Here is a 69,497-nt window from a genome sequence, read left to right as displayed (position 1 = left end):
ACTGGATCTTGCTCTGTCGGCCAGGCTGGAGTGTAGTGGCCTGATAGTAACTCACTGCAACCTCTGCCTCCTGGGTTCAAGCAATTCTCATGCCTCAGCCTCCCAAGTAGCTTGGATTCCAGGTGTGTGCCACCATGCCTGGGTAATTTTTATATTTTTAGTAGTGATGGGATTTTACCATGTTGGCCAATGTGATCTGGAACTCCTGACCTCAGTGGTCCATCTGCCCCAGCCTCCCAAAGTGCTGGGATGACAGGCGTTAGCCACCGTGCCCGGCCTTTCATTTTTGAGATAGGGTGTTGTGCTGTCTTCCAGGCTGGAGTGCAGTGGTGCAATCTCGACTTAATGCAACCTCCAGCTCTGGGCGGAAGCAGTCCTCCTGCCTCAGCCTTCCAAGCAGCTGGGACTACACGTTTGTGCCACCATACCTGGATAAATCTTGTATTTTTACTAGAAATGTGGCTTTGCTATGTCGTCCTGGGTGGTCTTGAACTGTACTCAAGTGATCCACCTCTCTCAGCCTTTCAATTTTCTGGGATTAGAGGCATTAGCTACTGTGCCCAGGCTTTTTTTTTTTTTAATTTTTGAGGAGATACCAAAGTATGTTACTAACAGACTGTAACATCCAATATTCCATATAAAGTATTTAATGTTTGTAATTTGTCTCCGACATCGCTGAGTTGCCCTTTTACATTTCTTGTATTTTAGCCTTTCTAATGTGTGTGAAGGAGTATGTCACTGTGGTTTCAGTTTAGATGGCCGTGATGATAATGTCATTAATCATATTTTTATGTGCTTCTTTTCAGTTTGCATGTGTTACTGAAGGAGTGTATGTCCCAGGGTTTCTTCATTTTATTACTTTGTTGTTTTTGTTGTTGAGTTGTGGAAATTATACATTGTGGGTAACAGACTGTTGTTATATAATGTTCAATATATTTTCGGTTTATTTTTTTCACTTTTTTTTTGAGACGGGTCTTACTGTTTTGAACAAGCTGGAGTCCTGCTGTGCAATCTCTGGTTACTGTAACCTCCAGCTTTTGGGTTCAAGCGATTCTCCTACATCAGCCTCCTCAGAAGCTGGGATTACAAACGTGCATAACCATGCCTGGTTTTTTTATGTGTTTTTAGTGGAGACTTGATTTGGGTTAAGAGTTAGGGATTAAGGGTAGAGGTTAGGATTAGGGTTTAGGGTTTTTGGTTAGGGTTACATGTCAGGGTTGGGGATGGGGTTAGGGTAAGGGTTGGGTTAGGCTTAGGCTTAGGGTTTAGGGTTAGGGGTAGGGTAAGGGTTAGGGTAGGGGTTACGGTTAGGGTTTAGGGTTAGGGTTTAGGATTAGGGGTTAGGGTTAGAGTTAAGGGTTGGGGTTGGGGTTCGTGTTAGGGTTAGGGTTTAGGTTTAGGGTTAGGGTTAGGTTTAGCGATGGTGTGTGGGGGTGCCATTAGCCTCTCTTCTCCCCCGAGTCTCCCTCTTACCCCCACCACTGCCCTCCCATCTCAAAGCAGGTACAGCTAACCTGGAAGAGAGGACAGCCTGTGACTCTGCAGCTCACCTGGGCTGACAGGTTCTCAGCACACAGCACCGCCTGGGATGGCTGCTTGGCTGCCTCCCCGGGGAAGGTATGTGGGGTCTGTGCCCAGTGTGGGGCTCCCTTTGTTTCAGGCTTCTCGGCTGCCCCCCACGAGGTCGTGTACCCTATTCTCTTCCCTATCAGCTCCAGGAACCTTTGGGCCTGGACCCCCTCCGGGCCTGTGGGGCCATAACACAGACCCCAGATGTGTTCATTGAACAGCTCCACCTGTCCTGGAGCTAGCAGCGCATGCGGCAGAACTCGTCACATGAGGTGAGGCCTGGGGAGCAGTGTCCAGGCAGGGAACCCCCATACAGCTCCACATGCTGCAGGAGTGCCCCACTGAGACTGTGTGGTCTCGAGTTCCAGTGCTTGTGGGACGCTGGGCAACTCACTTCCCTGCTGTGCACCTTGGGTTTCTCACCTGTGAAATGGGCACAATACTCCCTTCCTACCTGGGATGTGTGAGGCTCCAGAAGACAAGAAAAGCATGTGTTTCCAGCATGAGATGCTGGAAACAGATGGGGAAGGAGGTGGTGTGCTAGTGGGCTTCTCAGGAGGGGGCAGAGGGAGATCAGGAGCTCAGGTTTCTGGAGGCATCAGGAACCAGGTCTCCTCCAGCATCACTACCTGATGGGCTCCTCATGGGGCCAAGCACTGTTCTGCAGAGCCTCAGGCAGGAACCTGCTCATGGAGAACTGGGGAGAACTGGCCCTGGAAGCCCCTTTCCTCTCCTGGGCATCCCATCTGGGTTCCTGGGGCTCTTAGGCCCATCCCCCTAAGTGCTCACAGCAGAAATTCCTGCCATCAGGGTGCAGTGGCTCACACCTGTAATCCCACCACTTTGGGAGGCTGAGGCGGGGAATCACCTAAAGTCAGGAGTTTGAAACCAGCCTGGCCAACATAGTGAAATGCTGTCTCTACTAAGAAGACAAAAATAGCTTGGCGTGGTGATGTGCACCTGTAGTCTCAGCTATCTGGGAGGCTGAGGTGGGAGGATCACTTGCACCTGGGAGGTGGAGGTTGCAGCGAGCCGAGATTGTGCCACTACACTCCAGCTTGGGCTATAGAGCAAGACTATGTCTCAAAAAAAAAAAAATAAGAAAATCCTGCACCAGAGTGTAAGGGAGTGCTGTGGCTGATGAGGGCTCTGATGGTGGATTCCTGGCACATGTTCTTGCTAGGTGAGGGTCTCCACCTGCAGTTGGCCATGGGCATTCTCTTACTTGATGAGCCCCTGACACATGGGCCCTCTCATTCCAGAGGCATCAGCCATCTCAGCCAGACAAGATCATCATGGAGGCCATGCTGGAGCACGTCCTCAGGGTCTCTTGTGCCCGGCAGAGCTTCTAGGGAGAAATATAAACTGCCTACACACACTGGCTGTGGCACTCCCTCCAACTGGGGCTCTGTGACCTGCCCAGGGTGAGTCTGCCCTGGGGAAAGAGGCAGCTGGAGGACCAGGAACCTGCGGTGATGGTGCAGTACGGAGGGTGGTGCCTGCAGAAGGCAGGGGTGTGAGCGAGGCAGCCAGACGCCAGTATGGTGGCTCTGCCATTTGCCTGCTGGGTGACTGGGCAGGGCACATCTCCTCTCTGAGCTTCCAGTGTTTCATCTGAGGAATGGAAGCAGCAGCAGGTTCCAGGATGTAGGGTGATGGTGGGAGTTAAGAGAGATGTGATGCAGGAATGCTCAGCCTTGGTGCCTGGCACAGAAATTAGCATTGCTGTTGTCATGATTGCCTCAAAAGAGAGGTGCTGGGACCTCTTTTCCTCAACCCTTTTCTCCTCCCGGGGTTGGTACTGGTTCATTGGTTCTTTTATGCACCCACCCATCCATTCATTCACCCATCCTTCCTTCCTCCTTCCCATCTTCCATCCATCCCCCTATTTCTGCCTTCCCACCCTCCCACCCTCACTCCCTTGCATCCCTCCATACCTCCACGATCCATCCATGCATCCACCCACCATCCATCTATCATCATCCATCTACCATCCATCCATGCATCCACCATCCATCCATGTATCCCAGGGACCCACACTCTTCTGTAAAGGGACAGATAGTAAATATTTTAGGCTTTATGAACCATCCAGTCTCTGTTTCAACTACCAGCTCCACCACTGTCTTGTGAAAGCAGCTCTGGATGACGTGTAAGTGAATGCATATGGCTGTATTCCAGTAAAAGTGTTTTATTATAAGAGTTGGAAGTGAGCCAGATTCAGCCCTGAACCATCATTTCCCACCCCTTATCTATTCCTCTGTTCATTCAGAAAATATGTGTGATTTACCTATGTCAGGCTGTGCTCTAGGTTTAGGGACTGGGTAGTGAAAGAGACAGCCCAGGTGCCGGCCTCCTGGGTGGTGCATTCTAGTGGGGCCAGGAAGATACAGCAAACTAGAGCTGTTTTGGTCTGTGGTCAGGGCGTGGTAAATGCTGTGCAGTGAAGAAGCAGGGAGAGTGGGCAGGGTGTTGGAAAAGGGGCCTCACTGGTGAGAGTGAGCCCTGCAGAGGGAAGGGGCCTGAGGCAGGACCTTGTCTTGAGGACCACGGGGCAGCCCTTATGGAGAGAGCGAGAGAGGTGAGGTTGGGAAGATGAAACAGTCCACAGGCCATGCCAGAGCCCAGCTTCTCTTAAGTGCACGGGACAATGTCTGATTTGCATTTCTTTTCCTGAGACAAAGGGTTTTGCTCTGTCACCCAGGCTGGAGTGCAGTGGTGCGATCTCAGCTCACTGCAAACTCCACCTCCCAGGTTCAAGGAATTCTCCTACCTTAGCCTCCTGAGTAGCTGGGATAGGTGAGCATCACCATGCCCGGCTAATTTTTGTATTTTTGGTAGAGACGGGGTTTCACCATGTTGGTCAGGCTGGTCTTGAACTCTTGACCTCATTATCCACCCACCTCGGCCTCCGAAAGTGCTGGGATTACAGGTGTGAGTCACTGCACCAGGCCCTGATTTGCATTTCTTAGAGGTTAGCTGGGGCAGAGGCAGGCATGGAGGCTGGGAGGTGACAGCTGCTGCGGTATTCCAAGTGCAGTGGATGGTGAAGAGAAGCAGCTCTTACCACCAGCCCCACCCCCCACCCCGTGCCTGCCTGACACCCAGAGTCTTTCATCCTAGGCCCTCTTGGTCTCCGGAGTGCACATCCTGGGCCAGGGTGGGCTCCTGCTGCATTCCCACTGCCAGCTGGGCCTTGCCCCAGCCCCAGACCATGGCCTGCACCTCAGCCTGACCCTCTGAAACCACAGCAGGCCTCATTCGCCTGACTTCTCCGGGGAGCTGGAGGTGGATGGCCAGGACCAGGCTGACAGTCCCCTGGGGCAGATGCCCAGACTTCCCTCCCGTTCCTCCCTGGGCAGCAGCTCCTCACTGCGTGGGCAGTCTCGCCATCTAGTGGCCACCTGAGGAACTGCAGACTTGCACCTTGGATGGGGCTAGAGCGGGGAACACCTGCTGAACCCAAGGCGAGGCCTGGCACCAAGACAAAGCAGCTGCTCCACCGGCCCAACACCCAGCCCTTCTTATAACAGAGAGGTAGTAGCTGGGCTGCCCAAGTTTGAATCTGAGCCCAGCTGTCTCCTGGCACCTGAGTTTCCTCCCCTGTAAAATGGTTATAATAGTTGCCCTGACCCTATCTCCAATGGGGTTAATATCGCAAAGATTACATATGTCCATAGGCATAGATTGCTTAGAGCAGTGCCTGATGGAAAACTGCCACTACGTAAGTATTTGCTGTCATTAGCCATTATTGGCCCCCTCTCCTCCCCTTCCTGCCTCCCAGTAGCCCTGGGAAGTAGGAAGGGGCAGAGTTTGCCCCCAATGCCTACTCTGCCCTGATCTGGCAAGGAGATCACAGCAAGGAACCTCTCTGAACATCTGTTTCCTCATCTTGGATTAGGTGTTTCATAGGGTGGTTTTTGGGGGTCTGGATAGCAGTTCCCATTGCCTGCATAGCCAAGGCATGTGACATAGCAGGTGCACTCTCGGTGTTTCCATCTGCCTCCTCTGTCTCCCTGGCTGGGTGAACTTGACCTTGTGATTTTCCTTTGCTGAGCCTCAGTCTTCCCCACTGTCAAAAGGGAACATCCAACATCTCCTTTGCAGAATCTTTAGGAGGAAAACAGACATTTGTATAACATCTGCACATAGTAGGTGCTTGTGAGAAGGGAATTCCCTCCCTTCCTGGCATCTGGAGCTGGATGAGGATGGCATTTTGGGTTGATAGTCCAGCAGCTGTGGCCATTTCCAAGGAGCTGCTTCTTCCAAGGTTCTTGTTCTCTGGGACTGATGGTCACTTCCCGTTTCCCAGCCAGGCTCCTAGCTGCTCCCAGATCTGTAAGCCCCATGCCCGATGGAACCAGATGCCTGGGAATGAGCCTGTGGTGGACACTCAGCAGGTGACTGGTCCTCTTGCTTCCCTGTCCCAGATTTATTAGGGACAGCTGTTCTGGTGCCTCCTCATTGGCTCCATTCTGGTGTCTGTGGAGTGATCAGAGGCTTTCTCAGCCTTCTCTATTCCTCCCCACAACCCAGTGGCCCCAGGACAGATGAGGGACAGATTCAGGGAGGTCAGGCACTCTCCCAGGCTGCACAGAGGCGGGTGGGGCCCTTGCTCTTCAGTGATAGCCAGCGGGGCTGAGGCCGACTCTGTGTGGTCTGCAGACTGTCCCTTGCCCCCACCTGCCTGGCAGGATCACACTGTGCTCTGTGAAATTCCACAGGAGTCCTAGGCTGTACCTTCTTACCAACTTGGATCTCCTGAAAGATCAATGTGCTTCTGCACATTTAGTAAGCACCCTGCATTAAGTTCCAAGGGCTACTGTATTAAATTGCCACAACTAGAAGGCTTAATGCAACAGACATGTTTGGTCTCACAGTTCTAGAGGCCAGAAGTTGTCAGCAGGGCCACATTGCCTCTGAAAGTCCTAGGAAGGATCCTTCTGTATCACCTCTAGCTTCTTGTCGCTGCCGGCAATGAGTTGCTATGGTGGCATCGAGCCAGTCTCTGTCTCTGTCTCACGTGGTGGCCTTCTGCCTTCTAGGTGGTGTCTTCACATGGCCTTCTCCTAGGAACAGCATTCATTGGGTGTGTGGCCTACCTTCATCCACTATGGTCCCATCTTAACTTGATGATACTTGCAAAACAAAACCCGCACCTGTTTCCAAATAACACCATGTTCACGGGTATGCGGGGGTCATGACTTCAACATATGTGAGGAACCAAATTCAACCCATAACAGATACATACACACACACACACACACACACACACACACACACTTACTTTTAAGTCCTTGTAAGTTTTGTGAACCATTGTTCAGTATGTTTTACAGACCTTGGAACTGAGGGCCAGAGAGGGTGCTGCCCTTACTGAAGGGTGCACAACTTGTTAGCTGCAGTGTCTGGAGTAGAATACAGGGTAGCTGAGGCTCCTTCCCCCACAGGGCCTCTTTCAGGCTTGTGTTCTCTTGGGGCCTCTGAGCCTCTCCCCTACCCCATTCTAGACACCTCTTCTGGTCCTGGTCCCTGCCATGCCCCAAGGATAGGCGCCTGCAGGGATTTAGGTAAACTGCTCAGTGCCTGGGGTGTTAAAACATGTCAGGTGTTACCCGCATCTCCTTGAGCTTGCTTAGACCCTTACAGTAGTTCCTATGCAAACTCGGAAAGCCTGGGCTGTTGGCAGAAACACCTGGACACTGTGAATGTTAGAAACACAAGTGCCCAGGGTGCCCCTCAAACCAGTTAAATCTGAGTGTCTGGGTAGGGCCTGGGAAGCCATCTCTAAGTTGCCCTGTGGAGGCTGCTGCTAGGTTGGTGGGCTCCTAGATGTATTTTTTTTTGGCGGGGGAGGAGAAGGAGTCTCACTCTGTCACCCAGGCTGAAGTGCAGTGACGTCATCTTGGCTCACTGCAACCTCCACCTCCGGGTTCAAGCGATTCTTCTGCCTCAGCCTTTCAAGTAGCTACGACTACAGGTGTGTGCCACTACACCTGGCTAATTTTTTGTATTTTTAGTAGAGACAGTGTTTTACTGGGTTAGCCAGGATGGTCTCGAGCACCTGACCTCATGATCCACTATCCACCTGCTTTGGCCTCCCAAAGTGCTGAGATTACAGGTGTCAGCTACCATGCCTGGCCTAGATGGATATTTAAAACTCGTTTAATCTATTTGCTATGAGACTGCCTAATTTTTGTGTTTTTGGTAGAGACAGGGTTTTGCCTTGTTGCCTAGGCTGGTCTCAAACTCCTGGGCTCAAATGATCTGCTCACTTTAGCTTTCTAAAGTGCTAGGATTACAGGAGTGAGCCACTGTGCCCGGCCTTGAGTATTCTCATAGGTGCTTTCTGTGATGAGGCACTGGGAGCCTTTTGGGAGGGATGTGGCACAAGGAACCTGGTGCCCTGGAGATTGGGTGTGGTTATTGTGCCTTCCCTTTGTTTCCTACAGGTCTGACTGCAGCCTCCTCAGCCAGCCCCTTCCTAAGCCTGGGGCTGGCAGAAGACAGAGACGAGGGACAGGGCCTGGGACAGACTCCACTCAGGACTTTGCCCTTCTGCGCACAGCTTCGCGGCTCCAAGGCTCAGTGGGTTGGCCTACTGGGACGTGTCTCCACCTCAGCTTCTCAAAGCCTGGTCCAGTTGGAGGGAAATGTGGACAACAGGGAGGAGAAAGTGAGGCTGTCCATGTACAGGGTCCCAAGCTGTCTCCAGGCTTCTGTGTCCCATCAGGAAAGTGAGTGGCAGCTGGGTCCCAGCTTGGCTCACTAGGTCATGGCCCCCATTGGCTCAAGAAAGGAGAAGGGTCCCCCAGCAGCCAGCAGGGGGCATACCACCACTACATTGTTACTAAGAAGGCCTGGAGTTGGGCGCAGTGGATCACGGGTCAAGAGATCGAGTACATCCTGGCCAACATGGTAAAACCCTGTCTCTACTAATAATACAAAAACTAGCTAGGTGTTTGGCATACGCCTGCAGTCCCAGCTACTCAGGAGGCTGAGGCAGAAGAATCGCTTGAACCCGGGAGGTGGAGGTGAGCCGAGACTGCCACTGCGCTCCAGCCTTGGTGACACAGCAAGACTCCGTCTCAAAAAAAAAAGAAAAAGAGGGTCCTGCATTGTCCCTTGCTGCCAGCGGGGGGCGCGGATACAGCACCGTGAGCAAGAGGGCCCTGCAGTGCCCGGGCGCCAGCAGGGGGCGCCCGAAGCCATCTTCTCAGATTCCTGAACTCCCACGCCGGTGTGCGTGCGTCGCATTGCGTCGCAGGGCTGGCGTGTGTGCATAAGTTGCGTCGCATCGCGGCGGCGGCGTGCCTGTGTGCCTCGCGTCGTGTATTGTGTCACGTCGCAGCGCTACCATGCGTGTGTGCATCGCAACGCAGCGCCAGCATGCATGTGTCCCTTTCTCTTTAGTACACATGTTGGGGGCACTGCGTGCAGGCGGAGCTGCGTCTTCCTCAGCATAGACCCTAGGATGGAGGGGTTGGGGGCACTGCGGTGGTGGAGCTGCGTTTTCCTCAGCACTGACCTGGGGACACCACCTTGCTTTGGGACAACTCCGGGCTGTGTCCACGGTGAGTAAAATTTTTCCTGTTTGCAGTCCCGACTGCTAGTCACAGAGACTGGTAAGAAGGTCTCGGTGTTGAAAACTGGACATCAAAAGCCACTGAGTCCTGCGCACCTCGTTCTCCCCACACAAGGCCAGGCGGCCGCAGTAAGCAGCTCAGAACACAAATGGAGCATTCCTAAGGCAGATATGACATCTGAAATACGATCACAACGCCCGCAGTGCTCCTGTAGAAAACAGCTGTAATGTTCATGCAGTGCCTCAGTATGAAAAATGTTAATATAAAATCTGGCTACCTTTGCAGCCCTGCCAATACAGCACTTTTAATGATGCTGACGTGTCAGTGCAAACTTAGAAATGTACAGTTAGGGTTAGAGTTAGGGGTTATGGGTTAAGGTTTAGGGTTAGAAGAATTTTAGGCAAAATAAAGTTTAACAGTTTGAACAAAGGAAAGGTTCATGAACTATGCCTGAAGCACCAGAACAGAAAACAGGGCTTGGGGCTTTGAGCTCCAAGTGGTGGCAGCTAAATGAGGCTTCTCATTGGGTCCAGCTAGTCAACTGCCTTCAGCGTTTCTAGTCATACAGCCAGCTGGAGGCTGGGGTTTTGTCATTGACTGTGGTTGGTTTGTTAATTTTTTAAAGTCAGTTTAAATGCCTCCAAGGTTGGTATCCATTTGCTTAGGCAAGACCTCAGGCTAACGGCCTCCTTTTTTTGCTTTAACATGTCAAAACCTTAATTCATTTTAATTTTACTTTCTGGCATTAATAGAAGTAAATTGACATTTTTGTTTTTAGGGTCAGGGTCAGGGTCAGGGGTTAGGAGTTAGGGGTTGGGGATGGGGATTTGGGTTTGGGGTTTGGGGTTAGGGTTAAGGGTTAAGGGTTAGGGTTAGAGTTTTTGGTTTAGGGTTGCTTGAGCTGAACACAGGAGTTCTCTGTGACCCTTCTGGACTATTCCGCCTTCACTGACAAGGGAAGAATAAGGTGTACACACTTGGGCTTCAGATTTGTATGGAGACAAAATTTATTAGAACAAGAAGCAAAAAGCAAAAGTGGAGGGGAGCGGCGTGGGAAAGAACCACATGTTGACATTGCACCGAACACTTAAAAACTCTCCTGTTTTTCTTCTTCATCTCTAGTCATGAAAGTGGCAGATTTCTTTAATCATCTATTTCTGATCTCTTTACAGTCTCAGGGAATGTAAGGGGTGAGTAGACTTCCTCTGAAGCCAGAGTTGGGGTATGCCAGTGTGTGGTGACCACATTTGTCTTCTTGTGGCTATTGAGATGAGTTTTGTTACTAATGACTTATCCTCCCTGCAGACATAGGGCTTCTCTCCTGTGTGTGTCCTCTGGTGACTGAGGAGGGTTGACTTCTGGCTAAAACCCCACCCACATTCCCTGCAGTCACAGGGCTTCTCCCCTGTGTGTGTCCTCTGGTGACTGAGGAGGGTTGACTTATGGCTAAAGCCCCGCCCACACTCCCTGCAGACATAGAGCTGCTCCCCTGTGTGTGTCCTCTGGTGATGGAGGAGGTGTGACTTAAAGCTAAAGCCCCGCCCACACTCCCTGCAGACATAGGGCTTCTTCCCTGTGTGTGTCCTCTGTTATCTAAGTTGGAGGGTTGACTTCTGGCTAAATCCATGCCCACACTCCCTGCAGACATAGGGCTTCTACACTGTGTGTGTCCTCTGGTGACTGAGGACATGTGACTTACGGCTAAAGCCCCGCTCACACTTTCTATACACATAGGGCTTCTCCCCCATGTGTGTCCTCTGGTGTCTGAGGTGGGTTGACTTAAAGCTAAAGCCCCGACCACACTCCCTGCAGACATAGGGCTTCTTCCCTGTGTGTGTCCTCTGGTGTCTAAGGAGCGTTGACTTCTGGCTAAAGCCCCGAACACACTCCCTGCAGACATAGGGCTTTTCCCCCATGTGTGTTCTCTGGTGACTGAGGAGGTTTGATTTCTGGCTAAAGCCTCGCCCACATTCCCTGCAGACATAGGGCTTCTCCCCTGTGTGTGTCCTCTGGTGATTGAGGAGGGTTGACTTCTGGCTAAAGACCCACCCACACTCCCTGCAGACATAGGGATTCTCCCCTGTGTGTGTTCTCTGGTGACTGAGGAGGTGTGACTTAGAGCTAAAGCCCCGCACACACTCCCTGCAGACATAGGGCTTCTCCCCTGTGTGTGTCCTCTGTTATCCAAGGAGGGTTGACTTCTGGCTAAATCCACGCCCACACTCCGTGCAGACATAGGGCTTCTCCCTGGTGTTTGTCCTCTGGTGTCTAAGTAGGGTTGGCTTCTAGTTAAAGCCCCGTACACACTCCCTGCAGACATAGGGCTTCTACACTGTGTGTGTCCTCTGGTGACTGAGGACATGTGACTTATGGCTAAAGCCCCGCTCAAACTTTCTACAGACATAGGGCTTCTCCTCCGTGTGTGTCCTCTGGTGTCTGAGGTGGGTTGACTTAAAGCTAAAGCCCCGACCACACTCCCTGCAGACATAGGGCTTCTTCCCTGTGTGTGTCCTCTGGTGTCTAAGGAGCGTTGACTTCTGGCTAAAGCCCCGAACACACTCCCTGCAGACATAGGGCTTCTCCCCCATGTGTGTTCTCTGGTGACTGAGGAGGTTTGATTTCTGGCTAAAGCCTCGCCCACATTCCCTGCAGACATAGGGCTTCTCCCCTGTGTGTGTCCTCTGGTGATTGAGGAGGGTTGACTTCTGGCTAAAGACCCACCCACACTCCCTGCAGACATAGGGCTTCTCCCCTGTGTGTGTCCTCTGGTGTCTAAGGAGGGTTGACTTCTAGTTAAAGCCCCGCCAACACTCCCTGCAGACATAGGGCTTCTACCCTGTATTTCCCATCTGGTGACTGAGGACATGTAACTTACGGCTAAAGCCCCGCTCACACTTTCTACAGACACAGGGCTTCTCCCCCGTGTGTGTCCTCTGGTGTCTGAGGTGGGTTGACTTAAAGCTAAAGCCCCGACCACACTCCCTGCAGACATAGGGCTTCTCCCCTGTGTGTGTCCTCTGGTGTCTAAGGAGGGTTGATTTCTGGCTAAAGCCCCGCCCACACTCCCTGCAGACATAGGGCTTCTACCCTGTGTGTCCCCTCTGGTGACTGAGGACATGTGACTTAAGTCTAAAGCCCCGCTCACACTTTATACAGACATAGGGCTTCTCCCTCATGTGTGTCCTCTGGTGTCTGAGGTGGGTTGACTTAAAGCTAAAACCCCGACCACACTCCCTGCAGACATAGGGCTTCTCCCCTGTGTTTGTCCTCCGGTGTTTAAGGAGGGTTGACTTCTAGTTAAAGCCCTGCACACACTCCCCGCACATGGGACTTCTCCCCTGTGTACTGGTGACTGAGGACATGTGACTTATGACTAAAGTCCCGCTCACACTTTACAGACATAGGGCTTCTCCCCCATGTGTGTCCTCTGGTGTCTGAGGTGGGTTGACTTTAAGCTAAAGCCCTGACCACACTCCCTGCAGACATAGGACTTCTACCCTGTGTGTGTCCGCTAGTGTCTAAGGAGGGTTGACTTCTGGCTAAAGCCCTGCACACACTCCCTGTAGACATAGGGCTTCTTCCCTGTGTGTGTCCTCTGGTGTCTAAGGAGGGTTGATTTCTGGCTAAAGCCCCGCCCACACTCCCTGCAGACATAGGGCTTCTACCCTGTGTGTCCCCTCTGGTGACTGAGGACATGTAACTTATGGCTAAAGCCCCGCTCACACTTTCTACAGACACAGGGCTTCTCCCCCGTGTGTGTCCTCTGGTGTCTGAGGTGGGTTGACTTAAAGCTAAAGCCCCGACCACACTCCCTGCAGACATAGGGCTTCTCCCCTGTGTATGTCCTCTGGTGTCTAAGGAGGGTTGACTTCTGGCTAAAGCCCCGCCCACACTCCCTGCAGACATAGGTCTTCTCCCCCATGTGTGTCTTCTGATGACTGAGGAGGGTTGACTTATGGCGAAAGCCCTGCCCAGACTCCCTGCAGACATAGGGCTTCTCCCCTGTGTGTGTCCTCTGGTGACTGAGGTGTGACTTAAAGCTAAAGCCCTGCCCACACTCCCTGCAGACATAGGGCTTCTACACTGTGTGTCCCCTCTGGTGACTGAGGACATGTGACTTATGGCTAAAGCCCCGCTCACACTTTCTACACACATAGGGCCTCTCCCCCATGTGTGTCCTCTGGTGTCTGAGGTGGGTTGACTTAAAGCCCCGACCACACTCCCTGCAGACATAGGGCTTCTTCCCTGTGTGTGTCCTCTGGTGTCTAAGGAGCGTTGACTTCTGGCTAAAGCCCCGCACACACTCCCTGCAGACATAGGGCTTCTCCTCCATGTGTGTTCTCTGGTGACTGAGGAGGTTTGATTTCTGGCTAAAGCCTCGCCCACATTCCCTGCAGACATAGGGATTCTCCCAGGTGTGTGTGCTCTGGTGACTGAGGAGGGTTGACTTATGGCGAAAGCCCTGCCCACACTCCCTGCAGACATAGGGCTTCTCCTCCATGTGTGTCCTCTGGTGACTGAGGAGGGTTGACTTATGGCTAAAGCCCTGCCCTCACTCCCTGCAGACATAGGGCTTCTCCCCTCTGTGTGTCCTCTGGTGACTGAGGGGGTGTGACTTAAAGCTAAAGCCCCACCCACACTCCCTGCAGACATAGGGCTTCTCCCCTGTGTGTGTCCTCTGTTATCTAAGGAGGGTTGACTTCTGCTAAATCCATGCCCACACTCCCTGCAGACATAGGGCTTCTCCCCTGTTTGTGTCCTCTGGTGTCTAAGGAGGGTTGACTTCTGGCTAAAGCCCCGCACACACTCCCTGCAGACAAAGGGTTTCTCCCCCGTGTGTGTTCTCTGGTGACTGAGGTTTTCTGGCTAAAGCCTCGCCCGCCCACACTCCCTGCAGACATTGGGATTTTCCCATGTGTGTGTCCTCTGGTGATTGAGGAGGGTTGACTTCTGGCGAAATCCCTGCCCACACTCCCTGCAGACATACGGCTTCTCCCCCATGTGTGTCCTCTGGTGACTCAGGAGGGTTGACTTCTGGCTAAAGCCCTGCCCACACTTCCTGCAGACATAGGGCTTCTCCCTTGTGTGTGTCCTCTGGTGACTAAGGACATGACTCTTGGCTAAAGTCCCGCTCACACTTTCTACAGACATAAGGCTTCTCCCCCGTGTGTGTCCTCTGGTGTCTGAGGTGGGTTGACTTAAAGCTAAAGCTCGAATCACACTCCCTGCAGACATAGGGCTTCTCCTCCATGTGTGTCCTCTGGTGACTGAGGAGGGTTGACTTCTGGCTAAAGACCCACCCACACTCCCTGCAGACATAGGGCTTCTCCCCTGTGTCCTCTGGTAACCGAGGAGGTGTGACTTAAAGCTACAGCCCCGCCCACACTCCCTGCAGTCTTAGGGCTTCTCCCCTGTGTGTCTCCTCTGGTGACTGAGGAGGGTTGACTTATGGCTAAAGCCCCGCCCACACTCCCTGCAGACATAGGGCTTCTCCCTCGTGTGTGTCCTCTGGTGACTGAGGACTGTTGACTTCCGGCTAAAGACCTGCCCACACTCCCTGGAAACATGGGACTTCTCTCTCGTATGTGTCCTCTAGTGTCTCAGGAGGTGTGACTTACAGCTAAAGCCCCGCCCACACTCCCTGCAGACATAGGGCTTCTCCCCCATGTGTGTCCTCTGGTGTCTGAGGTGGGTTGACTTATGGCTAAATCCCCACCCACACTCCCTGCAGACATAGGTCTTCTCCCCTGTGTATGTCCTCTGGTGACTGAGGTTTGACTTCTGGCTAAAGTCTCGCCCACACTCCCTTAGAGGGCTTCTCCCCTGTGTGTCTCCTCTGGTAACTGAGGAGGTTTGACTTCTGGCTAAAGTCTCGCCCACACTCCCTGCAGACAGAGGGCTTCTCCCCCTTGTGTGTCCTCTGGTGACTGAGGAGGTGTGACTTCTGGCTAAATCCCCACCCACACTCACTGCAGACATAGGGCTTCTCCCCCGTCTGTGTCCTCTGGTGACTTGGGAGGGTTGACTTCTGGCTAAAGCCCCGCCCACACCTCTGCTGTCATAGGGCTTCTCCCCTGTGTGTATCCTCTGGTGTCTGAGGAGGGTTGACTTCCGGCTAAAGCCCCGCCTACACTCCCTGCAGACACAGAGCTTCTCCCCGGTGTGTGTCCACTGGTGTGCAGTAACATCTGACATATCACTGAAACCTTGCCCACACTCTCCATAGTTGGCTTTTGCAATTCTTGAGATTCCCACCCCCACAAATAATTTGCCCATGTCCACTGGATTCACTTTCTGGCCTGTTCTGGACTCAGCTTCCATCATTCATTCTTCCACTCTAGAGCTCCCCATTTGTCCTTTGGTTGGGTTAGGAAAGGCCCTCGAAATCTCCCTCTGCCATGTCCTTGTATTCAAGATTTTGGACCTTTCTTTGATCTTTTAACCTTTGGTTTTGTCATTAGAGTTGCATGGATCAAAATATTGCTGCTTCTCTTCCTGTTTCCCCTGTCAGGGATTCTCTGGTTGGAGTAGTTTTCTTGTAGATGTTCCTGGGAAATTCTGAGAGGAATGATTGCGTTCCACATGATGACAGAAATTTCTGACTTGAGAAGGCCAGACAGCATGAGGGACATGGATGAATCTCTGGCTTTGGTTCTGAAAGAGAAAGTTTTTGGTCAGGGTAGATGTTTTGGTCAGGCCTTACCACATAGGATGTCATGAAGATCAAATGAAGAACCAATCATTCTTCATATGTTAATGCAAGCTCACTCCCACCAAGTGCTGGATGGACCTTTACAGTCCATTTTTCCATTCCACTTTTATTCACTACCTCTTACAAAATCCAGAAATCCCACATCTTAGGCCTTTTCTATATATTAGCCAGACTAGGTAACCTCAAGCAGCGTCAGAGGCAGTGTCATTCCTCACGTAGATGGAACTGCAGTGACCTTTCCCACACACTACAGGTATCTTCCAAGTCCTGTAAAACCCTCCCTGATCACCCTCTGCCACATCCTTCCTCCTTGGTCCCTGGGCACTTTCACTGACATGAGGTCTTCAGCTATTTTATTCTATTAAAAAATAACACTCGATGACTTAGGTGAGATTGTCCTTAGAGGCTTCCTAAGAGGGAGGGGAAAAGAATGATTAGGAACACTCAACCTGGAGATCCACAAATGTGGTTAAAGAGAAGATGTGTGAGCAAATCTGAATTTGAGTCTCCTCATTCAAAATGACATATTTAATCGAGGAGTGTTACGTGCTTGGTTCTCCATCAGGAAGTGGGATTCAGGTTGGCCAGCACAGAGCGGTCCAGGTCCCACTGACTAAAGGGCCTGCTGCTCCAACTAGGTGCATGGGCTGCTTTTATTTCAGATTCCACAGATCATAAAATGAGGATATGCTTTTTCTCAGGCTGCGTATCAAGTATTTATGCTTGATTTATTTCATTCAGTCTGAGCCCATTTCAAATACAATAGGAAATCTTGTTTCAAAAAATATCCCTAATCAGGCTTACCTCCGTGCTCCCCCCTTCATCCTGTCACCATTCCCTCTCACCCAGAAACTGGAGTAGCTCTGAGGGGATGACCAGCTGCGGTCTGTTTTCCAAAAATGAGCCAAAACTGAAGTATTTCTGGCCTCAGGACCTATGCACTAGCTGCACCCAGTCCCCAGAACCCTTTGCCCACAGGCACGTGCACTTCTCAAATGCTGTCTCCTGAGAGAAACCATCCCTGACAGTTCCCTGCCACACTCTGATCCCCAGGTACTCTTCCTGGATTCAGTTTCTTCAAAGCAGTAATCGCTGTCTGATATTACACATATGCCTGTATGTATTCATATGGTTCCCTAATTTACATGTCATCTGTTCAAGAGTAGTTTTTCTGATTGTCTTGATCAACTCGTATTTATACTTCTTCCAACTTTTATTTACTACATTTATGAAATCCAAAATGCCCACATCTTGGGCCTTTTCTACATATCAGCTAGACTAGGCAACCTCAAGCAGCATCAGAGGCAGCGTCTATGTGCAACATCATCTGGCACAGAGTAGGAATTCATGTGACAGCTAATTGAGATAATGAATGAATGAATGAATAACAACACATGCATATCATTAAGAAATAAAAAGGAAATGCCATAAGAAACTACTTTGTTGAGAGAGCTGGAGGTGTTTGAGAACTTGATTATTGTCTTTATTTTGTGCATGAAGTACTTAGAATATAAAATCAAAAATTAAAAACATGAAAGTCATTCCAAAGAGGCAAAGGTGTGTAACATGAATCTTTAATCTTGGAAGCCACTGATCTGAAATTTTACTGACTTTAGATGTCATTTTACTCTGCTTAAGAGTTAAACCATGAAAATCTGAAGGATAATTCTTTCTTGTCCTGTTACAAGAGTAATAGTGATGCCTACCTCTCCCTGCCATTGAAGAGGGAGACCCAGGCATCTCAGATCAACTTCCCTTTTCCTAAGACTGTAAACTTCCCCTTCTCATTCCTAAGACTGTAAACTTAAGCCCTTTTCATATGTAATTCCTAAGACTGTGAACAGAGACCCTTTTCATATGTTAAGCTCTAAACCTAAGATTCTTCCACGTGTAGCATCTAAAGTATAACCCTATATAAAGAAGAAAACTTCCTTTGTTAGGCGAGCTTGGATATTGGGCAAATATGCCACTTGGCTCCTGGCCGAATAAACTCCTTCCTCCAATATTCGGTGTCCAAGAGATGTTTCCTGTGGCCACTCCTGCAACATTTTGGTGTGTTGGCCCGGAAGCGAGTCTCAGATAGCAGATGGTGGGAAAAGTCTCTTAGGTGGTTTGCCTAGCCCTGTGGAGCATCCCTGCGGGGGGACTCCTGCTCCCTGGAGTGACGCATCCTGAGAGCGCTCCTGGGCAGGTATTTTCCCGGTGGAAAAGTCTCACCAGAGTGGAGCAGGGAAGCCCTGCAGACCGGATCCACCCAGTGGCTGAACACCGAGGAGGAATGAGCATTTGGGGAAGTCTAGCACACTGAATTTGTAAGATTGTACCCGGGAAAGTAGCCCACCCCACTGGGTGGAAGCATGGCCTGATCACCCACGGGTGCCAGATCAGCACATTGGAAGGTAGCTCTCTGTTGCATTGGAAGGAGGGCATTTGGATGTGTGTGTGTCGTTGTACCCAGGAAAGTAGCCCACCCCACTGGGTGGAAGCATGGCCTCATCACCCACGGGTGCCAGATTGGCATGTTGGAAGGTAGCCCTCAGTTGCATTGGAAGGAGAGCATTCAGATGTGTGTCTGTTTGTGAATACGTGTGACCTTGGAAGCTTTTGCTTATGGTTTTGAATTGGAAGGAGAGCATTCAGATGTGTGTCTGTGTGTGGATGTGTGTGTCTGTGTAGATGTGTCCAGCTGGCCTCATCAGTCGTAAAAGGTATTGGGCCCATTAGGAAGGGCCTTGTGTGTCAAGCAATTTGTAAAAATTAGAGACAGCCACATAAGGCTGAGTGAAAAAGCCTCTGTGCATTGTAAAGGGATTGAAATGAATGTAAATTGGAGAGTGTTCTGTGCTGCGTCTTGCTAGTCATGGGCTGCTGTGGGTGAACTGATACTCTCCTAACTGTGGGAATTGTTTCTTTGAATTGTTAACATGGGTCACTCCCAAAGCAAGCCCACCCCTTTAGAAATCATGCTGAAAAATTTCAAGAAGGGATTTAGTGGGGATTATAAAGTAACTATGACACCAGAGAAATTAAGGGTTTTATGTAGGAAAGATTGGCCAGCATTTAGGGTGGATTGGGACCCAGAGGGGACCCTAGAGAGGCCCCTTGTCTCCAAAGTAAGGCGGCGAACTAGAACACCTTGATCAATTTCCATACATAGACTCGTGGTTGCAGTTTGTTTTGAACCCACCAAAGTAGCTAAGAGAGCAGTCAGCGATTGTTTTAGTAGCCAAGGGATAGACTGCTAGAAACCACCATCCCCCTTGCCGCGGAGAAACGTGGACTCCCCAAGTCCAGGCAAATTCAGTGGCCGAAACAGGCAGGATTTGCATGTATGAATACTTCAGTTACTGGAAGTGGCTAACCAGGCATTTGTAAACCAAGAGGCTTATCTAAGCCAGAGGGAAAGTCATAGGGAAAGGGAACGTCAGGCTCAACAGAAGGCTGACTTGATAGCTGCTGCTATGAGAGGAAAACCCCCAAGAGTGTGGAAAAAGGGGTGTTCCTGGAAAGCCTCACAGTCTGCCCACCTGGGCCTGCAACGCAATCAGTGTGCATTTTGTCAAGAAATAGGACATTGGAAAAAAATGCCCACAGTTAATGGGAGATCAGGGCCATCCTAAGCACGAGGATCCAGATAAAAAGTGAAGAGGCTCTGTTCAATCTAATGGAAGGGCCACTGGACTAAAAGAGAGGGGGGCCAGACACATATGACCCCATAGAGCCCACAGTCCGGATGACAGCCCTGTAACCCCCCATGGAAAAAACAGAACCAATATTGTTAGAGCTATTAAAGTGTTAAGAGAACAGACTTTCTTGTACTTAATGGACTGCCCCTACTCGCCTTCTCCGGCAAAACCTGTTGTGCAAATTGAGGGCCACTATGCCATTCAAAAAGGAGATTCCCTGCAGCTAAAATGCCTTAGGCAGGGGTCATCCAGGCTCTCATTGTCCCTTGGGAAGGAGGGTGGAGCCTTCCTAGCCAGAAGCAGAAGACTATTACCCAAGCCCATGCAGGGCTTGCATGGCTTTGCACCCAACTCATATGTGCAGTTGGGATTATTGCCAGTAGAAGATAGTTGGTTCACTTAATTGGACTTAAAGAATACCTCCTTAGCATTGGACTGACCTCAGAGGGTCAAAAGAACTATTTGCATTTCAATGGCAGAAACCCAGAAGCAGGTGTGACCACTCAATACACCTGGACCCAGCTTCCCAGTGTGCGACCCGCAGAGACCCTTCCCAAAGCAAATGAGAGCGAGGAGTTGGTAAGCCGAGTCCAGGTTTATTGGGATCTGCGGGCAACCCAGGCGGGAGGGGAGCTGAGCTGCACCGAATGGCTGAAGACATAGGTTTATATCGGGAAGGTGACGGAGTTTAGGCGGAGGTGTTAGCTGCTGGTTGGTGGAAGGGAGAGCAGAGGAGGGTTTTCTGCGTGCCAGAAGGGGATTGGTCACCTCTTGGCGGGCTTAGGTTTGAATTTTATTGGCTGTCTTGTTTCTAGGCAGACTACTGCAACTGCCAAGGGGTGGGGAATGGGGGTTGGCTTTAGGTTTGGTGGGTTAAGGCTGAGCAGTGATTGGCCGCCCTGCGTTACCAGGCAGAATAGGGTCTGCAGGCGGACTCCAGGAAGTGAGGGACAAAATGGAGGACTGTGGGTTTTTCTACCAAACACCCAGGAGCTCAAAAAACTCTCTCATCATCCTTGGGGAGGCATCAGCCCGTGACCGCCCCCCAGAAGCTTCTTGCTTGCATGCTGCCCCTTGTATGCTGATAACCTTCTATCAGGACACCCCACGGCAGTCGGGTGCGCAAACAAATGCCTTACTTTGGCACCTGGAGGACTGTGGGTATAAAGGGTTTAAAAGGAAAGCCCAGATTTTCCAAACAGCAAATGCAGTATCTGAGGCTTACCATCTGGAAGGGGGAACGCAGCCTAGAAGCAGAGAGGAAGCAAACCACTTGCAAAGTGACAGAACCTGAGACTAAAAAGCAGTTGAGAGAGCTCCTGGAAGCAGTGGGTTTTGTAAATTGTGGATTTCCAAACTTCGCAGTACTAGCCAAATCCCTCTATGATGTGACAAAGCGGGGGAGACAAGGAGCCCTTTGAATGGGGATCCCAGCAAGATCAGGCCTATCAGGAACTGAATACAAAACTAATGTCAGCTCCAGTTTTGGGGCTGCCTGATTTAACAAAGCCCTTCACATTATATGTGGCAGAAAGAGAAAAAGTGGCAATTGGGGTCCTAGTTCAAACAGTAGGACCTTGGCCCAGGCCTGTAGCTTACCTCTCCAAGCAGCTGGATGGAGTTTCCAAAGGATGGCCCCCATGCTTAAGGGCCCTGGCAGCAACTGCTCTGCTAGCACAAGAAGCAGATAAGCTAACTCTGAGACAGGATCTGAATATCAAGGTACCTCACGCAATAGTGACTCTAATGAATACCAGAGGGCACCACTGGTTATCAAATGTTAGGCTGACCAAATGCCAGGGCCTGCTATGTGAAAATCCCTGCATCACCATTGAAGTCTGCAACACCTTAAACCCCACCACTTTGCTCCCAATGTCAGAGGGACCTGTTGAACACAACTGTGTTGAAGTCCTGGACACAGTCTATTCCAGCAGGCCTGATCCTTGGGATCAGCCATGGACAGTAGCAGACTGGGAGTTGTATGTGGATGGGAGCAGCTTTGTCAATCCATGAGGGGACAGATGTCCAGGCTACGCTGAGGTTAACTCTAGACACTGTAAGCAAGGCCAAATCCCTGCCTCAGGGCACCTCAGCTCAAAAGGCTGAACTCATTGTTTAACTCAAGCCCTAGAGCTGAGTAAAGATAAGTTGGTAAACATTTATGCCTTCCAACTCTCCGAGTACCTGGAGCATTGTTCAAAGAGAGAGGCCTGTTAGCTTCAGGGGGAAAAGAAAGTATCAGCATGACATTTTGCAGCTCCTAGAAATGGTCTGGAGAGTGGTGGTGGTGCAATGCCGAGGACATCAGAGGGCCCGCACCTCCGTGGCCCTGGGAAATTCCTGATTAGATTCAGTAGCTCATAGGTAGGGCAGCATCTGCCCCCTGCCAAATAGCAGTTACAGCCCCGCTGATTCCCCACATCCCTGATCTAATACCTAATTACTCTAAGGAGGAAAGAGACTCTCCAGACAGAAGAGGGCAACTGATTAAAGAAGGATGGGTCCATGGCCAGATGGAAGAATAACAGCACCACAGCTGCTGGGGGCAGCAGTTGTACAAGCCGTACATGAGACCACTCATTTAGGTCAAGAGTCACTTGAAAAGATGCTGGGCCGGTAATTTTACATCTTACACTTAGCAGCCTTGACCAAAACTGTGGCACAGCAATGCATTACATGTTTGAAGATCTCCAGGTAGACTTTATTGAAATGTCCAAGTGTGGAGGACATAAGTATTTGTTGGTCCTGGTGGGCACATACTCTGGATGGAACTGAAAGAGCCCATGAAGTAACCTGTGTGCCGCTTCGAGACCCCTAGGTTTGGACTGCCACTGCACATCGGAGCAGAGAGCGGACCAGCATTTGTGGCAGATTTAGTCTGGAAAACAGCAACGGCCTTGGGTATCACCTGGAAACTGCACACTGCCTACCAACCTCAGATTTCCAGAAAAGTGGAAAAAATGAACTGGACCATCAAAAACAGCTTAGGGAAAGTGTTTAGGAAACAAGATTAGAGTGGGTGCAGGTACTTCCCTTGGGGTTATTCAAAATTAGAGACACTCCCTTTAGAAAAAACAGGATATTCCCCTTTTAAGTCTTATACCATAGGCCTCCTACCCTACTTTGGGCACCCCTAGGAACTCCTTGGGAGTGGGGAGAGATTGAGTTAGGATGCTAGTTACCAGCTCTAAGGAGAGTTGCTTAGGATACTTCAACCTAAGTAAATAACAAATGTCCTGTAAGTCTTTTTCTCCCCAGTTCACCCTTTCTCACTAGGTAATCACTTGTGGATAAAGGACGGGAGTACAGCCCCTCTAAAGCCACAATGGAAAGGACTTCAGACCTGATCCTGACCAATCCCACAGCTGTGAAGGTAGAGGGACTCCCAACCTGAATCCACCACAGCCGTGTAAAAACCAGCAGCAGCTGGAACTTAGACCAAGGCAAGGACTGCAGAATCACCTTAAGAAGGACAACAAGCCTTGCTCCAGCCACATCCCGGAAGCTGGCTGGTCCACGCACTGCTGAAGCATGAGGAAATTCATTGTGGGATTTGTTCTTAATATTTGGACTTGCACAGTAGGAAAATTAACTAATTTTGAAGAATGCCCTCAGTATGTACACCAGGTAGGACGTAAAAGTTACTCCTTTGTCCTGCAGATCTTATAAATGTACGGGGACACAGAAGGGAACCTGTTTATATAATGGTACTCAATATAAGGTGTGTAATCCATGAGATGGACAGGTAGCTGTGTCATAGGCATCATTAAGCCTTCTTTCTTCCTATTATCTGTTAGGTGAGCTGTTAAGAGCATTCAGTTTGCTCCGCTAGGGAGAAGAGAGACCTAAAACTAGGGAATTGGACAGATGATGAGCGGCCACCAGAGAGAATTATTGAGTACTATGGGCTGGCCACATGGGCTGAGGATGGCTAATGGGGATACCGGACCCCCATTTACATGCTCAACCAGATCATCGGGGTGCAGGCTGTTTTGGAAATACTAATGAAATGGGCAAAGCTCTGTCCCTCTTGGCCCAACAAGAAACTCAAATGAGAAACGCAATCTGTCAGAACCAACTGGCCCTAGATTATCTGCTAGCAGCCGAAGGAGGAGTCTAGGGAAAATTCAGTCTAACCAACTGCCGTCTGCACATAGATGACCAGGGGCAAGCAGTGGAGGATATTGTGTGAGACATGACCAAACTGGCACATGTGCCTGTACAGGTATGGCACGGATTTGACCCTGAGTCCTTGTTTGGAGGTTGGTTCTTATCCTTGGGAGGATTCAAAACCCTCATCATAAGTGTTATAATAGGTGTTTGTTTACTGCTCCCTTGTCTACTGCCCCTGTTCCTTAAGATGAATAGGGGATTCATCCCTACTGTAGTTAGCCAAAAATTGACCTCACAAGTGTATTATATGAAACATTATCAGTCTGTTTCTTCAGAAAATCTGGAAAGTGAGACCTCTCACTAATATTATAAAGTGGTGAGGGTCTCAAAGGGGGGAATGAAGAGGGAGACCCAGGCATCTCAGATCAACTTCCCTTTTCCTAAGACTGTAAACTTCCCTTTCTCATTCCTAAGACTATAAACTGAAGCCCTTTTCATATGTAATTCCTAAGACTGTACCGAAACCCTTTTCATATGTAATTCCTAAGACTGTAAACAGAGACCCTTTTCATATGTTAAGCTCTAAACCTAAGATTCTTCCACGTGTAGCATCTAAAGTATAATCCTATATAAAGAAGGAAACTTCTTTTGTTAGGTGAGCTTGTATATTACGCAAATATGCCACCTGGCTCCTGACTTAATGAACTCCTTCCTCCAATATTCGGTGTCGGAGAGATGTTTCCTGTGGCCACTCCTGCAGCACCATGAGCTCTTTCTTCCACTTGCTGCCCTACTTGATGCCCAGTTTCTGGCCGTACTCATCCCCATACCAGACTAGCAGTTCACAGCCTGCCTGGCCTAATGACTCGGCAGGTTCTATAGAAGATCTGCCTGTGGTACTGGAAGGCCACAAGGTTCTGCTCCTCATCATCCCGGGCACAGTTCACATACCTGGGTTCAAGGGAGCAAAGGGAAAGAAAAGAGGCAGTGAGTTCTCAGTATCTGTCAGATCCAGGTCGGGCCCATCACCTGCTGGTCTAGGACCCCATGGTCTAGTGCTGAGCACTCCCCCACCACTCCTCTGGGAGCCTTCTGTTCTTTTCTAAATCTCTTTCATAAGGTCATATGAACTTACGATTCTGACTACAGTGCTCATGCTGCCTGGAATGTGTCCCTGCTGTGCGCAATCAACCATTTTTTCAAAGCCCAGCTCTGGACTTACTTCCAACTTGATTGACCATAAAACACATCAAAGCCTAGCTTCTCTAAACTCTAAATTAATTCTTTTTTTATGCCACAGAACTTGGTGCTTGATCATGTACTCTGCTTCTAGATTAGCGTACATCATTCTACATTCAGCCCTAGTCCATCTTGCTTGCCTTCCTTAGTCATCCTACATTTCACCCAGGTGCCGTTCACCTGCCTTGCCCAGGTTTCCAGAGAAACTTAGAAGCCTCTTTCTCTTGGCCTGATAACAGAATGGTAATAGTTTATTCATTTTCCAATTCTCTGGTAAAACGAGAGCCCACTGTGGGAAGGGGCTGGGTCATCCAGCAGCTCACGTCTCCTTAGGCTTCAGTTTTAATTTTACTCAGGCCAGGAAGATTTGCTGCCCTCACAGATTAAAGGTCCTTTGTTTCAGGTTGTTTTGGTAATGTGTGCTTCTTTTTTTTTTTTTTTTTTTTTTTTGAGACGGAGTTTCGCTTTTGTTACCCAGGCTGGAGTGCAATGGCACGATCTCGGCTCACCACAACCTCCGCCTCCTGGGTTCAGGCAATTCTCCTGCCTCAGCCTCCTGAGTAGATGGGATTACAGGCACGCGCCACCATGCCCAGCTAATTTTTTGTATTTTTAGTAGAGACGGGGTTTCACTATGTTGACCGGGATGGTCTCGATCTCTTGACCTTGTGATCCACCCGCCTCGGCCTCCCTAAGTGCTGGGATTACAGGCGTGAGCCACCGCGCCCGGCCCGGTAATGTGTGCTTCTTAAAAAAATAAGAAAATTTTGGTTAAATGTTCCTATAACCAAATGTTTCATGTCCATCTGCAATACATCCTCCACATAGGACATGGGTTGTATGACCTGTTCAATTATGAACTTCACTTCCTAACCTGGAAGTGCTTAATAAATGTGGATTACATAAATTAAAGCATGAATGCAGTGTCCCCATGAATCTAGGCTTCTCAAGGTGTATCTTGGTGCCTTAATTTTGTCTAACATACAGATTTAAGTTTTGATACCAATAAATCATAATGTCTATATTTTTATCTTTTATTTCTAAATGTTGATGGTATAAAACAGCACTGTGTGAAGAAAATAGAAACACGGAATGTGAAAATCATTGAAGGTGCCATGATGAGAAGGAAGGAAATCCGGGATTGTGAGAGAGGAAGGTTGGTTCTGAAACTCAAGAGAACTCCTGGCCTTACCTCATCCAGTTGGACCAGGATTTATCATTTCCATCCACATACTCATAGCAGTTTCTCCCTTTGGTGATCTGAGTTTCAGAAAAATAAGGTAAAGGCTTTTTAGAGAGTAAAAATCAGAAGAATTACTTTACTCCATGTCATCAGTGGCCTTTGGGCCTGCATGGCTTCAGCTGCCAGTTCAGACCACATGGTATGCACCGTAGTCATCATCTGCACATCTGAGTTGATTTGTCCAGTCAGAGCAGAAGCCCCACAAGGGAGGATGCACTTGTTGTCTTTGTACCACTCTGCTCCCATATACCCTCTGATCTCTAAATAGAAGTTCCATGTTCATGCAAAGACCCTTGAGTACACAGAGCTAACCACGTTATCTCTGCCTGTAAGCTAACGTGAAGATGGTGCTGTCCCAGCAAAGGCACAGAAGGGATGTGAGAAGACAGAACAGGGGAAATGGCAGGTAATTCTTACCAGCCAGGAGTATCCATTGTTGGCTGCCTCTTCATCTTCTGTAATTCGGCCCTCATAGGGTCCAAAGTGAAGATCCAGCGGCAGATCAGAGGCATCATTCCATACTCCAAGCCCAGCCTGAGGGATGCCTGATGGCCCAATTCTCAGTCCAGGGAGCAGGCTGAGGGCTGCATGGTTGGGATGCCCCTTGTCCACTGCACTGTCTTTCACAAATGTCGGGGGCCCATGAGCAGCACAGCTGTCAATGAAGTTCTGACACATCTCACAATATGGAAGTGAGGGAAGCAGGGATTAGGAAAGTTATAATCCAAGTTCCTTGATATAAGAGCTTCAGAAAGAGCTTGGCACTCACATTACTTAGCCACAGTCCTGTACTCTTAACTCATCAGAGTAAATGAATGATTTGGGGATCAAATGATGAAATTACTGTACCAGGACATAACAGCCAACTGTGTGAGTGGCCAAGAGGGTCACTTACAGAGGTAGTCATCATCCTGGGGCTTGCTGACCTCTTTGTATGCATGGCCCATTCTTTCTCGCAGGCTATACATCTTTCCTTCAGTCTCCTTCCTCCTGAGTTCTAGGTTGGAGAAAAGGAAATGGGTAAAATTGGGAGACTGGGGTGTTTGTCTCTGTTTCATGAGAAAATGTGAAATCTCCTGGCATCAAATGAGGATCTACCTTGCTACATATTCCAGTCCCCCCTCTTTACTGCTTCAGAGGGACTTAGACCCCACACCCGCACTGACTGCAGATGCCTATTCAATTTTTTTTTTCTTTTTTTGAGACAGAGCTTCGCTTTTGTTACCCAGGCTGGAGTGCAATGGCATGATCTCAGCTCACCACAACCTCCGCCTCCTGGGTTTGGTCAATTCTTCTGCCTCAGCCTCCCGAGTAGCTGGGATTACAGGCACGCGCCACCATGCTCAGCTAATTTTTTGTATTTTTAGTAGAGACAGGGTTTCACCATGTTGACCAGGATGGTCTCGATCTCTTGACCTCGTGATCCACCCGCCTCGGCCTCCCAAAGTGCTGGGATTACAGGCGTGAGCCACTGCCTATTCAATTTTAGTTCTGACCGTTCCCATTATCTCATTAACCTCCCAACCTTTCTGCTTGTAAAATGTTTCATTCATCCATTTAGTCCTTAAGAAAATATTTCTTGAGGGCACATTACATCTGGGGATCTTCTATAAACTAATAGACATTTTATGGAAGAGGAAATGTACAAATGCACAAAGGAATATCTATTATCAGAGAGGTACTTATTGAACACTTTGCACGTATCAATTCATTTATATTTAATTATTTCAAACAATATATGAACTATATGTCCTTGATCTCATTTTACAGATTACCATTCAAGGGCTCAGAGATTTTATAACATTTGCCCAGGGACCTGATGCTTCTAGGTGGATTATAACCCAAGTGAATGACTTCAAAATTAATGTTCTTACATGCTATTCAATACTGTATCCAAGACTGGACATGGTGGCTCAAGCCTGTAACCCCAGCATTTTGGGAGGCTGAGGTGAGCAGGTCACTTGACTAGGAGTTCGAAACCAACCTGGCCAATATGGTGATACCCTGTCTCTACTAAAAATACAAAAATTAGCTAGGCTTGGTAGTGCATACCTATAATTCCAGCTACTTGGGTGACTGAAGCATGAGAATTGTTATTACCTGGGATGCAGAGGTTGCAGTGAACCACAATCGTGCCACTGCACTCAGCCTGGGCGACAGAGTAAGACTCAGTCTCAGTGAACAAATAAATAATTTTAACAAAATGCTGCATCTAACTTCTGGTCTCACAATTGAGTCCAGCTTAAGCCCAGGCTATCCAAACTCTACCCCACATATGCAGACCATACTCATCAACCTTTCTAGAGGACATAGAGGGATTGAAGTCCCCCTAAATATTTTTTCTTACCCGGTTTTACTCTAGAGTGCTGTCCAGAGGTACTCGCTTCTCCAGGAGGGGACACTGGTCTCTGAGACTGCTCTGAGCCACTTGTATTCAGTACCTTTGCCGTTCCTGACAATTTCTTCAAACTAGATTCATTGCTGAATGATGACTTGGGCATTCCCTTGAATGTGAATCACATATTAAACAACAACATGCATTTCTTTAGCTCTTTAAGGCTTGCAGCGTCTTTTCATATGTGTGACTCTAGTTAATGCTTCAAACCTTGGAAATACCTAGAGTATCTAAATACAAGAGGGAAAAGAGAAGGTCTAAGTGGGTAGTGAATCTGGGACTATAACCCATGTCTTAAGGCTCTTTCCTTCAACTTTCTCTCAAAATTCTCTATAGAAGTTAAAGGGAGGGAGGAAGAAAACTTGGGAAGACTATCTGGAGAATCAACAGGTCTGTGAAAGAAGAGGGTAAGGGCTAACAGAGAAGAAGGGAATCTTCTATAAACTAGCAGACATTTGATGGAAGGGGAAATATGGAAAAACACAGAGGGACAAGGCACATCTAGAAAATGAGGTAAAAGAGCAGTTAAGGTTGGGAACAGAACAGAGATGACTGGCAAAAATGTATCTAGACAACTAAGAAAGTGATGTCAGATTTGCACATTGCCATATCCTGGAAAGAATATTTGGTTTTGGAATTACTTAGTTCCTGTACCAGTTCTGCTTGTCTGCTTGAATAAGGGTGTATTGTTAGCTAATTCTCTTTAGTTTTCCAATCCAGAAACTGGCATACATGCTAATTTTTTTGAGAGGGAGTCTCAGTCTGTTGCCTAGGCTGAAGTGCACTGGCATGATCTCAACTCACTACAGCCTCCGCCTCCCATATTGAAGAGATTCTCTGGCCTCAGCCTCCCGAGAAGCTGGGATTACTGGCATGTGCCACTACACCTGGCTAACACTTATTTTATTTTATTTTTTGGTGAAATGGAGTTTCATTCTGTCACCCAGTCTGGAGTGTTGTGGTGTGATCTCGGCTCACTGCAACGTCCACCTCCCAGGTTCAAGCAATTCTCCTGCCTCAGCCTCCTGGGTAGCTGGGACTACAGGTGTGCACCACCATGCCCAGCTAATTTTTGTATTTTTATTAGAGACAGGGTTTCGCTAGGTTGGGCAGGCTGGTCTTGAACTCCCCACCACAAATTGATCTACCCATCTTGACCTCCTGAAGTGCTGGGATTATAGGTGTGTGCCACTGTGCCTGGCCCATGTTTTTCTTTCTTGCTTGCTTGCTTTCTTTTTTTCTTTTTCTTTCTTTCTTTCTTTCTTTCTTTCTTTCTTTCTTTCTTTCTTTCTTTCTTTCTTTCTTTCTTTTTCTTTCTTTCTTTCTTTCTTTTCTTTCTTTCGAGAGGGAGTCTTGCTCTGTTGCGTAGGCTGGAGCGCAGTGGCACAATCTCAGCTTACTGCAGCCTCTACCTCCTGGATTCAAGCAAATTCTTCTGCTTCAGCCTCCTGAGTAGTTGGGATTGCAGGCATCCACAACCACGCCTGGCTAATTTTTGTAGTTTTAGTAGAGATGGGGTTTCACCATATTGGTCAGGCTGGTCTCAAACTCCTGACCTCAGGTGATCTGCCCACCCTCACCTCCCAAAGTGCTGGAATGACAGGTGTGAGCCACCAGGCCTGGTGCTAATTCTTAATATTATAGGAAATATGAAAGATAATAATGTTCACCAAAGTGTTTCATGAGCTACTTAATACAGTGTGAATGTGAGAGTAATAATTTTTTTTGGCTGGGTATGGTGGTGCACGCCTGTAATCCCAGTGCTTTGGGGGGCTGAGGCAGGTGGATCACCTAAGGTCAGGAGTTTAAGACCAGCCTGGCCAACCTCACCTCTACAAAAAATACAAAATACTAGCTAGGCATGGTGGTGGGTGCCTGTAATCCTAGCTACTTGGGAGGCTGAGGCAGGAGAATCACTTGGACCCAGGAAGTGGAGGTTGCAGTGAGCCAAGATCACATCACTGCACTCCAGCCTGGGTAACAAAAGTGAAACTCTGTCTCAATAAAATAAAATAAAATAAATAATTATTCTCACAGACTGGGTGTGGTGGCTCACATCTGTAATCTCAGCACTTTGGGAGGCCGAGGTGGAAGGATTGCTTGAGCCCAGGAGTTCAAGACCCGCATGAGCCACATGGCAAAACCCTGTCTTTACGAAAAAATACAAACATTAGCCAGGTGTGGTGGTGCACGCTTGTGGTCCCAGCTACTCAGGAGGCTGAGGCGGTAGGATGCCACTAACCTAGAAGATGGAGGTTGCAGTGAACTGAGATTGAGCCATTGCACTCCAGCATGGGTGAAAGAGTGAGACCCTGTCTCAAATCCCTGCCCCACCAAAACCAACCAACCAAACAAACAAACATTATCTCATAGTCCTGATATCATCTCTACAGTTGAAATCTAACTCAAAGATATTTTCAGCATTCCTTGACTCTGTTACCTATAGTTTATTTCATAAATTTGGAATCACTCATTCAGAAAACACTCAGGAGGCTCTCAGAGGCCCTGAGCCAGGCTTAGGAGTTCTAAGAAGAATCAAGTATGGACCAGACTCCTGAAGAGCTCACAGCACAGAGGCAGCAGGTAGGCTAAACAAATGATTCCAGATAGCATGAGAGTTCCCTTACTGGAGCCCAGAGGAAGGAGCTGTTACTGCCTTCTACAGGAATGAGCATTTGAAATCAGTTCCAGAAAATATTTTTTCTTAATAGGTGTAACCTATATGAAGTCCTAAACAATTTTCTTGTTTGTTGTTTCTCAGTCTTCAAACTTGAAACTCCTCAGGGCTGGAAGCTGCTTCCTCTGATCAGAATGGGTCCCTTATGAGGGGAGGGACCCTATCTCCTTCTGGGACCATCACAGTATGAATTGTCTATTTACTTGGAACCTTCCCTTAATCAGAGTGTTTTAGTGCAAATCTCACTTTACTGTAACAGAGAAAAACTGAGGTTGAAAAGTCAGTTGAATGAATGATGCAAAGATATATGGGTAAGGCAGCATAAACTTTATAAAACTATGAAACTTTTAATGATATTGTAAGTGCTTTAGAGAAGGAGTTTTGGATTAGACTGCATGTGATTCTAGGCCTATAATTGAACATTTTTATACGTCAGTTTTCTCATCGAGAAAATGGCTATAGTTACAGCAGCTACTTAATAGGAACTATATGTAAAGTTGAATAGGTATGATATGTGAAGTTTATTCATGTAAAATGCTTAAAATAAACTCTTAAATATTGAGAAAATAACACTATAGTAGTGATTATTATTACTGTACTTATTAACTCTTAAAATAATGATGGCCTCAGACATTGTACAAGAGAGCAGGAAAGGAAGGCAGTAGTTCCGGGACATTCTGTACATTCTTCTTTTACCTGTGTTGGATCTAGGAGGAAGATTTCTTGTCAGTAGGATTTGGGAAATACTTACCTTCTGGTGTTTACTCTGTTCCACTCTGAAGGCCATCCCAGGAGGTTTGACTAAAAGGTGATGAGAAATCAGTGGTTTGGTTGGTAAATGTTTCCAAACTCTGGAGGTTTTCTTTTTCTTTCTTTTTTGTTGTTTTTTTTTTTTTTTTTTTTTTTTTTTTGTTGTTGTTGTTGTTGTTGTTTTTGAGATGGAGTCTTCCTTTGTGGCCCAGGCTGTGGTGCAGTGGCACAATCTCAGCTCACGGCAACCTCTGCCTCTCGGGTTCAAGTGGTTCTCCTACCTCAGCCTCCCAAGTTGTTGGGAACTACAGGTGTGTGCCACCACACCTGGCTAATTTTTGTACTTTTAGTAGAGACAGGGTTTCTCCATGTTGGCCATGCTTGTCTTGAATTCCTGACCTCAGGTGATCCACCCACCTTGGCCTTCCAAAGTGCTAGGATTACAAGCATGAGCCACCATGCCTGGCTCTGAATTCTGAACCAGATAGTGATGATTCCAAGTATTATCTGAGGGTGATTTAAAAATGTTTTCTGAGGTATCATTAAGGCCTATGCTTCTATTGGGGCATTGCTAATATTCTCAAGATTAAAAAAAAAATAGAAGAAACTTCATGTTTGTTTCATCCTATATTCATAAAGTATCTATTACATTTATTTTTAAAATGTAAATTGGCCTTTCATGACAAACACATTGAACAACCTTGGAATAGAAGGAAATCACCTCGACATAAAAGGTCACATAAGAAAAGTCCATTTTTAACATCATAGTCTATGATGAAAAATGAAAGCCTTTCTTCTTAGGTCATAAACAAGGTAAGGATTTCCAGTCTTGCTACTTCTATTCAACATAGTGCTGGAAGTCACAGCCAGAGCAATTAGGCAAGGTAAAGAAATAAAAGGCATCCGAATTGAAAGAAAGAAGTAAAATTATCTCTGTTTGCAGATGACATGATCTTACATACAGAAAACTATAAAGATTCATTAGCTGGGTGTGGTGGTGGGCACCTGTAGTCCCAGCCACTTGGGAGGCTGAGGCAGGAGAATTGCTTGAACCCAGGACACAGAGGTTGCAGTGAGCCACTCACTTCTCCAGCCTCAGCCTCCTGAGTATCTGGGATTACAGGCACCCACCACCATGCCCAGCTAATTTTTTTTTTTTTTTTTGTATGTTTAATAGAGACAGGGTTTCACCACGTTGGCTAAGCTGGTCTCAAACTCCAGACCTCAAGTGATACGCCTGCCTTGGCCTCCCAAAGCGCTGGGATATCAGGTGCCAGAGGTCACTCTAAATCTTACGGGGGGCTATGCACGGTGGCTCATGGTGGGTGCGCCACCATGTCCCAGCTACTCGAGAGGCTGAGGTGGGAGAATTGCTTGAACCCAGGAGGCGGAGTCTGCAGTCAGCTGAGACTGCACCACTGTACTCCAGCCTGGGTGACAGGGCAAGACTCTGCTTCAAAAATAATAAAAACAAAAAAATAAAAAATTCTGCTTTCCTCTTACCTTGCTGCCTAGGTGTCCATTCTTCATCAGAATCTTCAGTGTCATCCACCTGGAGTTTGATGGCCTGCCTTTGGTGACACATGAAAGCTGGTCGAGTGGCTCTGAGACCTGAAATGAAGCAAAAAGTTTGTTCTAAAAGGGAAGAGCTGGGCAGAGGAACAAAGGGCAGTAGCAATGAAAAGGACCACAAAGCCAGTGCGGCTCAGTCTGAAGAGCTGGCAGAGTCCTGAACAAGGTCAAGATGTGACTTCCGCATGGTCAGTATCCACACTCAGCCCCACACTGACACAAAAGAACACAATTTCCCTCCAGATTTGTCTTCATACAAAAGGGAACTGTGGGCAGATACCACTACCTGAGAACTAAAATGACATAGGACCAAAGACCTGTTTTGTTTCCAGGCTGGTATGGGCCTAGCACTCTGGTTACCTATAGTAATCAGTGCATTATAGTTCCTTTTCACATTCCTATAGCGAGTTTTCTCCCAGTCTCCCATCTCTGCCCATTCTTCCTTGGAGAAGTATATGGCAATGTCTTTGAAGGCATCTTTGACCTAGAGGAAGTAACAGAGTCTATCAGTGATTTACTAGTACACGTCGAGTGGGTGCTTTTCCTCTACTCTGTGTGTAGAGCTTGGCCTGGGGCCTCTGGGAGTCTCTGTGAAACATAAAGACTTTCCCTTCTTCTCCAGATTGCATCCTGTTTAACTGAGAAGACACTGAGCATTTTCCTAGCTCTCTGCTGATGCAGAGCAGTCACTGATGCCAGTGTTCTTTTCTCTCCAGCGTCCTGGCCAGGACCAGCTGCCCCTGTTCCATGCACATGCAGACAGGGTCACCCAGGGGTACAGGCCAGGAGGCTGCAGCACTCCAGAGACCAGCTCCTGCTATGAGTCTGGCTTTGCCTCCCCCACCTCTCACCATAGGCTTCTGCTCTGTTCTCCCTGTGTCTCCTTCTGGGCTCTCCTCTTGGGACCTTTCAGGGCTCGTGGTGCTGGGACTGTGTAGAAGGCCCTGCTTCATTTCCAAGTGTAGGAAGGGCCCGATTCTCCCAGCTCCTAAGCCAAAGGCTCCTGTGGAAGGAGAAGGTGCTAAGAGAGGGCAACAGCCCTGACCACTACCCAGAACCAGGTTCTGTCTTCTTCATTTGGCTGGGGTGTTCAGAGCAGGAAGATGTGGGTTCCTGGTGAGGTCTTGAGCACCTCAGGGAGGTCTGGGGGTACTTATGGGATGGGAAGGTCTCTGGCCATGAACTACCACTTAATGTAAGCTGGATTTTGTTCTTTCAGTTCCCCTGCAGCTTGGCTTATTTGGAGAGGGGGAGCAGGGTGGCACAAGGGCCTGGAGGGTTGTAGCTATGGGTGTTTAAGGGGAGTCCTAAGGTGTGAGAGCCAGAGGAGTCCTAAGGGAAACTTGAGGCCCCCCCCGACTGCTGGGACTTGGGTCACACTGAGGAGCAGGGTTTTGTTTCAGCAAGGCAAAATGAACATTTCTCATAGATAGGATTTGGGGATCATAGAGATCCCCAAATCCTATCTATGAGAAATGTTCCTGGGGATTCAGGAAAAATCCAGGAGTAAAGCAGTAAGCATCTCTAAGGGGCAGCTATCTCTCAGGCTGAGATTTGGGGTCCCTCAGGCTGAGGGGATTTGAGGTATCTTAGGCTAAAGAAACTGGGGTTGCTGAGATTGAGGGAATTTGGGGTCTTGAGCTGAGGAGCTTTGGCATCCCTCAGGCTGACAGTTTTTGTGGTTTCTCAGAATGAGATTTGGGGTCTTTTAGGCTGAAATTTGGGGTGCTTAAGTTGACAGGATTTGAGGGGATTTGGGGTTCCTCTGGGTGAAAGGATTTGGGATCTTTGAGGCTTGGAAAGGTTAAGGAGATTTGGAGTTTCTCTGCATAAAAGAATTTGGGATCTTTGAGGCTGAGGAAATTCTCGGTTTCAGGTAAAGATTTGGGTCTCTCATTAAGGGGCTTTAGGGTCTTTGACACTGAAGTTATTTAGTCCTTGAAGCTGAAGGGATTGAGTTTTCAGGCTGAGTATTTAGGTTATCTGAGGTTGGAGAAATTTGGTCTCTCTGTGGGTGAGATATTTAGGGTTCCTCAGGCTGAGGGGTTTGGAGTGCTTTAGGGTAAGGGGAATTGTGGCTCCTCAGGCTCTGAATATTTGGGGATCTAATCATTAGGAGATTCGGTGTTCCTCTGGGTAAAGGGATTTGGGGTCTCTGAAGCTGAGGTACTTTGGGAGTTTTATGCTGAGGGGATTTTAAAGTCCCTCAAGGTGTTGCAGTGAGCCGGGATCGTGCCACTGCACTCCAGCCTGGCGACAGGGCGAGACTCCACCTAAGAAGAAAAAAGTCCCTCAAGATGACAGGATTTGGTGTCTCTGGAGGCTGAGAGGATTTGGAGCTTCTCAGGGTGTGGGGATTGGGGGTCTTCCAGGCTAAAATATGAAGGTTTCGGGCGGAGGGTTTACAAGGGTTTCACGCTGCACAGCAAAGGCTCCCCGTCCTCTTCACAGTCTCCTGTGCCCTCCTGCCGCGGTGTCCACTGTGGCCAGGCGTCCTCTCGGCGCCCCTCAGGGTGTGAGACATGGTGGAGAGCGAAGCGCCAGGCCGCAGCCCTCCATTGGGAAAAGCGGCCAATCAGCGCTGAGACCAAGGCGATCCCGCCAATCGGCAGTCAAGAGGTGCTAAAGGGGCGGGGAGTAGGGCGGAGCTTTGCCTGTCAGTCACGGGCACAACCCGGTTCCGGGCTTAGGAGGTCTGGGAGGGGCCTGGCTTTTGCGCGCGTCGGACTGGAATCGTCCAGCGCGCAGGCGCAGCTTCGAGGTTTTCGTCACTCCATTTTCCCCAGCCCAGGTGTTTGCGACTGAGCCGGGGGACGGGGCTGCGCCTCACGTTCCTCCGCAGGCCTGGGTCTTCTGAGGGGACACGGTGTCTTTTTGGATTGCTAGAGTTCTCGCGCTGAGTCTCATGCGGGAGGGCTGGTGTTGCGTTAGCTGTGGTGTAAACTGGGTCTAGTCGGCTGCTTAGCTCCTGGCTGCGTCAGGGGCTAGGGCTCCGTCCGGGACTCTTCTGTGTGGGAACCACGCTTCGTTTCACAGGTGCTTTATTGGCAGGTCAATGTTCGTGTTTAGTTAGGGCTGTGATCCCATAAATGGCGTGTAAGAGGAGCAGCCGCCAGGCTGATCCCCCCCTGCAAGGCTGACCCCCGCTGCAAGGCTGACCCCCGGCTGCAAGGCTGACCCCCGGCTGCAAGGCTGACCCCCGGCTGTAAGGCTGACCCCTGGCTGCAAGGCTGATCCCTGCTGCAAGGCTGACCCCTGGCTGCAAGGCTGACCGCCGGCTGCAAGGCTTATCCCCGGCTGTAAGGCTGATCCCCGCTTCAAGGCTGACTCCCGGCTGTAACGTTGGTCCCCGCTGCAAGGCTGACCCCCGGCTGCAAGGCTGATCCCTGGCTGCAAGGTTGATCCCTGCTGCAAGGCTGACTCCTGGCTGTAACGCTGGTCCCCGCTGCAAGGCTGACCCCCGGCTGCAAGGCTGATCCCCGGCTGCAAGGCTGATCCCCGCTGCAAGGCTGACTTCCGGCTGTAACGCTGGTCCCCGCTGCAAGGCTGACCCCCGGCTGCAAGGCTGATCCCCGGCTGCAAGGCTGACCTCCGCTGCAAGGCTGACCCCAGGCTGCAAGGCTGATCCCCGGCTGCTAGGCTGATCCCCCGCTGCAAGGCTAATCCCGGCTGCTAGGCTGATCCCAGCTGCTAGGCTGATCCCTGGCTGCTAGGCTAATCCGGACTCCAAGGCTAATCCCCAGCTGCCAGGCTAATCCCCCACTGCAAGGCTAATCCTGGCTGCTAGGCTGATCCCTGGCAGCAAGGCTAACCCCCTGCTGCACGGCTTTTTTGTACTTCATGTTTGCAGGCTTGCTTTGTGGTGAGACCAGAGAGCGATGAACCCTCACCAGGTCCTGGACCTTTGTGGAGCCTCCTATGATCACTGGCGCCTGCCTGCATTTCTTTCCTTAGGTGTTCTGGGCTGTAGGGCTCCCTCAGGCAGAGGCTGCATAGGTTGCTCCCTTTCTGGACTGGCCCTCTGGAGGGAGGCATGCCTCACTCCCCCGCTGCCCAGGAGCCCACGGGTCTCACCCCTCTCAGTGCTCTGAGAGTGGAGTCTCCTCCCCCATTCAAGTGCTGGCCGCAGATCTCCCCCTCGGTATCCCTAGCTTTGTGCCACAGCCCTGGGAACACCGGTAAGTCCTGTGGCTTGGGATTGGGCTCTTGCTGTGCTGGGGAGTCCAATGTCCTCCTAGGTCATGGGGAAGATACTCAGGTGGAGCAGTGCACTCAGGCTGGGCTGCAGAGGCTGCAGGACGCACCTGCTCTTGCACAGTGACTTGGCGTCGGCCCTGGGAGGGGCCAGTGGGCAGGAGGACTTGCAGAACAGAGGCACCCAGGTCCCACAAGGAAGCTGCCCCTGCTTTCTCCTGGCTCACAGGTCAGCTTCGGCCAGAGCCTCCTGCAAAGAGATAAGGGAGCCTTGGGGAATTGGCATCTGTATTAGTTCATTCTCGCACTGTTATAAAGAAACACCTGAGACTGGGTAATTTCTAATGAACATAGATGTAATTGGCTTATTGTTCTGCAGGCTGTACAGGAAGCATGATGCTGGCACCTGTTTGGCTTCTTGGGAAACTTATGGTGGAAGGAGAAAGGGGAATCAGCACTCACATGGTGAGAGCAGGAGGACAAGAGAAAGGTGCTGGGGCAGGACTGCACACTTTTAACCATATCCCGCTACAGGTTACCAAAGAGGGGTGCTGCTAAACCGCTCATAACAAGTTTGCTCCATGATCCAATTATCCCCACCAGACCCCGCCTCCAACACTGGGGATTACATTTCAACGTAAGATTTGGACAGGGACACAGATCCAAACCATATAATTCCATTATATGGAATACTACTGCATAATGCATTATCTATTATCATTAACTCAAATAGATTAAAGACTGAAATGTAAGACCTAAAAGTACAGAACTCCAAGAAAAAAAATAAACTGTTTATAACATTGGAATGAGCAATGACTTCTTGGATATGACACCAAAGGCACAAGCAATCGAAGCAAAATTAGATGGGAGCACATCAAACTTAAAAACTTCTGTGTAGCAAAGGAGACCATCCACAGAGTGATAAGGCAACCTACAACCTACGGAATGGGAGAAAATATTTGCAAGTCATATAACTGAGTTAATATCCAGAAACGTATAAAACAAGTCATAAAACTCAACAATAAACAGTAACTTGATTAAAAAATCAGGTGGGGTGCAGTGGCTCATGCCTGTAATCCCAACACTTTGCAAGGCCAAGTGGGGAGGACTGCCTGAGGCCAGGTGTTTGAGATTAGTCTGGGCAACATATTGGGGCCCGTCTTTATCATTTTTTAAAAAAATTAGTTGGGCATAGTGGTCCATGCCGTAAGTGCAAGCTACATGGGAGGCTGAGCTGGGAGGTTCACTTGAGGGCAGAGTTCAAGACAAGCCTGGGGAACATAGGGAGATTCTGTGTCTACAAAAAAAAAAAAAATTAGCTGGATGTGGCAGCACTTGCCTGGAGTCCTAGCTACTTGGGAAGCTGAGGTGGAAGGATTGCTTGAGCCCAGAGTTTGAGCCTGCAATGAGGCATGGTTGCAGTTTTCCAGAATGTCACAAAAATGGGATCATACCTTATGTGATCTTTTCAGACTGGGTGTTTCTTCTCCTTCTCCTTCTCATTCTCCTTCCTTCTCCTTTTCCTTCTCCTTCTCCTTCCTTCTCCTTCTCCTCCTTCATTCTCCTTCTCCTTTCTTCATCTTTTTCTTCTGAGATGGAAAAAGAAAAGAAGCAGCAGCACTCTGTCACTCTGGAGTGCAATGGTGTGATCTCGGCTCACTGCCATCTCTGCCTTCAGAGTTTGGTGATTGTCCTGCCTCAGCCTCCTGAGTAGCTGGGATTACAGGCACCTGCCACCATGCCCAGCTAATTTTTGTATTTTTTAGTAGAGACAGAGTTTTACCATGTTGGTCAGGCTAGTCTCCAACTCCTGACCTCGGGTGATTGACCCACCCCAGCCTCAAAGTGCTGGGTTAAAGGTGTGAGCCACCATACCCCGCCCAGACTGGCTTCTTTTATTTAGCAATATGTATATCAGATTCATCTGTGTCTTTGCATGGCTTTGTAGGCCACCCCTTTTTCTTGATGAATAGCATTCCATTGCATGGATGTACTTTCTTTTTTTATTGCATTTTAGGTTTGGGGGTACATGTGAAGAACATGCAAGATTGTTGCATAGATACACACATGGCAGTGTGATTTGCTGCCTTCCTCCCCATCACCTATATGTGGCATTTCTCTTCATGATATCTCTCCCCAACTCCCCACCGCCCACTCTCCCTCCCCTATTTCCCCCCAACAGACCCCAGTTTGTGATGCTCCCCTCCCTGTGTCCATGTGTTCTCATTGTTCAACACCTGCCTATCAGTGAGAACATGCGATGTTTGATTTTCCATTGTTGTGTCAGTTTGCTGAGAATGATGGTTTCCAGGTTCATCCATGTCCCTACAAAGGACACGAACTCATCATTTTTGATGGCTGCATAATATTCCATGGTGTTTATGTGCCACATTTCCCCTGTCCAGTCTATCATTGATGGGCATTTGGGTTGGTTCCAGGTCTTTGGTATTGTAAACTGTGTGGCAGTGAACATTCATGTGCATGTGTCCTTACAGTAGAATGATTTATAATCCTTTGGATATATACCCAGTAATGGGATTGCTGGGTCAAATGGAATTTCTATTTCTAGGTTCTCGAGGAATCGCCACACTCCACACTATCTTCCATAATGGTTGAACTAATTTCCACTCCCATTAACAGTGTAAAAGTGTTCCTATTTGTCCACATCCTCTCCAGCATCTGTTGTCTCCAGATTTTTAAATGATCACCATTCAAACTGGTGTGAGATGATATCTCAATGTAGTTTTGATTTGTATTTCTCTAATGACCAGTGATGATGAGCATTTTTTCATGTGTTTGTTGGCCTCATGTATGTCTTCTTTTGTAAAGTGTCTGTTCATATCCTTTGCCCACTTTTGAATGGGCTTGTTTGTTTTTTTCTTGTAAATCTGTTTTAGTTCTTTGTAAATTCTGGATATCAGCCCTCTGTCAGATGGGTAGACTGCAAAAATTTTTTCCCATTCTGTTGGTTGCTGACTCACTTTAATGACTGTTTCTTTTGCTGTGCAGAAGCTGTGGAGTTTGATTAGGTCCCATTTGCCTATTTTGGCTTTTGTTGCCAATGCTTTTGGTGTTTTGGTCATGAAGTCCTTGCATACGCCTATGTCCTGAATGGTTTTGCCTAGATTTTCTTCTAGGGTTTTTATAGTGTTAGGTCTTATGTTTAAGTCTTTAATCTATCTGGAGTTAATTTTAGTGTAAGGTGTGAGGAAGGGGCCCAGTTTCTGCTTTCTGCTCATGGCTAGCCAGGTTTCACAACAACATTTATTAAACAGGGAATCCTTTCCCCATTGCTTGTTTTTGTCAGGTTTGTCAAATATCGGATGGTTGTAGATATGTTGTGTTGCCTCTGAGGCCTCTGTTCTATTCCATTGGTGTATATCTCTATTTTGGTACCAGTATCATGCTGTTTTGATTACTGTAGCCTTGTAGTATAGTTTGAAGTCCGGTAGTGTGATGCCTCCCACTTTGTTCTTTTTGCTTAGGATCAACTTTGCTATGTGGGCTCTCTTATGGTTCCATATAAAGTTTAAGGTGGTTTTTTCCAGTTCTGTGAAGAAGGTCATTGGTAGCTTGATGGGGATAGTGTTGAATCTGTAAATTACTTTGAGCAGTATGGCCATTTTCATATTGATTCTTCCTAACTATGAACATGGAATGTTTCTCCATCTGTTTGTGTCCTCGCTTATTTCGTTGAGCAATGGCTTGTAGTTCTCCTTGAAGAGGTCCTTTACGTTCCTTGTTAATTGTATTCCTAGGTATTTTATTCTCTTTGCAGCAATTGTGAATGGCAGTTCCTTCTTGATTTGGCTCTCTTTAAGTCTGTTATTGGTGTATAGGAATGCTTGTGATTTTTGCACATTGATTTTGTATCCTGAGACTTTGCTGAAGTTGCTTATCAGTTTCAGGAGATTTTGGGTTGAGATGATGGGATCTTCTAGATATACAATCATGTCATCTGCAAATAGAGAGAATTTGACTTCCTTCTTTCCTATTTGAATACCCTTTATTTCTTTTTCTTGCCTGATTGCTCTGGCCAGAACTTCCAGTACTGTATTGAATAGGTGTGGTGAGAGAGGGCATCCTAGTCTAGTGCCAGATTTCAAAGGGAATGCTTCCAGTTTTTGCCCATTCAGTATGATATTGGCTGTTGGTTTGTCGTAAATAGCTTTTATTATTTTGAGATATGTTCCATCAATACCTAGTTTATTGAGAGTTTTTGGCATAAAGGGCTGTTGAATTTTGTCAAAGGCCTTCTCTGCATCAATTGAGATAATCATGTGGTTTTGTCTTTGCTTCTGTGTATGTGGTAAATTATGTTTATAGACTTGCATATGTTGAACCAGCCTTGCATCCCCAGGATGAATCCTACTTGATCATGGTGGATAAGCTTTTCAATGTGCTGTTGCAATCGGCTTGCCAGTATTTTATTGAAGATTTTTGCATCTCTGTTCATCATGGATATTGGCATGAAGTTTTCTTTTCCTCCTGAGTCTCTGCTGGGTTTTGATATCAGGATGATATTGGTCTCATAAAATGATTTGGGAAGGATTCCCTCTTTTTTGATTATTTGGAATAGTTTCAGAAGGTGTCGTGGACCGTCCGGACGGGTAGGCACGTCTGCCCGGGGGTCTCTCGACCTGCAAGAGGGTCCCAATACCTGGAAGAGGGAGTGCGCCTGGGAAAATAATAAAGACAGAGAGAGAGAAAGCGAGGCATCTGGAGGGCTGATAGGCTGTGCCTAAACAGCAAATTTTATTTTTCAAATGCCAGGAATAAATACACTTTCTTGGCTTTGGTCTACGTCATAGTAAGAGGAATGTAAATGTATGCCTCACATGGCCTATACAATAGAGAAGTCAGATATGCAATCAATGGTTGTAAAAAGTAACAAAATTTTCTACAATCACAAAGTTTGTTTGCATCCAGACTTGTTTATATCCAAACATTATTCAGGAGACTTGTTTATGTACAAACATTATTCAGGAGACTTGTTTATATCCAAACATTGTTCAGGAGACTTGTTTATATCCAAACATTATTCAGGAATCTCTGAGTCAGGAATCCAAGCCATCCCTTATGGTGGCATTTTTCTTTGCAAATATCAACAGTTAGACCATTATCTAGGGTACAAGGCAGTTAGGTAAGTAAAGGTTAAAACTTATTCTTAAAGTCATGAAAAGGTCATAGCAGGAACTGGTTGCTGGTAGGGGGTTACTTGGTCTAGCAGCAACGCATAGTTTTAGGCCCAAACGATATTGTGGCTGATATTAGAAACTGATCATTCATCTTTCAGTTCCTATATTTCCGGATAGCTCGACTGCCTCCAGTAGGAAACTGTGTTTGGGATCAAACTCACCGTATAGTGAGACTCACGCCTTTTAGGGGTCTCACACGGGAGTGTTCCCCACAAGAAGGAATGGTACCAGCTCCTCTTTGTATGTCTGATAGAATTTGGCTGTGAACCCATCTGGACCTGGGCTTTTTTGGGGTGGTGGGCTCCTAATTGCTGCTTCAACTTCAGACCTTGTTTTTGGTCTATTCAGGGTTTCTACTTCTTCCTGGTTTAGGCTTGGGAGGATGCAAGTGTCCAGGAATTTATCCATTTCTTCCAGGTTTACTAGTTTATGTGCATAGAGTTGTTCGTAATAATCTCTGATGATGGTTTGAATTTCTGTGGAATCTGGGGTGATATCCCCTTTATCATTTTTTATTGCATCTATTTGATTATTCTCTCTTTTCTTTCTTTCTTTCTTTTTTTTTTTTTTTTTTTTTTTTTTTTTTTTTGAGACGGAGTTTCGCTCTTATTACCCAGGCTGGAGTGCAATGGCACGATCTTGGCTCACCGCAACCTCTGCCTCCTGGGTTCAGGCAATTCTCCTGCCTCAGCCTTCTGAGTAGCTGGGATTACAGGCACGCACCACCATGCCCAGCTAATTTTTTGTATTTTTAGTAGAGACGGGGTTTCACTGTGTTGACCAGGATAGTCTCGATATCTTGACCTTGTGATCCATCTGCCTCAGCCTCCCAAAGTGCTGGGATTACAGGCTTGAGCCACCGTGCCCGGCCTCTCTTTTCTTTTTAATAGAGACAGGGTTTCACCATGTTGGTCAGGCTGGTCTTGAACTCCTGACCTCAGGTGATCCACCTGCCTTGGCCTCCCAAAGTGTTGGGATTACAGGTGTGAGCCCCCACGCCTGGCTTCCTTACCAATCTTGGTTCTTTTTATTTCATATTCTTATACTGACTGCATCCTGCAGCTCTCCATGGTGCGTGAGAGGTAAGAGTACACATTGCATGCGTGATGGCTTAGAGAGTGCATCCAGGCTTTCACCATTGAGGGTAGTGCTGAGTATGGTTTTCCCTAGATGCTCTTTCTCAGTTGAGACATTCCCTTCTGTTCTGAGTTCATTGGGTATTTTTCATTATGAAAAGGTGTTGGATGTTGTTGAATTGGACGTGTTGAGATGATCCTATGTTTTGGTTTTTTATTTTATTGATGTGGTGTATTATAGTACCTGAGTTTTGGTGTTGAATCAACCTTGCATCCCTGCGGTAAATCTTACTTGTTCATGGTGTATGATCGTCTTTATACGTTGCTGGATTCAGTTTGCCAGTATTTTGTTGAGGGTTTTTGTGTTTATGTACATGAGCAATGTTGTCAGTTCCTGCGGCAGTTCATGCAACACTTTGGGAGACCAAGGCAGGCCGATCACTTGAGGCCAACAGTTTGAGACCAGCCTGCGACAACTTGGTAAAACCCCATCTCTACTGAAAATACAGAAATTACCCAGGCATGGTGGTGCGCACCTATAGTCCTAGCTACTCGGGAGGCTGAGGCAGGAGAATCACTTGAACCTGGGAGGCAGAGGTTGCAGTGAGCCCAGATTGTGCCACTGCACTCCAGCCTGGGTGACAGAGCAAAGCTCTGTCTCAAAAAGAAAAAGGAGAGAGAGAGAGAGAGAGAGAGAGAGAGAGAGAGAGAGAGAGAGATTGAACACTGTAATAATAACTTACGGTTTTGTTGGCCTTTTTAGAAAACAATTGAGGTAATTTATAAAACAGAAAATACACCTACTTTAAAGTTTATAATTCATTGATTTTTAGTGTATCCAAGGTCACACAGCTTTTGACTCCAATCTAAAACATTCTGTCATCCCCCTTAGCAGTCACTCTCCCACCGTCCCTTTCCCTGGTTCCTGGCCCCCATGTGCCCCTTTCTGTCTGTGGATTGGTCTGTTCTGAACGTTCTGTATCAGCTGAGGGCCACCTCATCTTGCCGGGGTGCTGGGAGAGGGGGCTTGCTGAGGGATGTAGGCTGGAGAAGGTGGAGCGGGGGGGACAGGCAGACCCTGGTTCCCTGCACCTCCCTACGCTGATGCTGCTTGCCCGAGGGGCATCGAGGTCCCAGGCCACCTGCTGGCCACCTGTGCTAGGCCCACAGGGTGGAATGTGGGTGGGCAAGTGTCTCTGTGACTGCTCCTTCTTCTCCTTGCTGTTCTCCCGTGGGCCAGGTGTAGGGCTGCATGTCTTCACAGCGTAAAACTCGTCCACACCCCAGTCTCCAAAGAAGGCATTGCTGTCCCTGTTTTCCCTATGTGGCTCCTCCAGGGATGCCGTGGTCACTGAGGGCCCAGGTGCACCCAGGCAGCTCCAGGTCATTCCCTTACTCTAGCGAGGCGCCTGCCACTAGGGGTCTTCCACATCCCGCAGCTGCCTGTTCTGTGTGTGGTGCGCCCCTGTGTGTCCATCCATGCAGGCTCTGTGGCTGCCCTCCTAGAGGCTTCCTGCCCTGGACCCCCGGCCCTCGGGCCCCTAGCCTTGGACTACACTGCTCCCTGTCTGGATTGATTGAACCCTGGCTATTTCCTTTTGTTTGTTTTAAACTTTGACTAACTGGAGACTAAACGTGGAGAGAAATGGTGACACACCCCAGTTCTTTCGGGGAAACCCTGGGTCTGATGACAGCCACCGTCTGTTGGGCCGTATGTGTCGCACGGCGGCTTCATGTGGCCATGCAGGGGGAGCGTGAGGGACTGGCATTGTCCAGGTCCCACTGGCACTGCCCCTGCGTGGTCCTTGATGCTGTGCTGACCCATGCAGGTGAGGGTTTGGCATCACCCGTTTCAGGAGCCATGGAGTCTCGCGTGCACTCAGCTCCGATAAGTCCTGCTGCTCTGCCCACCCTAAGGAAATGGGTGTCTGTATCCTTCTAGTCCACGCTCTGCAGATCCTCACAGACTTCCCTGTTCAGACTTTCCCTCAGAAAGATACCCGCCATAAAAAAAAAACCTTTGGAATTAGTGTGTGCAGCTCACCAGCTGTTGTGGGATGCTTGAGTTGTGGGGTGTCCTGGCTGGGACCCACGTGGGAGGCTGGCCCTGCAGTGCAGAGGGCCTCACCCCTAGGGCTTCCCCTGCCCCAGGCGCCCCCGATCTCTGCAGGGTGATTGGGACAGGCGGGCAAGGCGCTCACCTGTGCTGCGGTCTTCTCCCCAGCAGTGCGCATAGGCTCTGGAGACCATCAGTTCAACCTCGCAGCGATCCTGTCACAGAACTACAGTGTTGAGGGGGAGTGCGAGGAGGCTTCGAGGTGCTCAGACAAGCCCAAGGAGGAGCTGGAGAAGGACTTCATCTCCCAGGTACTTGGCCAAGGCGATCCTGCCCCTGTGTTGGGTGGAGCCCTCTGGGGTCAGCCTCACAGTTTCTGTGCCGTCAGATTCATGTTGGCAAGTGCTAAATTGTGCATCTCTCTGTAAAGTGCCAGGCACCATCCTAGGAGCTGAATTCAGTGGTGACCGGGTCTTTCATGGGGCTCTCTGAGCAGCACGGTGGCTGGGCATTAAGCCGGCTGCTCTCAAACCCTCTGGTCTCAGAACCCAATTTGTACTCTTAAAAATTATTGAGCGTTCCGAGGCAGTGTAGACTGGGGAAATAAAATTATTGAGCGTTTTGGCCAGGTGTGGTGGCTCACACCTGTGATCCCAGCACTTTGGGAGGCCAAGGTGGGCAGATCACCTGAGGTCAGGAGTTCGAGACCAGCCTGGCCAACATGGTAAAACCCCACCGCTACTAAAAATGCAAAAATTAGCTGAGCATGTGGCACACGCCCATAGTCCCAGCTATTCGGGGGGCTGAGGCAGGAGAATCACTTGAACCTTGGAGGTGGAGGTTGCAGTGAGCTGAGATGGCACCATTGCACTCCAGCCTGGGTTGACAGAGTGAGACCCTGTCTCAAAAAAAAAAAAAAAAGTTATTGAGAGTTTTAAGGAGCTTTGTTAATGTGTTTTATCTATTGCTTTTTTACTACATTAAAAGTTAAAATTGACTTGTAGGAATACTTATTTGCCAACTCATTTTAAAATGACATGAATAGGCTGGGTGTGATGGCTCATGCCTGTAATTCCAGCACTTTGGGAGGCCAAGGCGGGAGAATAACGAGGTCAGAAGTTCAAGACCAGCGTGACCAACATTGCAAAACCCTGTCTCTACTAAAAATGAAAAAAAAAAAAAAAAATTCACGAGGCATGGTGGCGCACGCCTGTAATCCCAGCTACTTGGGAGGCTGAGGCAGGAGAATTGTTTGAACCTGGGAGGCGGAAGTTGCAGTGAGCTGAGATTGCACCATTGCACTCCAGCCTGGGTAACAGAGTGAGACTCCATCTCAAAAATTAAAAATAAGGCCGGGCACAGTGGCTCAAGCCTGTAATCCCAGCACTTTGGGAGGCTGAGGCGGGCGGATCATGAGGTCGAGATCGAGACTATCCTGGCCAATATGGTGAAACCCACTCTCTACTAAAAATACAAAAATTAGCTAAGCATGGTGGCATGCGCCTGTAGTCCCAGCTACTCAGGAGGCTGAGGCAGGAGAATTGCTTGAACCCAGGAGGCAGAGGTTGCAGTGAGCCGAGATTGTGTCACTCACTCCAGCTTGGCACCTGGTGACAGAGTGAGACTCTGTCTCAAAAAAAAAAAATATATATATATATATATATATATATATATATATATATAATATAAAATCGCTTGAACAAGTCAGTTACATATGAATATAAATATTTTTTTGAAAATGAAAGAAAACCTCTGTGTTCCAAAAGAAAAACAATTAGTGAGAAGAATGAATTTTTAGTTTTCGAGATCTCTTTGAATGTAGAAGCATATATGAAAGTCCAGCTTCTTTTTTTTTTTTTTTTTTTTTTTTTGACAGAGTCTTGCTCTGTCACTCAGACTGGCGTGCACTGGTGTGATCTCGTCTCACTGCAACCTCCACCTCCTGGATTCAAGCTATTCTCCTGCCTCAGCCTCCTAAATAGCTGGGATTACAAGTGCATGCCACCACTCCCGGCTAATATTTTTTTGTATTTTTAGTAGAGACAGGGTTTCACACCATGTTGGCCAGGATGGTCTCGATCTCATGACCTCATGATCCACCCGCCTTAGCCTCCCAAAGTGCTGGGATTACAGTCGTGAGCCACTGGGCCTGGCCTAACCTTTTTATTTTATTTATTTTTTTTTTTGTAGAGGTCTTGCTATTTTGCTAGATTTGGTCTCAAACTCTTGACCTCAAGCAATTTTTCTGCCTGGGCCTCCCGAAGTTCTGGGAGTGTAGGTGTGAGGCACCGTACATGACTCAAGTTCTTTCTTTCTTTTTTGTTTTGAGACAGAGTGGGGCCCTTTTGCCCAGGCTGGAGTGCAGTGGTGCATTTTCGGCTCACTGCAACCTCCACCTCCTGGGTTCAAGTGATTGCCCTGCCTCAGCCTTCAGAGTAGCTGGGACTATAGGCGCCCACGACTGTGCCCAGCTAATTTTTGTGTTTTTAGTAGAGATGGAATTTCACCATGTTGGCCAGGCTGGCCTTAAACGCCTGACCTCAAAGTGATCCTCCCACCTCGGCCTCTTATACTTGGATTACAGGGTGAGCCACGCCCGGCCCGCTTCTGTCTTTTAAGGGAGATGTTAGTCTGTTGTGATAAGGTGTTATGGTTGAAGTACAAATACAGCCTCATACAGATCTGTTGTTGGAAAAGGAAGGCGTATTTAACAGTTTTTCAGATAATGGTGGGTGTTCTTCTTTGATGCCATCGCAAAACTCAGCAAATGGTAGTTTTGTGGAGTGGAGTCTGAGACCATTACCAGTGAACCTCACAGTTGCAGAGGCAGAGAGGTCTGTGAATGGGTCCCGCAGAGTGTCTTCCGGTGCTGGCTCTCTTCCTGGCTCCCGTGTCCTCACGTGGTGGACAGAGAACCTGAGGGAGCTCTCTGGTGTTTTTCTTCAAAGGTTACTAATCCTGCTGGATTGGGGCCCCACCCTCATGGCCTCACTGGACCTTTGTCACTTCTAGAAATGCCTCGTCTCCAGATATAGTCGTGTTGGGGGTTAGGGTTGACTCTAACAGTTAATGTCACTGCCGGCCTCAACACAGGTTTTGTAAATGTTGGAAATTTGGCAAGTTCATGTTGAGTTCTACGGTTGCAGCAGTTACGGTTGGCTGTTTCTGCTGAAGTAGCAGCCCCCCTTGCCTGCCTGCAAGGCTCCTGTCTGAGCGGATGTAGTCAGCTGGCACTCTTGACGTGAAAGGACGGGAAGGCCCCCCCTCGCCTCACCAGCCATTCCACTCATGCTTCCCTGAAGGAGCCACCTTGGGAAGGGCCCCCTCGCTTCACCACCCATTCCATGCGCGCTTCCTTGAAGGTGTCCCTCGCCCTGGTAGGCAGCAGCTGCTCTGCTTCCCATGCCCTCATACAGAACATGGAGGTGTCTGCTCCGGATGCCACTTCACAGAATGTGCCCACCATCTTCTGAAGTGAAGCTGGGGAGTTTGCTTTTGGTCTGTGAGGGATGAGTGGTGGTGCCCTGGCTGCGGCTTCCACAGGCACTGGGCTGTTGCCGGCTGCCAGTGTGGCACCATCAGTGTGAATGTCAGTGAGGCCCAGCACAGAAACCACGGCTTAGTGCTCTTCAGACGGGGCTTCACCTGGGGCACCCAGGGGCCTTGGGACCACTGTGTCAGCCCTCCCACCCGCATACTCCTGGAGGTCATGGGCATACAGAATCTGTTCTGTCCGTCGGGTCCTGTGAGAACTAAAGGGGTACTCAGTATGGACGTTCCACCTGCGGAAGGGCTGGGAATGGGCCGGGAGGTTCTTTGTGGACTTGAAGCCCCAGGAGGAGTCTGGGCAGGAGCTAGAGTGGAGGGGAGGCCAGTGCTGACATCCTGAGAGAATGAGAGGGAGGGTTCAGGAAGGTGGATGCTGAGAGTGACCCCTGGGGCCGGGTGGAGTCTGAGCAGGCAGCTGTACCTCAGTGGTGTAGAGGCTCCCATGAGAGGGGTATGGGGATTTGAAAGCAGCACTGAAGAGGGTGACATCTCTTCCTTTCTGGGAGTTACGTGCCTTATTTCCACTTCCTGGCAGGCTGCACGGGCTCAGCATCAAGCTGTGTGTTCATCACGGCACTCTTGTTCCTGTTCGTGATAGTGATTTCTCTGGTTACTCATTTTTGACCCAATATGAATCGACAGCTTCTCCATTGTGTTTATGAAGCCTCCAGCTGTTTGTGTACTTTTCTTCTTCTTTGTTAATGTTTTGAGACAGAGTCTCACTGTGTCTCCCAGGCTGGAGTGCAGTGGTGCGGTCTCGGCTCACTGCAACCTCTGCCTCCTGGGTTCAAGTGATTCTCCTGCCTCATCCTCCCGAGTAGCTGGGACAATAGGAGGCACGCAGCTTATTTTTAGTGGAGATGGCGTTTTGCCATGTTGCCCAGGCTGGTCTTGAACTCCTGGCCTCAAGTGATCTGCCCTCCTTGGCCTTCCAAAATGCTGGGATTACAGGTGTGAACCCCTGTGTCTGGCCTGTTTATGTAGTTTCCTGAGGGTTTTTTTTTTTCAATCAGGAATAAATGTCAGATTTTACCAAATAGTTTTCAGGTTACTTTTTTTCCCTTTGATAAACTGATGTTGAGTTAAAATACTATATTGCCAGGTGTCACACCATCCTTGTATTCCTGTCATTCACCCTGTGTGAAGAGGCACTGTGGGCAGGGTGGTGCCCTCTTCCCCAGCCGGTGACCCTTGTGTTCCAGTGCCTCTCTGAGGGATTGTGAAGGAGCTCTCTGATGAGGGGCTGGGCCTGGGGTCTGGCTGGGGAGTGCTGCGTGTGGGGAGCTGCTGCAGGTGTGTCAGAGTAGCCCTGGTTGTGGCCAGCAAGGCTCTGGTAAGGGAGAGGGGACAGGAGCCCCTTGAGAGTCCCTCCTGATGGGGTCCTGTTCCCCTCCCTAACTCGGAGCAGTGACATGCCTTTCGATGAGCTCCTTGCACTCTATGGCTACGAGGCCTCAGACCCCATCTCAGAGCAGGAGAGTGAGGGTGGCGACGTGGCTCCCAACCTCCCAGACATGACCCTGGACAAGGTGAGTGAGTGCCCTTCCTGGAACTGGCCCCCAGCAGAGGTGCGGAGACTGGGGCTGCCTCTCAGCAGGGGGTGTTCAGTGAGAGGAGCACAAAGGCCCCCAGAACAAGTCGAATGTGGCCACCTGTACCACTCTGCCAGGGTTGGAATGGCTGTGGGCATGAGGCTGGACCCTGGCCTTAACCCCGGGCCACGTGTCCTTCTGGTGTGGGCAGGTGGAGGGGCAGTCAGGGCCTATCCTGGAGAAGTGCACCTGGGAAGGCAGAGGAACCATGGCCTGGCCACCTCCCCAGGACTGGGCTCTCTGACATTAGGTACCCAGAGGTCACCGCTCGAGGGCTGGGCATTTGGAGCAGGGGAAGGCTGCATGGCAGAAGGTTAACACCACATGGACATCTGAGAAAGAGCCACATGCTCTGGGTGGTGCCCAGTGGCAGCTCTGACTGTTCCCAGCTCTGGTGGCTGGGTATGAGCTCCCCTGCGCTGTGCACCCTTGGGTACCTCCAGCTCCTTATCTGTGTAATGGGAATAGCACCCCATGGGTCCAGTTCCATCCCTGCTCCCCCCCGCAACACTGTGCACCCTTGGCCACCTCCATTTCCTTTTCTGCAGAATGGGCATAGGCCCCACGTGAGCCTCAGGGAGCCCCCAGCGTCTTCACTGTTGTTGTCGTTAGTGTTATCCCAAGAGTGCTCAACTGTAAAACGTTCTTTACTTTTTTGTTAAAAGGAACAAATAGCGAAGAATTTGCTTTCAGGGTAAGAAGAGGAAGAGACGCAGTCATCTGCTGATGACCTCACCCCGTCCGTGACCTCCCACGAGGCCTCTGACCTCTTCCCAAACCAGAGTGGATGTAAGTGACCCTGTTCCATTCCTCTCCGGTGCCCAGGCCCCAGGCCAGGTGGGGGTGATGCTGATGAAGGGCCCTGGGGCTGGTGCGGGCCAAGAACTCATCACAGATGAGGGGGTCTGCCTGGTGGGAAGCATTGGTAGCTTCCAATGCCTTGTTCTCCCCCACCCTGGCCAGTGAGCAGGGACTCTCGGAGTGATTCAGTTTAAACAAGGGGGGAATGTGCTGGTTCTGTAGCAGATCTAGAGACAGCATCCCCATAGCCGTACTCCCCCGCAAGCCTGTGTGCTGGCTTTCCTGGGAGCTGAGAGCTGGGGCCCAGCGGTGCAGCAGCCACTTGGAAGGGAAGGGAAGGGAAGGCCTCTTTCTTCAAAGTGCACCCCGGGTCCTGGGTTCTGTGCCCATCCACGTCCCGGTGTCTGGCCAGGGACGGGGTCACAGCCTGGGAATCAAGTGGATGAAGAGTGGGAGTGGAGGGTCTTTGCCCGGAGAAGGGGCCGTGTAGGCTGCCGGCAGTGGAGACCCTGGGGGACCTGCCTCTGTTTTCCCAAAGCTCGTTTCCTGGCTGATGAAGTCAAAGAGCCTGGTTCTTCTGCCTCCTCCGACCTTGAGGAGGACTCCCTTCCTGCCAACAAATGTAAGAAGGTACGTGGCTCTGCTTCTCCCAACCTCGTATCGACCACAGTCACCGCAGCGGTCTGAGCCCTCTCCCTGGCCGTGTGCCCCTTCTCAGAGGAGGGACGTGCTGCTCAACCCCAGGGTGGGCCGGGACCAGAGCCCCGGCTCCTGCTGCTGACCCAGAGTGTCTCTCCGACATCCTGTCTGGGCCTGCCAGGCCAGTGTCAGGGCACAGCCTCCCCTCACACACCCAGGCCTCTGCTTCCCATCCTCAGACCCCAGAACTGGCATCAGCAGGTCTATTGTACACACAGGTCTGGGGTCTGAATGGCGGCCCCTCTGCCCAAGCCGGCCACAGCCAGCCTCCCTCCTGTGGCAGATGCTTCCTCAGAGTCCTGATTCCCAGGCCCTTGTTTGCAGGAGATCATGGTGGGACCTCAGTTCCAAGCTGACCTCAGCAGCCTGTACTTGAACTGCCCCTGTGAGAAGAGGGAGTGGGGCCTGGGGCGGGGAACTCACTTCTGCAGGGGAGGGGCCCGGTTGGACTGCAGATCATTGGGCAGTCTGAGGGGCCCAGCCTGGTCAGGTGCCCGCCCTTTGTGGCTTGCTGGGCAGCTGAGCCTGTGGCAGCAGAAAGTGGAGGCTCTCTTGACTTGTGGGCCTGTCGATGCCTGGCCCTGCCCACTCTGCCCAGCTCTGTCCATCTCTTGGGGTCTTCTCCTGTCAACCCATGCAGCCAGACCCTCGGCAGTCCATCCTGTCCCGCCCTTGACTCCAGCCACCTCCCCCCAGCCAGGGCACTGCCTTCTCTGGCTCTCTGCCCTGAGGCGCCTCCTCAGGAGCCCCGGGTCAGATGGGTTCTCCGGAGAGACCTGCTGGGTGTCATTCGGCTTCACCTGCCTGGCTCCCCACCTCTGCAGGGCACTCCCTGTCCTGGACCTGATCTTCATCTCTTTCCCACTAGAGTTCAGAGCCAAGCCGCTCTAGCCCCTTCCAGGCATGGACTCACGTGCCAACTGACTTGGGTCTTGTCTTTCCCCGGAGCCCTCGGAGGCCCTGGGCCAGTGCTGCTAGCTCAGGAGCCTTCTCCAAGGTGATTTCAGGTCTGGGATGGACCTGTGTGAGAGGGGGACGGAGGCAGGCAGATGCAGCCAAGCTGAGACATCCAGAAGGCGGGGTCAGAGGGGACACGGGACCCGCACCCAGAAAAGGCACCTGCAGTCACACTCTGGGTGGAGCCCTGGCCTCGGAACCTGTCGTCAGGGGCCTTTCTAAACCTAACTCACCCCATGAGGGTGCCCTGTCCTCGGCAGCCAGCACCACTTCAGCCACGGGACACCACTGGCCGCTCCCACTCTGTATGACGTCTGTGCTGTTGGAGTCGTCTGTGTGCTTGTGTCTCACGTATTGCGCTGTGGTGCTTGGTCTGGGTGCCACGTTTGCCCACCCCTCCTGCTGTGGGCTGCTGTCACAGTTGGGTCTGTTTGTGGGCTGTGAATGCCCTTGTGCCTGGTTTGTGGATAGAGTGCTCAGTTCTCGATGGACAGCAGGGAGTTGCACGGTAGGCGTGTGCTGGGGTCACGCGTGCTGCCCACGTTTCTCACTCATGGTTTGTGGGAGTCGCTCACATTCTCGGCGTTTGACCCCGAGGGTGAACTTGCCTGAGTTGGGATGGACTCTTGTCGTGTCGTGTCTTTCACTGGCATTTCCCTGGAGAGTGTGCTCGCCATTTGGATATTCTCTTTGTGCGTGCCCAAAGCTTTCCCCATTTCTGACTTGGGTGGTCTTTCTCTCTGATTTGTGGAGTGACTTACGAGTTCTGGAAGCGAGTCCTCTGTGGGCTTTGCACATTGCCGCTGTCTGCTCCAGTTCGTGACTTGCCTGTTGACTCTCTTGGTGTTGTCTTCAGTAAAGTCCAGCTTACCGATCTTAATTTTTTTTTTTTTTTTGAGACGGAGTTTCGCTCTTGTTACCCAGGCTGGAGTGCAATGGCGCAAACTCGGCTCACCGCAACCTCTGCCCCCTGGGTTCAGGCAATTCTCCTGCCTCAGCCTCCGGAGTAGCTGGGATTACAGGCACGCGCCACCATGCCCAGCTAATTTTTTGCACCTTTAGTAGAGACGGGGTTTCACCTTGTTGACCAGGATGGTCTCAATCTCTTGACCTCGTGATCCACCCTTCTCGGCCTCCCAAAGTGCTGGGATTACAGGCGTGAGCCACTGCGCCTGGCCACCGATCTTCATTTTAAAAGTAATGTGTTTGTGTCCTATTTGTAATCCCAGCTACTCAGGAGGCTGAGGCAGGAGAATTGCCCGAACCCAGGAGGCGGAGGTTGCGGTGAGCCGAGATCGTGCCATTGCACTCCAGCCTGGGTAACAAGAGCGAAATTCCATCTCAAAAAAAAAAAAAAAAAAAAGAGTCTTACCTTCAGGCTCTTGAAAGTATTCTTTCACATTTCATTCTAGAAGCTTTATTGTTTTCCTTTCACATTTAAGGCTGTGATCCAACTTAATTTAAATTTTGGTGTATGGTGGCCAGGGCTGTCGCTCACTCTGTAATCCCAGCACTTTGGGAGGCTGAGGCGGGTGGATCACCTGAGGTCGGGAGTTTGAGACCAGCCTGTCCAACATGGCAAAACCCTGTCTCCACTACAAATTCAAAAATTAGCCAGGTGTGATGGCAGTTGCCTGTAGTCCAGATACATGGGAGGCTGAGGCAGGAGAATTGCTTGAACCACAAGGCGGAGGTTGCAGTGAGCTGAGATTGCACCACTGCACTCCAGCCTGGGCCGCAGAGTGAGACTCCATCTCAGAAAAATAAAATAAATGAATTTTGGTGTATGGCGTTAAATGGTATGAGGTGTGGGTTAGGGAACTGTTTTCCCATACGGATATGCAGTTGCTCCAGCACCACAAATTGAAAAGACCATGGCCAGGCACGGTGGCTCTGTCTCCAAAAGGAAAAAAAAGTCCATTCTCTCCCCCACTGAGTTGCAGTGATGCCTTTGTGATAAATCAGGTGTCTGCACAGTATCTCCTTTCTCTCACCCTGAGTCATGCCACACTGTCGCAATTGTTCCACGTTACATGTAAGTCCAAGGTGGTGCAAGTCTTCCAGCTTTGTAAGTTTTCATTGTATGTATATAAGTTTAAGAGTAAAATTATTTTTTCAGCAATGGACAGGTTTTATTATTACTTATTTTAGAGACAGAGTTTTGCTCTTGTTGTCCAGGCTGCAATGCAATGGCACAATCTCAGCTAACCATGACCTGCACCTCCCGGGTTCAAGTGCTTCTCCTGCCTCAGCCTCACGAGTAGCTGGGATTACAGGCATGCGCCACCATGCCCAGCTAATTTTTTTATTTTTAGCAGAGTTGGTGTTTCACCGTGTTTGCTAGGCTGGTCTCGAACTTCTGATCTCAAGTGGTCCTCCTGCCTCGGCCTCACAAAGTGCTGGGATTACAGGTGTGAGCCACCACATCCAGCCCTGACAAGTTTTAATCTTAAAACTTAGGTGGATATACAACTTGTCAGTTGCCTCAAAAATATTTGCTAGGGTTTTGATTAGGCTTGCATTGAATTTTTAATTTGGGGAGAATTGATACTCCACTCTGTGGGTTTTTACCTCTCTGGTAAGACCTTCAATCTGAGCAATGTTATGGTTTTCAGTATCGCGTCTTTTTTTTGAAATGGAGTCTCCCTTCATTGCCCAGGCTCAAGTGCAATGGCAGGATCCCAACTCCCTGCAACCCCCGCCCTCCAGGCTCAAGCTGTTCTCCTGCCTCAGCCTCTGGAGTAGCTAGGATGACAGGTGCCTGCCACCATGCCCAGCTATTTTTTGTATTTTTAGTAGAGACAGGGTTTCACCATTTTGGCCAGGCTGGTCTCCAACTCCTGACCTCAGGTGATTGACCTGGCTTGGCCTCCCAAAGTGCCGGTATTACAGGCGTGAGCCACCGTGCCCGGCCCCGGTTTACATTTTCCTTCAGACTGGGAAGGTGTTCTGTCTTCTGGCTCACCCTACCTCCCGTGGGAAATCTTCAGTCCTCTGTTGTTTTTTCTCTGCCAGCTTTGATGACGTTTCGCTCCTGCTGGTTTTGAGCAGTTTGACGAGGATGTTCTGTGGTGGACACGGACAGTGTGTAGCTTTTGAGGCCGGCCTCTTCCATATTCATTTCAGGCCCCTCCATATCTTTTTGTGGCTCAATGGCCTATTTCTTTCTTTCTTTCTTTTCTTTTATTTGAGATGGAGTCTCCCTCTTGTTGCCCAGGCTGGAGTCCAGCGGTGCAATCTCGGCTCACTGCACCGTCTGCCTCCCGGGTTCAAGCGATTCTCCTGCCTCAGCCTCCTGAGTAGCTGGAACTACAGGCACGCACCACCACACCCGGCTAATTTTTGTACTTTTAAGTAGAGATGGGTTTCTCCATGTTGGTCAGGCTGGTCTTGAACTGCTGAGGTAACAGGCGTGAGCCAACACGCCTGGCTCCTCCTCCTCTTTTGAAGTAGATTTTTACAGGATACAGAATTCCGAATGGACAATTTTTTTTCTTTTGGCCTGTTAAAGTTCTATTCATGCCTGCTCTCTGTTGTTTCTGATGAGGAATTTTCTCATTCTTCTGTTTTCCTTAATATATGTAGGGGGGACCGTGGAAGTGCCCTGGCAAGGGTCTGAAGCCTCAGCCTGTTCCCATATAAATATTGATTTAGAAGAGAATTAGAAATGTAGGCACATAGTTATTCCTTCCTATAATCATATATAATCTTACAGTTACCTATAAAGATATATACTCAATATAGCCTTTAATCTTACTAATGACTCTTGGGTTATGAAGCATAGAACTGAGGTGACACTGTGAACAAAGTGACCCTAAGTCATGATGCCCTAAGCCCTCTGTCATACCTGCATAGGGGCTGCTGGAGGGCTCCTCGGCTGTGTGCAGTACCCGTTCTCGGGAAGCTCCTCCCAGCCCTGGGGAAGCACCTGCTGTTTAGCCAGCTAGGGGAGGAGGTGTCCAAAATGGCCGAGATGTCTCCTTCCTGGGGAAGGCAGGAGAAAACTCTGCTCCTCCAAGCTCCTGTGGTGGGCCTGCCAGCTGTCAGGGAGGGCTGCAGACATCCAGGGGCTTAACTGTCTCTGTGATAATGGCTTCAGCGGTCATGTTCCACGTCCACTCTGACGCCCTGCTTCTGCACCTGGTTTCTCTTTTTCTTAAAAGGTAAGAATAATTGTAACATAATCTTGATGTCCTTGATATTTCTGACAAATATATGAAGAGCGCTGATGTATTAGGTTTTCTCCTGACCTCAGCCACGTGAAAGTCCTGGGCCCCCTGTCTCCAAGACACGAGATTTACCTGATCCTGTCACCTACCACCGTTACCTCCCTGACCTTCCCCGACCCCTGCTTTGTACTCAGAAAATTAAGTCAGAGCATCCAGGCACTCGAGGCCACTGCAGATCTCCGTGCTTCGGCTGGCAGTGGACCCCCGAACTCTCTTCTCTCTCTCGGTGTCTGTGTCTTTTATTTCTACAGTTTCTCACCTCTGCACCTGCAGGGAGGGGTTCACAGGACCCTATAGGGCTGGACCTTATAAATATGAAATCTCTTTGGACCATATACATGATTTTCTTGTACTTTTTGGACTTTGACAGTTTGTGATGTACCTGGGTCTACTTTTCTGAACTGAGCGACATCAGCCTGAGGGTGGGTGCATTTTAACAGATTTTGAAGTCTTGACCGTGATTTCTGAAAATGTTTGTTTTCTTTTTCTTCCTTAGAGTTCAGTTTCTGATAGAATATTTCTCAAATTTTTCTGATGTCCCACTCTGTCTTCCTTTTGGGTCTCTGGTATATGTGCCATGTGCTGTGTGTCATCCCACAGGTCTCTCTATCCACCTGTATCATGGCCAGGGTGACCCACAGGTCTCGTGTTCACCTGTCTCACGGCCGTGGTGACCCACAGGTCTCTGCGTTCACCTGGGTCACGGCCATGGTGACCCACAGGCCTCTGCGTTCACCTGGGTCACGGCCGTGGTGACCCACAGGCCTCTGCGTTCACCTGGGTCACGGCCGTGGTGACCCACAGGCCTCTGCGTTCACCTGGGTCACGGCCGTGGTGACCCACAGGCCTCTGCGTTCACCTGTATCATGGCCGTGGTGTCCCACAGGTCTCTGCAGTCACGTGTGATGGGCCTGGGGGTTGTCACACGGGTCTCTCTGTGTTCTCTTATTTTCTGTCTCTGTGCTACTGTTTGAATAATTTCTTTTTTTGTTGTTGTTTTTGAGATGGAGTCTTGCATTGTCGCCCAGGCTGGATTTCAGTGGTGTGATCTCAGCTTACTGCAACCTCTGCCTGCTGGGCTCAAGAAATTCTCCTGCCTCAGACTCCCCAGTAGCTGGGATTACAGGCGCCTGCCCCGATGCCCGACTAAGTTTTGTTGTATTTTTAGTAGCGATGGGGTTTCACTATGTTGGCCAGGATGGTCTCGAACTCCTGACCTCATGATCCACCCCCTTGACCTCCCAAAGTGCTGGGATTACCGGTGTGAGCTGCTGCACCCGGGCAGTTTGAATAATTTCTATCGGCTGGGTGCGGTGGCTCAAGCCTGTAATCCCAGCACTTTGGGAGGCCAAGGCGGGTGGATCACGAGGTCAAGAGATCGAGACCATCCTGGTCAACATGGTGAAACCCCGTCTCTACTAAAAATACAAAAAATTAGCTGGGCATGGTGGCGCGTGCCTGTAATCCCAGCTACTCAGGAGGCTGAGGCAGGAGAATTGCCTGAACCCAGAAGGTGGAGGTTGCGGTGAGCCGAGATCACGCCATTGCACTCCAGCCTGGGTAACAAAAGCGAAACTCCGTCTCAAAAAAAAAAAAAAAAAAAAAAAAATTTCTATCAACATGTCTTTGGCGTTACCAGTCCTCTTTTCTGATGTACCAGATTGCTAGTTAGTCCGTGTCACAAAATTTTTAATTGCTGTATTGTATATTTTATTTTTAATATTTGCTCTTGGGGGTTTTTAATTTTTCTGTGGAAATTCTCCATTTCTCCCCCCCGTCTTCAGCAATCTTTAACCTTTTAATAATGATTACTAATAATTGTCATGCTGTTGCTTTGCAATCTTTTTTTTTTTTTTTTTTTTTTTTTGAGATGTTCTGATTCTGTTCCCCAGACTGGAGTGCAGTGGTGAGATCTCGGCTCACTGCAACCTCCACTTCCCAGGTTCGAGTGCTTCTCCTGCCTCAGCCTTCTGAGTAGCTGAGATTACAGGCGCCCGTACCATGCCCAGCTAATTTTTTGTATTTTTAATAGAGATGGGGTTTCACCATGTTGGCTGAGCTGGTCTTGAACTCCTGACCTCGGGTGATCCACCCACCTCAGCCTCCCAAAATGCTGGGATTACAGGCGTGAGTGAGCCACTGCACCCTGTCCTTTTTTATTTTTTTTTTTTTGAGACAGAGTCTTGCTCTGTTGCCCAGGCTGGAGTGCAGTGAGGTGATCTCGGCTCACTGCAACCCCTGTCTCCCAGGTTCAAGCAATTCTCCTGCTTCATCCTCCCAAGTAGTTGGGATTACCAGCGCCCACCACCACACCCGGCTAATTTTTGCATTTTTAGTAGAGACTGGGCTTCTTCATGTTGGCCAGGCTGGTCTTGAACTCATGAGCTCAGGTAACCCAGCCACCTCAGCCTCCTAGAGTGCTGGGATTGCAGTCATAAGCCACTGTACCCAGTCCATTCTGTTTTTTAAGCAAGTCCTTTGGCAGGGTTAATTTGGGTTAGACACACATTCCAGACTGTTCAGCATGCCTCTTCACTGGCTGCTGGTCATCAGATCATTTTCCCTTTACCGTCTGTTTGAGAGTCTGAAATTGAGGTGCTGATGGAAGTTATACTCTTCCCCACTGCTTCCCTGTGATAGAGTCTTGCTCTGTTGCCCAGGCTGCAGGGCAATGGCGCTATCTCGGCTCACTGCAACCTCCACCTCCTGGGCTCAAGTGATTTTCCTGCCTCAGCCTCCCGAGTAGCTGGGAGTACAGGCATGTACCACCACACTCAGAGATTTTTGTATTCTCAGTAGAAATAGGATTTCACCATGTTGGCCAGGATGGTCTCGATCTCTTGACCTCGTGATCTGCCCGCCTTGTCCTCTCAAAGTGCTGGGATTACAGGCATGAGCCACCGCACCCGGCCCAGAAGTTAAACTTTTAAGAGCCAGTTCAGGGGTGCCTGGGCCTTTAGAAACAGGATTCAGGCGTCATGATCCACATTATGATATTTTGATGCTTCTATTTTCCTGCTGCCCGAACTGACCTTATTCTCAGGTGCAGTTCCCATTGTGATGACCGAGGTGGCACCAGGAACCCCAGGCACACAGCCTGGCACCTGTGATTTCTGTGGGAAGCCTGAGTCTTGCCCAATGGTTCCAGTAAAACTACTGGGTAAACCTGGTCGCTGGGTCTTGTGCCTGCACCTGAATCAGGAGCTGCCGAACAGAAGGGGTTTTCTGGTTGCCGGGCCTGGGTCCCTTGTTCACTTCAGTAGTGGGGCGGGCCTCATGGAGAAGGAGCAGCAAGAGGGAGGACCCCGTGGCCTGCCAGGCGCAGCCACCCAGATGCATGAGCGTCCTGTTTGTGTGGGGTGAGTATGGAGGTCAGGAGGGCAGTGCGGGAACGCCGTCCCTCTTAGGCTGAGGAATCTGAAACCAGGAGGTGGCAGTGGGGAGCCTTAGCACTTTTTTTTAGCTGGAGTGGAGACATGTTTCAGGGAAGTTTGATTTGGTTGGAATATTAGGTTGGAGCCAGGAGAGACCATTGCTCACTTAGGGGATGTCATGTGTTGACTAAGAATGTTCTCGTTCGTGGTATCCTGTGTGGATGTCGCTGGTTGACTAAGCACGTTCCTGTTCGTGGTGTCCTGTGTGGATGACATTGGTTAAGAACGTTCCTGTTCGTGGTGTCCTGCCTGGATGTTGGTTGACTAAGCACATTCCTGTTCATGCTGTCCTGCGTGGACGTCACTGGTTGACTAAGCACGTTCCTGTTTGTGGTGTCTTGTGTGGATGTCATTGGTTAAGAACGTTCCTGTTCATGGTGTCCTGCGTGGACATTGCTGGTTGACTGAGCACGTTCCTGTTCGTAGTGTGTTGTGTTTCTGCAGGTGCCCTAGATGTGCATAAGACAGGTAAGGGGTGGAAGGGATACTGTTTTGCCCCAGGAAGGCCCTGCCCCTGGCCATCAGCAGTTGGGTTGATGTGTGCGACTCAAGCTGGGTCAGCCTGGTCACAGCTTGCATAGTGCAGCTTTGCCTCTGGGCTGGCCTTGGAGTGGTGGAATCATGCCTTTCCTGCAGCCCAGACCCAGGCAGGAGGATCTGAAGGACCCGCTCTACCCTGGGGCTCTTCTGCATTCGCTCCACACCAGGCTCCTAGGACTAATTAGGCCTCCGGCAGACTTGGTCTCGGTAACCTCAGGAGAGCCTGCACCTCTCTAGGACAAACTGATTGTTCTAAGCTTTTCGGCGGCCATAAGGAAAAGTTATTATTTGTTTGTGTTAGTTTATTGAATGCTTTCCTTTTATGAAAAGATTGAGAATTTGTATTCATGAGGTCAAGAGTTTGAGACCAGCCTGGCCAACATGGTGAAACCCGGTCTCCACTAAGAATATCAAAATTAGCCGGGTGTGGTGGTGCGTGCCTGTAATCCAAGATTACAGGAAAATCCCAAAAATGAAGGTCTTTTGTGACCTCCTACCTGGTAATCAAATATAGAAATCTGTTCTGGACAGAGTCAGTGGCCATGCCAGGAAGCAGGCCTTAGCCAGGGCATTCCTGGAGATGGGACCTCCTTAGACAGTTTCTGTGGCGGGGAATAGGGGTGGGAGAAAGTTGCCCAGAGCTGATGGTCCTGGCCTGGCCACTGTCCCCAGAGCCTCAGCCTCCCAGGCCCAGGCTGTGCTGAGGATGCCCCGGCTCTGGAGTGGGACTGTCTGGGTCCCTACTGACCTGACCCAGCTGTTCCTCTCGCCCTGGTGGGCCTTGTGGTTCCTGGGTAGGGTGGCCTGATAAAATACAGGATGTCCACTTAAGATTCGAATTGCAGATAAACAAATGTGTTGGCCAGGTGCGGTTGCTCACGACTGTAATCCCAGCACTTTGGGAGGTCAAGGCAGGCAGATCACGAGGTCAGGAGATCAAGACAATCCTGGCCACCATGGTGAAATCCCATCTCTACTAAAAATACAAAAAAATTAGCCAGGCATGGTGGTGCGGGCCTGTAGTCCCAGCTACTCAGGAGGCTGAGGCAGGAGAATTGCTTGAACCAAGGAGGCGGAGGTTGCAGAAACCAACTCTCCCCTCGGGAACACACCCGTTGCCTCCACTGTTGCTTGGGTGTCATGCTGTGACCCAGTTAAAACTTTCTCAGCGAGCTCCCTGCTGCTGTCATATCCTCCGGGGGTGACGTCATCCCAGTATGCACGGCCTGAGCACCCACTGTGTGCTGGCTTGGGGGCAGAGACGGGGACGGTGAGCCCTCAGGCACACTGAGATGGCACGCAGCACTTACAGATGAGGTGCAGGGAGGGTGTCCCTGCATGCAGGGCTGTTGCTATGTGGTTTTCTTTGGTGTGCCCAGTGCAAACTTCCTCACAGACAGAGCACAGCAGACTGAGTGCTGAAGCCCTAGGGCTGCCCTGTCCCTGACTGTCAGGTTACCCGATAATGCATTAAGGGGCACCCAACCAGGGACTGTACGGTCCTAGCAGGCTTCTGAATTCAGGAGTCCTAGATTCTGACCCTGAAGGCAGTGGTTTCCAACACTTTTTCATCTTCACCCCGGGAAGAAGTACCTTTTACATCTTGACCCAGCAAACATGTGATACCCGCTGACTCCGTATTTTGTTCAGTGATGTTTCCTAGTGTTTGTCTTTGGGTCAAGCATTTCACCAACTGTTTAATCTTCTCCACAAGCCCAGGTGGTAGCTACTGTCTTGTCCCCTTTATTCAGACAGAGACTGAGGGATCCACCCACTCCACCTTCCCTGCCCACCGCCTGCACGTCGGACCCACCGATGGGTACCTGCTTGGCTCCAGGAGCCCCACGCCAGAAACCTGAGAGACGACTCCCATTTTGGCCTTGGGCAAGGTATTTCACCTGTCAAGTCACAGAGAAGCACAGAAAGTGAGGGCAGATGCAGTGGCTGGCTGCATTGAGGTGGCACCTACTGTGTTCCAGGCCCCCTTCTGTCCCCTTCACAGGTGTCTCAGTCTCCAAAGTGTCCATTTGGAGGCAGACCTGGAGCCATCCAGGTTACTATGAGGCACCGAGGTGGCAGAGCCTGTGGAGAGGGGCTTGCTTGCCTAGGGGTGGCGGCTGGGCCCCCAGGGGTGGTCCTGTCTCTAGGGGACCCAGCTTGGGGCCCGTGTACTGCCACCCACTTCCAGCTCTGCCACGTGCAGGTGAAGGAGCAAGGCGCAGAGGCCTGGCCTCCTGGCCAGCTCTGTCCCTGCTGGGAGGTGCCCTGGCTGCACTTTCTTCCTGAAGGGAGGACCAGGTAGCTGCGGCAGCTGTAGACACAGCTGAGAAAGCTCTGACAGGAAGTCCCCTGAAGTGTGGTCGATGCAGTCAGCAAATGTAGGAGACAACCCAGTCCTGACCCTAATCTGAATTCTTGCTTCCCCAGCCACATTTTAATCCTTGCCCTGCCCAGGGATTTTAAGGGCTGACCCAAATCCTGACCCAAGGAGAAGGATGGAAAGGGGAACAGCCTCCACCCCCCACCCCACCCTCTATCCTCCCAGGTTTACCTTCTCCCCTCTCCTGGGTGTCTCCCTCCTGGCTTGGCCCAATCCCATAGTCCCCACTGTCTTCCCCCCTCCCACAGTGGCAAGCCCCTCCAAGTGACCTCTCCCTTGCCCCCAGCACACAGCAGGTGCTCACTGAAGAACCCTGCCTTTCCTCGACTCCAGTGTGATGCAGCACCCTCTCCATCGTAGCAGAAAGTGCGCGTGCGCTGTGAAGGCTACACGGACAGCAGCAGTCGCTCTTCTGCAGACAGGCTGAAGTATGAGGCAAAGTGCAGCAGGGATGCTGAAGGCGACATTTATGTAGCATTTATTTATGCTGGGCACGCTAATCCCGACAGGAGCTGGAGCTGGAGCCCCAGCCCAGCCCAGCCCCACCATGAGTGCAGCAGGGGAACTCGAAGCCACAGGGCAGCTTGCACCGTTTCCTCCCACCCGGCACCACCGTGGCCTCTGCTGTCTCCCAGGAGCCCCTTGCCCGAGGTGCAGGTGTCTGACCATCCAGGAAGCAGGGTTGAGGAGCTCCCAGCTCAAGTCCAGTTGCTGAGACGCACCCTGTTTTGGCGTTGCTGGGCCAGGGGGCTGATCGTAGTGCTGAAGGCTCAGGATGGCGGTGGACCCGGGGGCCCAGCCCGGCCACGCCCCACTAAGTGACCGGGAGTGGCAGAGGTCAAGGCTGGGCTCGGGAGGGGTGGGTCTGACACTCCTGAGGCCTCCCTGCTGGTCCTGGCTGAAAGGACCCCTTGGGCCTCCGTTTCCTGGCTTGGGCGCCCTCAGCCCCCAGGCACCCTCAGCTCAGGGCTCCCGAGGACCTGGTGGGGGCACAGAACCCGGCGCCATTTCATGGGTTCCCACCTCCCCATGCCCCCGTGCTCTTCCATGAAATGGGATCGCCAGTGTGCTGGCAGGAAGGGCGCCTGGACATGGGGTACGCCCGGACACCCTACACCGTCAGCAGGGTGGGTGCCGAGGAACCTGAGCTTGTGACATGCCGGGGATCGAAGCGTACACAGGATTTTGAGTATTAGGAGAAAAGAAACACCCCTGTCATGAAGCCACAGGCCCCTTCCTGCTTTCGGAGGCTTTTTTTTTTTTTAATTGATTATTTTTGGGGGGCAGAGTCTTGCTCCATCGCCCAGGCTGGAGTGCAGTGGCGTGATCTCGGCTCACTGCAACCTCCGCCTCCCGAGTTCCAGGGATTGTCCTGTCTCCGCCTCCCGAGTAGCTGGGACCACAGGTGCGCGCCACCATGCCCGTCTAATATTTGTATTTTTAGCACAGACGGGGTTTCACCATGTTGGCCAGGCTCGTCTCCAACCATTGACCACCCGTGACGGCCCGTCTCGGCCTCCTGAAGTGCTGGGATGACAGCTGTGAGCCACCACGCCCGGCCCTTTCGGAGGTTTCAAGGTGCGCAGCACGGGTGCCACTTCCTGGGAGGAAAGTAGGGGGGCCCCTACTGCGGAGCCAGAGCGCACCCTCCCAGCGGCCCCGCGGTCCTGCCGTTTGCCGCCTTCCTTCTCCACCGCGGGTACCCTCGAGCCCTGCACCACTGCGTGCGGACCGCACAGCACGGGTCAGGGCCCCGGTCTCCAGCCGCGCACGGTCCCCGCGGACCCCACACGCTCGCCCCACCCACTCCTCCCGGTGCCGCGTGCCGCTCCCCTCCCCTCTCTCTTCCCCTTCCTCCTCCCCACCCTCTCCGTCCCTCCCCTCCCCACCTCTCCTCTCCTCTCCCACTCCCCTCACCCCTACCCCACTTCCCCCTTTCTGCCCAGGACGGGCTCCGCGGCCACGTGACCTGCAGCCTGGCCAGGACGCGCAGGGAGTGGCGTCGGGGACCGTGGGCCTTCGTGCTGCTCGACGTGCTGTTCTTGCTGGTCGGTAAGAGCCATGAGGCCCCGGGTGTGGGGACCCTCCCGGACGGACACGCCCCGGTTCCGCGCAGGTTCACAGCAACCGGGAGGCTGCGCGCCTTCGTCCCTCCATGGACCCCGGAGGCCGCGCGGTACATACCTGCCAGGCCTCTGGGTTCCCGCGTCTCGGGCCGGGGGGGGGGGCTGGGGGGTCTCGAAGCGCCCGGGGTGCAGGAGCTGCCTCCCTGCCCGGCAGCAGGAAGTGGCCGTGCAAGGGCCGCCTACACCTCCCTCCCGCCGCTCCAGGCCTGAGCTGTGATTCACGCAGGAGGCGGGCCCAAGGGGTGGTAGCCGCCGTGGATCTCCCCGGACGTCCGCGCCTCTGCCCCCGGGTGGGTGCTCTGGGTGCTCGCGGAGGGGCTGACCTGGCCCTGGCGCCCAGCGCGTCGGTGGGATCCGAATCCCTGTGCCTCGGGCGGGGGAGACACTTAGAGAGAAAAGCTGGGTCCCAGGTTATGGGGCTTCGGGAGACCCAAACCTGTCCTGCGGGTTTTTGGCCAGATCGGGAAGCGGCACCCCAAGCCTCCCCCTCCCCCCCAGGATCCCGGGAACAAAGGCCTAGTGTTTGCTCTGTGGCTGAAGGGAAAATGCCCCCTCCCCCCCGCAGTTCTGTCATCGCCGGGGGCGGGGGCGTGTTCCTCCCCAGCGTGTTTCCTGGTTCTCTGGCCAAGCCCTATGACCTCCAAAGTAGACCCTTGTTAGAGGGGGCCAGGGGACAGCACGAGGTCCCCGTGGGGTGTCTGCCAGCCCTGGGTGCCATGTCCTGTGGGGTGTCTGCCAGCCCTGGGTGCCATGTCCTGTGGGGTGTCTGCCAGCCCTGGGTGCCATGTCCTGTGGGGTGTCTGCCAGCCCTGGGTGCCATGTCCTGTGGGGTGTCTGCCAGCCCTGGGTGCCATGTCCTGTGGGGTGTCTGCCAGCCCTGGGTGCCATGTCCTGTGGGGTGTCTGCCAGCCCTGGGTGCCATGTCCTGAGCAGCTGTGCTGTCAGTTACTTAAACGTGTGTGGCACTTTCTGGCAGCCAAGCGCTCAGCAGCATGCAGTAACCGAAACGGTTCTGTAAACGGCCTGTGAGGGAGGGGCAGCCTCGCGGAGTCGCCTGCTGGAGGCCGCACAGCACAGCCTGGAGGTGCTGCCAGGGTGGGGTTGGGTGTGGCTGCTGTGTGCCAAGGGTGGAGGCCAGGCCGAGGGCACCTCCATTCTGGAAGCTCCAGCCCGTCACAGTGCTGTTCACAGGTTCCAGACTGGGCTGTGGGGGCAGCGTGAGGGCGGGAAGGCCCTCGGGGGTCAAATCAAGAGAAGGTGCCTGTTCTGGGGACCCCAGGGCGAGCTTTCCAGGCAGAGGGAAGCCCGGGGCCGGTTGTCATGGGGGTGTCTGAGTCTCTAGCTGGAGTTACTGGGGCAGGGAGGTCGGAAACGGCGGCCGGTGTGAGCCTCCGCCTGCTGAGAGACGCAGGGAGCTGCTGGAGTTCTGTGACCCTGACCTTCCACTGCGCGGCAATTGCAGGAACCTCCTCCTTGGTCTCTGCCCTCACTTACGGCGGCGCCAGCCGACCCTGCGCCCCCGCAGAAGCTGGGCTCTTACATGGCAGCTCCCTCTACCCCAGCGCTCGCCTCTCCAGGCACCATCCCCACTCCGGGCCCCTGCACTGCCCGTTCTGTTCTGCATTCCGTCCGCCCTGTGAGGCAGACCTCTGCTGTCTTCACTGCTTTATTTCCCCAGACTCAGCCAGCATCAAAGGCGTGCCGTGTCCTAGGACCCTTGCAGCTGGCATGCAGGGAGGAGTGTGAGGCTCCCTGCCCCTCCTCAAACTCTCAGAATTCAGAAGAGCCACGCTTTTTTGTCCTTGCCCTGCTGGGCCAAAGACGCCTTGCCTTCTTTTCTCTCTGGGGTAGACACCCTGCGCTTTCGCTGTGCACCTGCCGCATGGAACAGGGAGCTGCCCCTGGCCCTGCGCTCTGTAGCTGACTCTGGCTTCCCAGGCCCCTCAGCTCAGCAGGGCCCCGGGAGCCCCAGTGCCATGTGACACCTTCTCTAAGTGTGGAATTCAGGAGAATGTGCCTTTGATCCCTGACTCACTGTGTGGCTGGCATGTGCCCTGGCATGAGAGTCAGTGACGGGCAGGGGCGAGCATGAAGGCACCTCCGCTGTGCCCCTGCTTTGGTGCTTTCCTGACTTCTCTGGCCAGTTCTTAGGTTGAAATAAGTCCCGCCTGTTTTAACAGATGTTTATTAAACATCCACCCTGGCCAGGCTCTGAGCAGCCTCCAGGGTCTCTGTCCTGAATACAATAGGCCCCTCCTGGTGCTGGCGGGTGGAGTGGGGGAGATTAAGTCCAGTGTCCCACAGGTGACTGCATAATGCCACATGAAACAAGAGGGAAAAAGAGCAGATCTTCTCTTTTATTTTTATTTATTTATTTTCTTTTTATAAATTGAGACAGAGTCTCACCCTGTCACCAGGCTGGAGTGCAGTGGCGCGATCCCGGCTCACTGCAACTTCCATTTTCTGGTTTTAAGCAATTCTCCTGCCTCAGCATCCCGAGTAGCTGGATTACAGGCATGCGACGCCACGCAGGGCTAAACAGACCTTTCCTTTTGTAAGAGGGACGCCGGTGTGGACAGCCGGGAGGGGAGATGAAACTGAGCGGAAGTGAGAGTCACTTTAGTGCCCAGCACGTTGTCTCACACCTGTAATCTTGGAACTTTGGGAGGCTGAGGCTGGGGGGTCGCTCCAGCCCGGGAGTTTGTGACCAGCCTGGTCAACATGAGACCGTTGTCTCTACTTTTAAAAATAGAAATAAGATACTTTGGGCAGAGAGAAGTGCCTGTGCAAAGGCCCTGAGGTGAGCATTTGCCCAGTTTGTTCAAGGAGCAGAGGGAGGGTGTGACAGGGAGAGGGCCTGGGGAGTAGTGCTCATCTGAGGGCGATGGGAAAGGAGTGTCGCTTGGGCCTCCCACATGCTGTGAGAAGAGCTCTTTCTTGCTGTCAGTGGGAGGCCTCGAGGCAGGGCAGGTGTGGGGCACAGCCCAGCTGATTGGAGAACGTCGCAGCTCCCAGGCCCTTCTCCCCCTCCAGCCTCCCTGTCGCTGGTTAATGCCCTGTATAAGTGAGGATTTTACTGCGGGGATGACTCCACCCGGTACCCCTACTGACCAGACACCATCACCCATGG

General features: G+C 50.5%; 2 protein-coding genes across 3 annotated transcripts in view; one reads left to right on the top strand and one right to left on the bottom strand.

Annotated features, from left to right (window-relative positions):
* Nucleotides 1-8,779: 8,779 nt before the first annotated feature.
* Nucleotides 8,780-45,392, bottom strand: LOC120363149 (uncharacterized). Its single transcript, XM_074381545.1, is given in 22 exon segments — nucleotides 8,780-9,172; nucleotides 10,433-10,726; nucleotides 10,898-11,186; nucleotides 11,601-11,858; nucleotides 13,352-13,557; nucleotides 15,294-15,735; nucleotides 15,737-15,803; nucleotides 19,693-19,702; nucleotides 24,424-24,513; nucleotides 24,515-24,611; nucleotides 26,092-26,159; nucleotides 26,560-26,830; nucleotides 27,040-27,139; nucleotides 28,490-28,646; nucleotides 31,966-32,015; nucleotides 33,468-33,575; nucleotides 33,897-34,020; nucleotides 34,388-34,539; nucleotides 36,809-37,082; nucleotides 37,611-37,770; nucleotides 37,958-37,980; nucleotides 45,105-45,392. Coding segments are annotated over 22 exon segments (3,921 nt in total).
* Nucleotides 45,393-66,211: 20,819 nt separating this feature from the next.
* The window catches only part of LOC101048961 (phospholipid phosphatase 2-like), a 12,544-nt gene continuing 9,258 nt past the window's right edge, over nucleotides 66,212-69,497 (top strand). Inside the window, exon 1 of one of the 2 annotated variants that reach the window (XM_074381156.1) lies at nucleotides 66,212-66,293. The gene's annotated coding sequence lies outside the window, so the exon portion shown is untranslated. Of the gene's footprint in view, nucleotides 66,294-67,241 lie in introns of those variants that run through there. The other variant, XM_074381157.1, reaches the window with a different exon arrangement.

The sequence above is a fragment of the Saimiri boliviensis genome, chromosome 11 (assembly GCF_048565385.1).
Source record: "Saimiri boliviensis isolate mSaiBol1 chromosome 11, mSaiBol1.pri, whole genome shotgun sequence".
In the NCBI taxonomy this organism is placed as follows: Eukaryota; Metazoa; Chordata; class Mammalia; order Primates; family Cebidae; genus Saimiri; species Saimiri boliviensis.
Note: the sequence above shows the minus strand (reverse complement) of the source record. Positions and strands in the feature narration are given on the sequence as shown.